Here is a 60,948-nt window from a genome sequence, read left to right on the forward strand (position 1 = left end):
TAAGTAGTATTAATTATAACCCAGTTTTTGTGCAGTACTGCATGGGGCTGCACTGCTGCTGGAGAACCAACTCAGCCACCTTCCCATCCAGAGAGGATTCTAAGGCACGGAGATGTTTTCAGTTTGGAAGGAGCTTTCAAATTAGGTGTTCTGAACTTGTATGTATGCAGGTTGTGTGCATCCTTCAGGTAATTCCCTCCTCAGTTTTAGTAACTGTGGTTAAACGAAAGCAGATATTTTAGGTTGAAGATCCCACATTCTACTTCCATATGAGAAAAAGGTGATTTGTTCATCATTGATGTTTTCTGATAAGACTGGGCTTCAACTTCCTAAACTACAGACAATCATCTCAGGTGTATTACATCCCTGCAAATGCATTTGGTTTAGGAAGAATGGATGAATGTCTGGTACCACTTTACATTTTAGTACCTATAAATGCCTTTATGCCCTTTGACTTTACCTGTTGGCAGCTGACGCCCTCAGAGCATGGCCAGTTGCAACACAGTGGAGGAGTGGGGAGCTCAAAAGTGCATCAGCTGCCCATGAAATAAAAACTCACTTGGCAGAATATTCCCTTGAGGAGGCCCTGTACCTCTTTCCCTGTGCCCAGCTGTTCCTTCTTCCTTTCACCAGAAGCTTTTGAGCCCATCAGTTGGGCCGAGTGCCAGATAAATTGTACATGTGGCTCATCCCTAAGCAAGGAGAAGTAAATTTCTGTCAAGGGTACAGAATAAGAATCCTTATTTTGTTTCAAGTCAAGTCCTGGGTATGCTTCCAATGCAAAATTAACGATCCTAATTTAATCTATGAGGAAAATTGGAAAGGATATGTTGGATTTGGAAGTAGACAGCTGGAGAAGAAATACAGTAGTGAAAGCAGTTATGAAACAAAACTGAAGCAATCACAATCACTTCTGCAAATGTGGAAGCCTGAAATACTTCAGGATACAAGTCCACTAATTACAAATCTGGCAAATATGCCTGTACAGCTTTACCTCTGTGCTGGCAGGAAATAGGAAAATAGATCATCAAGAAACCTAATTACTATTCTTCTGGACTTCCTAATGTATCAGCAGTTTGTGTTGGTATTTTGATCACTCAGTTCTGGAAGAGCTATTTGATTGTTCTCTCACAGACCAGAAATAACTTAAAGCTTTCTTAGTTCATTGTCCATCTGTCCACAATGTCTTGTTTTATACTGGCTCAGAGAGCTTACTGTAAAAAAAAAAAAAAAAAAAAGAAAAAGAAAGAAAGCCTTTTACTGTCAGATACAAGATTGACATATTTAGGACACCAGAGAATTTATAAATAAAAAAGTACAGAATCAGCTGGAAATCCCTGTGGGTACATGTTTCTTTTGAGGTAACAAAGCTTAAGTGGGCTCATGAAAGTTCAGTTCCTGAAGCATTATTCCTGAAAGGAAAAGCAATCAATAATAATTAATTATTGTAATTCCTGCAATTTGTTCATATAGGTAATGGTAGTAAACAAGAAGTCCTTTATGTCTGCTGAGTAGAAGAAAATTGACATTTTTAAAGCAAAGCAATTTTATTATTATTTAGCCTGTGTGCTAGTTTGAGAAAATGACATGCTGGCCTAAAATGAGCTACATGCAAGTACAGTAGTGCATACTGTAACTTTCAACAGTCACATTTTGCTCAGATGTAAAGAAATTTCGGGGCTGAAAGCAACAAGTTCTATTTTGATCAAATATTACCTGCCCTTAAATTTAGTTCATGTAGCATAGGGTTATTAGACCAATAAGTAAAAAAGGAGAAAAATAACGTAGTGCTAAGGTAGATGATCATCTACTTTAAGTAATTTCCTTGCAAGTGCATTCTAAGCCTCATATTCATTAGATTTGCACAGCATCCAACTGCAACAATAAGTGAATAATGCAATCACAAAATTGCATATACAGATAAATGGAATAATGGATGAGCTCTCTAGAAATCAGTATTCAAACACAGGAGTGACGGGGTAGAAGCTGGAACCCACCCCCCAAATTTTCTCAAGCTGTTTCTTTGGCTCATTAATTACTCATGAATGTCTTCTATTCTCCTATGTAATCTAAGAATCAGCCTCTCAGGTTGGTTATTTGTAACAGTGAGTAATACCCTCTAGTGGTACGCATAGGAAAAGGAGCTAGACAAAGAATGATTATTTATTTTATCATTGTTAAAGAGGCTAAGTGAGATTTCATCTAAATAACATAAATAACCCTCTATCTTTGTGTAACACAGGACATCACTGGTCTGTCTAGAGGTGCTGGTTAAAATGGAAAATGCACTGCATTGACTTAGATGTCTGTTAGACAGAAACAGCTGGGTCTTTAATCACTTGTTTGCAGAGGAAACAAATTGTCTGGAAGGAGTGGTTCTAGTGATACCCAGGTCAGTGAGTTGTGTCCTTACATCTGAAGGCTGCATTTAATTCCTACATATTACAAGTAACTCTGCAGGCAAAAAAAGAGGAATATTTATCAGTCTCTAATATTGCGGTGTAATAAAGTCTGTATTTCCAGACCCTGTGTGCAGTCCAGAGTTTGCTATCAAAACAGTGTTTTCTGAAAAAGCTCATAATCAGGGTTTCCTACAGTTACCAAGTCTTTTGCTTTATTTGCCAGTTGGCAAAGGTTCAGAGATGGAGGTGGAAATCGAGAGTGCTGAAGAATAAAGTCCAACAAATGCCCCTCTTACCAAGAAAAAGCTACTGAACTCATTTAAACAAATGTGCAAATAGTCTTGAACCTTTTCCCAGAAGCCCAGTCTACTAAAGCAGAGTAACCTAGGTCTATTTTGAAATCATCTTTGCTTCCATGAACAGAATACCCCCAAGCAGGAGGAATATCAGGAACTTACTGCATTTCTCTGAAGTAGCACATCCATGTGCAGTATTTGTCACTGTGTGATGACACTTGACTAGTCCCAAGTCATTCTGGTTGTCACTGGTTTTGCCTTTCTGCAACCCCGTTATTGCTGTAAGATTTAAAAGCTTTTGGTAGTTTTTCAGGATTTTCTGGTGGCACTGATTACTCCACCCCTCCAAGAGGAAGGATCTCATACTGTCCAGTATCACACTGGTTCAGATTTTAAATCAGCTTCTAACCTAATGTTAAGCAAGATGGTAAGTCAGGAGTCAATTATTTTAAGGCCCCATGAAGGAAGGATTTACTGTGCCTTATCTTTCTCAGCTGTAGTTCCTGGCATTCAGCTACTGCAGGGTCTTGGACCAGTGTAATCTTCCATACTTCTTGTTATCTCATTATTTATTTCCTTTGCTGTGGCAAACCAATCTCTGTTCTCTTTATTCTCTTCTAAAGCATATAATAAAAGAATGAAAAAATTGCCCATCTCCCAGGCTGGAGTAACTTTGTCAGTACTGCTGTAGGATATAATGGAACTTTCAGCCACCACATCACTGTTAATAAAACGGAGACAGCAGTTAAAAAAGTTCTGACAAGAATTTATTAATTTATGGTTGAGAACAAATGTGTCTGACAGTGGAATGATGAGATTGCCATATTCTGTACAGATTTTTCTAGAAATCCTCTTTCCACTGTGTTGACAGAACTTGCAGTATAGAAGTTCAGGAGTGGGTGTCAGTTCACAGACTCTCAGCCAGTTACAAGGATGGCTGCATGCCCAGATGAGATGAAGGTTCAGACTTGCTACTGTTCCTGTTTCTGTATGTTCACTCTTGCTGAAAAACTAATCAAGCTGTCTGACACCTGGCAACAGGAGGGCAGCACTAGGTGTTACCTTCCTGTATTAATCTGGCTAGGAAGTTTTATTACCCAAAAGAAAAGGAAAAAAAAAAATCTCAACAAGCTATTTTGAGCTAAAAGCTGGAAGGAAAGAAGCTAGTCAAGCTGAGCCTTCTGTGCTTTTTTTCTGTCCATGCTGAAGACTGAGAAAAGCCTCCTTCAGAGTACAAGAACCTCTGTACAACTGGGGGGGAAATGGCAGTTGTGTGGTTACTTTAAAAACGCTGCTTTCTGGCAGGTGGGCAGGTCCTGTAAGTGCATTTTGTGCAGAACACTTGCAGATGGGTAGATATTGGCTGTGAATGGCATTTTGTGCAGAACACTTATTTTTAAAACCATTAAATACTTTTATGTATATAAGAAAGACATATAAAATCTCTGAAGTACTTTCCCCAAGCCTTAATTTCCTCATCCACTGGCAAAAAAAAAAATAAAGTTTTCTAATCTTCACTTGAGTTGTCAAATTCCTCCCAGTCTGATACGCTCATAACTTCTGATGGAAAGTCAAGATGATGCTTCATTCGGTCTGCGTGCCATTCTGAGAGCCACTTCTCTGTTTCCATTAAAATAGCCCTGGGCAACGTGAGGACACAGGCAGCCATCCCAGAAATATCATCCTCCAGCTGGGGTCCTTCCTCCCAACAGTCTCTCTCTGCATCATAAATGTGGACATAGTCCATGCGGATTCCCCTGTTGTGGGATCTGCCTCCCAAGACATAGATCCTGTTGTCTAAGACTGCAATGCCTGGCTCTCCATGTCCTGCGGGAAGTGGACAGACATTTGTCCACTGGTCAGTGCTTGGCTTATAGCAGGCAACCTGTAAAGCAAAAAAGGAAAAGAGAGAAGCCAAGACTGAACGTGTATCCTAGTGACAGAGCCTGGCCATAAGGTAAACTATTTAGGAAAGAATATCATCAGTCTTTTGACAGTATGTTGATAATGGAGGCAGCATGTGACTATCTAATACAAGTACAGTGCTCAGCAGAAAATTGTGCATAGTTGCCACATAGCTTTGAAATCAAAATTCTGACCCTGCTGCTGGAGTAACAGCTGTATGTCATTACAAAAATGTATACAAAAGTGAAAGAAATGGGAACATGTGCTAACATAAGCCCAGGCATAATGCACCTGTTTGCATTAGAGAAAAAATGCTGGAACATACAAATATGACAGATCTGCTAAGCTGCCTCTGTGCCATATGTTGGAGAGTTTTAGATTTCATTGGGTACCTACTTGACTAAATGCTTTCATTTGTAGGCACCTTCTTATCATTCAGATACACTCTTCAGCTAGATTTAATTCTGCCATCTCCACTGGCTCTATAAAAACAGTTACTTTTTTTATCTTCTTCTCAAGAGTCTAGCAGTTCTAGAAGCTGGAATAAGGTTCAAGAGAATTCTCTCCAGATGTCCCTTACCATCAGATACTGTACATTTTAATTGCATTATACAACTGCCATCCAAGATATCCTGAACAGCTCTGCCCTGCAATTACACATTGGTAATTCAAAAGTTCTCCACTTAGAAAAAATGCTTGTAAAGACAGCATAAAGTAAATTTAACTGATGTGCTACTTACTGGGCATTTGCATGCCAATGAAGTTACCCATCAGAGATGTTTCAAAATGGGTAAGAATTCCAAGTGCTAGAGCTTTAATGCTTTTGGGGGTGAGACAAAGCGTCCAAGACGGACAACAGTAAGTAAATCATTGCCAGTTCTGCAGGCGAGTGGGGGAGAGCTTGTCCAGCAGCCACTGCTGAGCAGACAGTTTTATTTGCAGAAAGTAGGAGAAAGACATTACATCTAAGTGCCAGCATCCATAAGAAACCAGACAAGAGAGAGGTGTGCCATGTCTCACCTGGTGAACGTCCCTCCTGTAGCCGGAGTCGTTGTTGCTGCCCCCGATGACGTAGAGCTTTCCCAGCAGGGCAGCCATGCCGTGCCACGCCCGCCTCACTGGGCCGTCCGCCAGCACGTCCCAGCGGTCAGTCCTGGGGTCATAGCACTGCAGCTCCTTCAGATAGTCCTCTCCTCTCCTCCCACACGTGATGTACATCTTCCCATCCAGCGCTGCTCCCGCGTGCGCGTACACCTGCACCACCACAGCAGCAGCAAAGCAAGAGGTTGAGGTCTGGATTTATGTATCTCTCCCAGTTTTGAAAGCAGGGAATGGACATGAAGGGGGTGACACTCTTCATGAGTTATGCAGAGATCAAAATCAGAAAGGGTTTTCTTATGGACAGTTCTAAGATACTGTAATTGTGAATTTCTGAATGAAACACACGAGAATTTCTAAAACTGCAGCATTCTGTCTTTATTGTTTCTTGATCAGAAGATCATTCATACTATAACTTTACCGCCTAATCTACTTGGAAGCCTTTTTATTGGTAACTTTTCTTATACAAGCAGTGTTATCAGAAATGCAAGTTATTCTACTTAGTAGCACTCAATTCAGGCTTTTGATATTTTCAGCGCTGACACACATTTATTATTCGTTTTATTAATAGTTTTAAAGATTAACACAATAAAGGCAAAATCAGCAAGAAATAGGAAAAATAAGCATTTAACTGGAAAATGTAATTTACATATGCTATTATTTTATTTTCTTGTCATCCATTTGTTCCATATACAGAGTTTACTGCTTTCCATCTGAATATCAGCAAATGAAAAGTTACACCAGAGAAAAACATCTAGCAAGATTAAATCAGCAAGTGGGGAACAGTGGTAGTGTGTGTGTGTGTGGCTAATGCACTCCTTACCTCCTTCTTCAGAGGTGTCACATATTCCCAAGTGTTGGTTTTAGGGTCATACCTCTCCACTTCCCTCAGGTCTTCATGGTAATCTCGGCCTGCGACGGCATAAATATAGTTGTCCACGACACAAACACTGAGGTCAGCGTGCTCCTGCTGCAGGGACTGGATCTGGAACCATCTGTTGTGTCGTGGGTCATACCTTGTAAAAGAATGGGATCAAAGAGAGTTATTCCTAGAGCCATAGTATCACTGCTGGAATACCAGACAGCTCCATGGATGTGGGTTACTGCGCTGTCTTTCAGCTGAAATTGAGCTCAGCTGTAAGTGATGGAAATTTGAAGCATTTTATTATTAGCAAAGTTGTTTCATTCTATTTATAGAAGACGTGCTTTAGCTGACATAATCATGCTATAAAAGCCTAGGTTTTCCATTATCTTGTACACTGCTCTCAGATTACATATCACAATCTCTGTTTGCACAAAGCCATTCTACAAGATAGCACAGTCTAAAAATAGCACAAAGACTGAATCTGGATCTTCAAGCATACAAGGAGGGCATAAATATGTGGTGGGTTCTTTGATTCCTGTCCCCAAATATCTGCTGCTCAAAGTGAATCTCATGATTCACTTTCATGTCAAACTATCTCTTTCATCTGGAAATTTTAGTTACAGAGAAAACTGGTTGAGAATTGAAACTATGCCTGCCATACAGTAAGAGCAACTCAGCTAAGACTTGTAAACATGAGCACAATATAAAGGTAAAAGGGTTTATATCTGTTTTTGCAATGTAATGGGCATGAAGGTCTAAACCTGATCCTTCCTCCTGCTCTTTTCCCTGTCACACAGAAATGTAAAAGGACTCTGGAATGCTGCTATTGTGCACACAGATTTTTGAAAATCTGTTGGTAACAGCATTTTATTTTAAATCCTTTTGTATTGGAACAAAAACTACACATAGAAGACTTCCAGAAAATGCTAGTTAGAGAGCATCTAGACAACCTAGAGTTCAGGCTCATTACTGCTTCCCACACCTTTAATACTTCCCTCCTCCAACAAAGCAGAAAGTAGCAGGAGTAATGCTCTTGAATGAGTAGCTGTTTCTACACTGTCAGGCTGGGCTTGGTCTCCTAAGCACTGCTGGGAGCTTCCTGTAACTATGAAGCTCATTTCTTGTGTTTTCTTTCAATGAGGCACCTGCTCAGTTCTAATCTTTTGGCTGGCAAGTGTACTGACTGTCTGCTGGCTTACTGACTCAGAAATGGACAACAGCGTGGCAATAAAAATTAATAGCAGGATTATCCTTATCTTACCTCCAACACCTTGACTCTGCTCGAAAGCCACTTACATTGTTGTCTCCACCAATTAAATATACAAAATTATTGAGAACAGCAATCCCTTGGTTGGACATTCTGGGGGCTAGTGCAGCTGTAAAGTGCCTCCACTCCCCCAACAAGGGGTTCAAATACTTGGCTTGATCACTGAGGACAATGGATGGAGTAGAATGCATCCCTCCGAATCCCACGACACACTGGAACTCTGATCTCAGCTGTGTCTGGGAGCTCTGAAGCATTGGCTGAAGACATTCATTCTTGTGGTACATTAATGCATCTGCAACTGTATCTTTTAAAGGACACGGACTTAATTTGTCATGAAGCCTTTGCAGGATCTGCGGTTCCATCAGAGGAAAACGAACTGTCTCAAGTAGCTTAAGGGGCTCCATCAGGGAGACCTGATCTGTCTCCAGTTCCTCTGGAGAATAGTGATAAAAAAGTGCTCCATCATAAACTTCAAACTCATAGTTAACCTCCAAACGGTTGCTGCTGAGAAGGGAGTAGACTTTCTGCAGGGGTAGCTGTCGGTACACTTGTGTCCTTGAGAAAGCTGTAAAGTTCTTCAAAATGTAGGAGTCCAGCTGCTCACTCAAATGCCTCAAGTCATAGTGGTCAGCTAGTCTGTACACGTCAAGGATGTTCTCTTCATCTACCCAGGACATGAGGAAATCACAACAGAACTTAATGACTTCTGGAATCTGCAAGAGAGAGATTTTTCATTTCAGACACCACGTGCCCCACACTTGAGAGACACGGGACTCAAGCCTGGGATGACTGTAAGGAAACTGTCCATGAAATGGCTGCTCTCCTCACAGTCTGACCACCGTGGTCACTTCTGCCCTATTCACATTTCTCCAGAGAAAGAGAACTCAGTGTGGCTATGTACAGCCCTTCTAGCCATGCTGTACTGCCAGACTGAGTTTGGCTCCAGGTGCAGCTGCACTGTGTCTTCCAAGACACATGGGACACTGGGCAGCCAGGAAAACAGACACAGAGAACATGGTGACTACAGTCACTCTGTGTTTGTTTTTTCAGCGCACTAGAGACATACTATCTCAAAGATTGTATCTGTAACAAATACATCACTCAGGAGCATAGGAAGCCATTGGAAAGGAAGATGAATATTTAGTATTGTCTTCTGAACACAACCTGACAGGAGGAACTACTGGCAAACAAAGAACAAACTGCTGTCCAGGAGCCCCCCTGCTAACAAAGTGTGGAAAAACCAACCAAAGCAAGCACTCACAAAGTTTAAGATTTGGTACCAAAGCCTTGTGCAGCAGTTAGCTGCAGAGAAAATTAGTGAAAAAAAAAAACTTGTCTTAAAAGCTCATGAACCCTGCACTTAGTGCAAACCATAGTGGCAGGATTTCCTGTAGTGACAGGGTCAGGAGAGGTCATGTGCCTGTGGACTCACTTGGGGAAGACCTTGAGCAGCACAGCAATTTCTGAGCAGCAAACCCCATTCTTTACCATAGGCCAGGGATATTCTGTTTCAGGGAAGCTCTCATTAGCAGATCAGTGAAAGTGAATGCTGTATAAAATACTCCTCTAGATGAAAAGGGTAATGTTTCAAGTAATGAAACTATTGGCACAAATGAGATGTGCAAGTACCCATCCATTCTTCCTACTGTTCCACAGTTAGTTCTAGTGGATACAGCATCCCAGAAATCCTTCTTGTCGTGCCCATGCTCCTGCTCACCTCTTAACCCTCCCTCTAACCAGATAGCCACGTTTTCTGTTTCTTTCATCGTTGCTTTTGTTTCTTGTTTCTTTTTTGTCGCATCTCCCAGTACCTCACCTGAAGTTGACAGGCTGCAGCTAAGGTTTCCTGCACACTGTTGACACTGAGTTCCAGCTCAGAAGTGTAAATGAAGTTCAAGATTTTACACATTGCATTGTAGGAGATGCCATGAATATGAACTTCTTCTTGTTCCATCTCCCTCAATCCTCCTGCAAACATTCCTCTGCAAAACAGACAATGGCACATGCTATAGCAGATTTGCCTTAAAGCTATTTCCAGTTTGCTCATCTTATGTTGTCCTGAATATAAAAAATATTCAGAAATACAAAAACCTAGCTAGACACTTTTATATGATTACCTCTTCTCTAAGTTAAGAGTACAGGCCTTTAGGATCTAAGAAAGTAACTCTTCATTGTGTAGGAAAACAGTAGAGGCAACCTAGAAGGTACAGTTCACAGGTGGACTAAAATACAGACCCAGCACATATGGTCAATGGTCAAAGGCAGATACTCTGGGGCTGGGGAAAGAGGAAACGCAGAGGAACTTGGGCCAGTGGGAATTTTTTTCTAAGGTAGAGCAGTTCTTCCTTCAGTTAGAAGTTTGTCTGGATTGACTTGGGTGTTTGCTCTATGAAAACAAAGAAACTGCTAATCAAATAGGCTGGGGGTTGCCTGGTTTAATGGCCAGCAATGTGCCCTGCAGGCACACAACAGTGACCCACCTCCAGTGAGTGTTTGTGTATTATGAAATGATCACAACGGGCAAAGTCTTACAGTGCTAAGGATATGTTAAAAGCCACTTAGAGTGCACTTAAGCAGAAGACACCAGTTCAGATAGCCTCTCCTCTTTATAAACCTCCAAGTACCTCAGTGAATTTAGTGGAGGTAAGCTCAGTGTGCAGGAACAAGAGCTTTATTTCTGCAGAGAAATAACAGAGAGATGAATAAAGCCATAGTTAGTATTTTGAAACAGCCTCAGCTCCATCTCAGGGCTCTGATTTTAGATTCAGAAGGAGTATGCCCAGACAGAAGATTTGGATGTCCCAGTTCTGACTGAGACACGTGCGCGTTACCGAGGCGTACCTGAAGTAGTCACAGGACGCGGCCAGGAGGATGCGATGAGCCTCGATGGGTTTGTCCTCCACCACCAGCACCACATCGAAGAGGATGCTGCTGTCCCGCAGAGACACCAGCCCGCTGAGCAGGGCCTGCGAGTGCTCTGCGCTGCGGTAAGTGTTGCTGCTGCGCTGCTGCAGGGACGGCTCCAGGGCAGCTTTGTGTGCCTGAGTCAGCTCCTGATCCTCCGCCATCCCAGGCAGAAATGCTCAGCCACCAGCTGCAGCAGAATGAAAGCTGTGAGGCAACAGAACCAGCAAAGGTTTGTGCCTTTTGCTTTGCAAACGGTCCTCTGACCCTTGCCTGTCACAGAAAATAAAGCAGCTCTTCAGCCAATGGAGAGGCAGTTCTATGCTGAACAAATCATTCCAAATTACACTGAAAACAGACAGATGGACATCAGCACACCAAAGTGGCACAATAAGGTTTTCCAAAAACATGTGTTCCAACTCCTGGGTTTTCAGACCAATATCTGAGTATGTGTCACATGGGGGTTTTTTTTTTCTTAGCAAGAGTTTCACTTCCCAATCCATTACCAAACCCCCATGTTTCTTTCGTATTTCTGCATCATCATCTGCAACAAAAAATGGACCAAATTTTTGCCACGTTCCAAATTGCCTAATATTCTCAGGTAACTTTTCTGCAATATAAACTGCACCTTCCATCTTTCTCTTAATATTTTACCACAGAATCAGAAAGCTCTCCTCTCTCCCTGTGTTTGCTTTTTCCATTTTCTGTAGCTGAGCACATTTCCAGCCATAATTGTGCAAAATACTGTATGAAACTGCAGGCTTCAAAATGAGTATTTCCTCCAGAATGCGCACTGTCCAAGACTATCCTGTACCTTTTTCTAGGGCTGCCATGGACACACTGGGAAGGTCCCCTATGGCACATTGGGAAACACCTGTAAAAAGCTATCTGGAAGTGATTGTGTTTCATGTCTATGGTTAAGCAATCAAAATCTCATGAGTCCTCTTCTACCATCCTGTAATTTACCGTGTCCATTGTGTCTGAAGAATGTCAGAAGCTGTAGCAGTCAGAGCTTCTACACTCTACACAGTTGTCAGAGCACATTAAAAAAACAGCCCCCATTAGCAAAAGGAAGTAAGTGAGCTCATATGGCTGCTAACACATTCATAAGATCCTCTCTTCAGCAACCTGGGAAACAGCTTAGTACCACAAGGGACAGTCACAAGGGGTTAGCAGCAGTCAGGGAAGCAAAAGAGAACAAACAGTGAAGAAATGGAACCACTGTTTAATTGTGCCAGCCATAGACAGGGAGTGCAGCACTGGAGATCTCTCAAAATACTGCAGGTATTCTTGGTATGGGCGCAAGGAAGGAGCTGCCCAGATGACAGCAAGAAATATGAAAATGTTCATTGTTCTGCCTGAGGAAGTTAGCCTACACTGTCCAAAACAAAAGGAAGGTGGGTGTTGCATGGTGAACGGGATGGAAAAAACCCTGAGAAAGTGTATTAATGTTCATCTGCTCTTTGCCAGCAAAACCAGAAAAGACAGCAGCTCAGAAGAGGAGCTCTGACAAGACAGCCTTCTGGGGAGCACTGAGGTCGATTAGAGAGGGAAAACTATCCATCATCAGCTGAAGAGATGAGTAATGGGTTAGTTTTCATGACAGGTTGATGCTTTTCCTAGAAATCACATGAAAGCAGACAAAACATTACTGTATCATTGCATTTGCTCCTGGGGAATACTAAGAGTGATGGATTGAGGCAAGGGAAATAATACAGTAAGAAAGGCAAGTGAAACAGTGACTGTTACATGATGTTGATCAGAAATTTCCCATTTCACTAAAAGGAAATAAATGCAGCAAAACCAAAGTAGGGTGACATATGGTCCAAATGAGGAACTGATTAAGATTAATTCTGTTAATGTGGTTTAATGTGGTTAAAGCTCCAAAAGAGGTTACATCTTTTCCTCTTCTGAGAGAGCTGTATCAAAACAAGTCCCCATGGAAGTAAAATCACTGTATCAAAAAAACAGAAGTAAAAGCAACAAATTAACTATTTTCTGCCTCTCAAGTAATTTCAGGAGTAGGGGAAAAGAATGACCTTTGATACAATCTCATAGCATATCATATACTGCAGTCATTGGTGGGAGAGAGGCCAAGGCAAGATAAGTGAGAGATAAAAACACACCGGCCACTGAAGCCCTGTAACAAGTGTTAACAAAGAAATGTATTGTAGGAGAAGCAGGTTACAGAGAGAGAGATCCACGCAGGGTAGAGTGGGAAACCCATATAATAATGCAAGCCTTTACTTTTTTCATTTTAATTAATATGACTGTAGATAGTTACTGTTCAGAATACATTCTCTATCCGAATAACCTTTAAAAGTAACAGAAAGGGGGTGAAGCTTATGCTTCTGATTATTCAACTGAAATAACTCATTACCTACCCAGGAAGAGTTGTGGAAATTTTTTAAAAACAAAATCCCTTCTCTGATCAACAACAGAAGACTTGCTTTCATCACAAAGGCATGTGGCTTATGACTGAGGAAGTTGTCACTGGGACAGGAGGATTTTAGGGAATGCACTGTAGTTTGATCAATGGCAAAATGGTGAGAAACTGGTATGCTGGTTTGCTCTTGTGCTCACTGAAATTCCTCACCCTTTTAAGAACACAGGGTCTAGGAATGGAGTAACAACCACAAGCAGAGGGGAAGGGAAAAGTAAAAGGCATGACAAAATAGATATGGTAGAGGAGAAGGCAGTGTCTGTCCCAATGATATTTTCCAACACAGATCAATTGTCACACCATGGTGTTCCTGTGCTGCCATTACAGCTAACGCAGCCTGTTTTCTGCCGTGCTTTAATGTGGCGTAGATCATCTACAGTGCAGAAGTCTGTTGTTGGTATGATGCACACCTGGCCAAATATTCACCCCTCGTATGACCAGCATCCAGGTCAGAGAGGTGCTCCTAATGTGAGGTGCATGTGTGGGTTTGGGGGTGTCTTTTTGTAAAGTTGTGCTGACAGCCTTGATTCTCTACTGTAGAGAAATGGCTGGATGCAGGAAGGATTAACCAAGTTAGTTTCTATGGAAACTCAGACATTTTTGTATTCAAGAGCTCGTGGCTGTCAGTTACATCACTACAAAGAGGTGTTTTACGCAGATAGTGATATTTTCTTGTGCATCAGCTGTGCCCAAAATAAACTCGAGCTCGCTGGTGTCGGGTATCCAAATCTGTTTAGCTTACTGCCATATGGACAGGTGGCTCGAGCTTGGTGGGGGTCCCATGCTTTCTTAGAAGTGTGGAATAATTTAGACTGGAAAGAAACTTGGGAGGTCTCTAGTCCAATCTGTGCTCGAAGCAGGGAAACCTTCAAAATCAGGTCAGGATGTGGAGAGTCTGGTCTAGTCGAGTGCAAAATCTCCATCCCTGTCAGTAGTCAGAAAACTGATTGTTTAACCACCAGATTCGTTTTCTTCTTTAGCTGTCTGAATTTTTTTCCTGCAGTTTGTGACACATGCCTCTCATCCCTGGCATGGTGTACCACAAAGCAGAGTTTGGCTCTACACTGTCCTGTGCCCATTAGGTAGTTTTAAAAATGTCAGTTGGCTCTGCCCTTATTCTTTTTGACCCCCCACTGAACAAATCCAGTGTTCTTGCCTTGCAGCTGCTTCTATCTTCTTGTAAGTGCTCTGGCCCTGTGCGGTTCCTCCACTGAATTCTCAGGTTTTTCTTTCAGTAGAGACCTCAAAACTGGGCACAGTATTCCAATTTTTTGGGATTGTGAGTGGTTAATAGAGTGGGAAACAATAATTTCACATGACCTACTGGCCACACTCTCACTAACACAGCCCAGGTATGAAGCTGGACCCCACTGGAGAAATCATATTCAACTAGCTGCTCATCAGGATCCCCAGGGTCTCTTCCTTGCAACCAGGCTTGTCTCCTACCTGCTGTGATAACTGGAGTTACTCTTACCCAGCATGACTTTGCTTTTGCTGTTAAAAATGATGTAGTTCCTCTCTTGGTCCCCTCTTAGAGCTTGCTGTCCTCTTTCTTGCAGGCCATACTCATCAGAGCTTTTCCCTGACACAGAACGACCAGTATGGTGTGCTGGTTGGGATCCAAATACATTAGGCCCTTAAAAGTCTTAATGCATTGGAGGAATTTGAAAATCTGTGCCCTGAGGCTTCCCACACCTTCATCTCTCCCTAGGGAGTACCAAGGATTAGGATTTAAACCAGGATTCCAGCTGCAAGCCTGACAAGACAAGAGACAGGGCTGGAGAAAAAAAAAAAAAAAAGGCTGGAGCAAGACTCTGTTGAGTCCTGGGGGCTGCAGATGCCAGCAGGCAGAACCTGGCCATGCACCAGAACTTTAACGGGGCAGAGGACACACAAACAAACCATCAGCTAAGTCAGGGAGTGTGCAGAAAGGGGAGGCAGCTGAGTGCCTACCAAAATACTTGGGAAAACAAATGTGATGCCACAACCAATGTAAAATGAAAAGCAAAACTATTGTTCATTCCAACTGGAGTGCAAATACCAGAATAGTTCATTAACTGTGTGATAATTTGTGATGGGCACTTGTGAAACTGTTACATAGAAGACAAGTGAGTTCATGTTACATGTAGACAAGACTTAAACCAGTTTTGTGCTCTCTTTTAAGGAAAAGGGAGGAAAGGTAAAGGGAAGACAGAAGCTTATGTCAGTAATTCTTCTTTCAGAATTGCTCTGTGCATTCACAACTGTGCAAAAATAAGTATTCTAAAAGAATCCATTTTAGGAACATTCTACAAATACAAGAAACAACACAAACAACTCCTTTTGACCGAGGTCCCCACAAAAAGGAAGAAGGGAGGATATCTGGTATTATATAATATCTCAGCATTATTTTTGAGCACTCAAATGATGACGTGCTTTTGCCTGCACTGTACACACAGTCTTCCCTTATGTCACTAATGAAATATGCAGAAACACACTCTGAATTGACTTTCTGAGGCATTTTCAGTTTCCAGCATTAGTAGTATACTTGAAGTGTGGGAGGAAACCAAAAGGCGTGGCTTGGGAAACAGCTTTTGCAAACTGTGCTGTCTCACAAACGTTGGCATTCATTCCTTTCAGCAAACACCTGGGGGGTTTTGCTTTTCCCCCCCCCAAACCCATTACAAGTTATTTCTAAGACATATCCAGAATAAAACATCTAATTTAAAATGTACATGACAACACCACCATGAAGTATATCTATATTTAAATAAATGGATACTTAAAAATATTTTTCCTCCCATGAACAGTAGTATAACCTAAAGAATAGGAGCTTCTCTAATTTGAGTGCTTTACCTTATCTGTAACAGATTTGCAACTTACCCACATTCATAGAACTGAAATGTTTCCTGTCGTGTAATTTTTGTATCATTTATAAATTAGCCAAAATGCTCAAAGAATTTTGAGAAACTCAGGTAGCTGCCAAGACTTGAACCTGATTTATTGAATTGCTTAATCCATATCATGACCTTTTAAGTATTCTAAAAAACAAGGAGGAAAAAAATTGGAAGTAATTATTTCTATGCCAAGCACAACACTTAAATGACCTGGAAGAGAGCAAAGGCCTCTTTCAGGACTTTCCGGCTCCAGTTTCTCATAAACGTGATTTTTTTTTTTCACATTATTCACATTAATTTTGTTCTGGCAGGTGTCTGTGGGGTTCTAACCCATGACTTAGACATTTCTCAGCAGTGACACGGAACGAGCGGTTTTCCCTGCAGGGGAAGGTGACCTGGAGTTGCACAGCGCTCAGCGAGGCAGCCTGGCTCCAGCCCAGCCCCGTGACGAAGAGGTCAAAGCCAGGTGAAGCACAGTGACGGTTTTACTTTCTGTTACCGGCCTGACAACGCCTTTGCGGGTGCTGACACCGGCTGCGGCCGCAGCCGCTCCCCGGCCAGCCCTGCACGGGTCCGCGGGGCCGGCCTCCACCTGCCGGCCGTCCTCAGGCGGCACCAGGGCGGGGGCCGCCCGGGCAGACCCGCCCCGGCCCCCGCTCCGGCCGCGGTACTCCCTCCCGTTCTCCCGCCGTGTCCCCGGGCAGCAGGACACGGCCTCGCCCCGAGGGGTCGGGCCGGGACACGCTCCCAACGCTCGGCCCCGGGGCTCCGCGGCGCCCCCCGGGGAACGGCAGCGCCGGTGCCGGCAGAGGAGCGCCGGGCGGCCCGGCCGGGGCCCGCGCTCCCTCGCCCCCGCCGCAGCACCTACCGAGAGCGGCGGCGGCGCCTCCGCCTTCATGTGCGACCCGGAACCCACCGGGCGAGGGAGGGGCGGCGGCGGCCGGAACCGAGGCGGGCGGCGTGGGCGGCCCCGGCACCGCCCGGGCAAGTGCTGCGGCCGTGCCCGGTGAGGGCCGGGCCGGTCACCGCCGCGAGGACGCCGGGGCTGCCGTGGCCGCGACCCTCGGGGCCGGTGCGGGGCGCGCCCGAGCCGCCACCGTCGAGTAGCGCTCCTGGGCCGGACTACATTTCCCAGCGAGCCTCACACCGAGCAGGTAGATCCCGCGAGAGTTGGCGGGGTTGGCGCCGGGACTTCATTTCCCGCGATCCCTGGCACGCCGGAAGCGGCGGCGCGGCGGCTCGGCGGCCGAGGCCCGGGGCAGCGGCGGCAGGCGGCGGCGGCGGCGGCGGGAGGCGCTCCGGGGGGCGGCCATGGACGTGACCGGGCCCGAGACCGACTGGCGCAGCACCAACTTCCGCCAGAAGCTCGTCAGCCAGATGTGAGTGAGAGCCGCGGGCTCGGGGCTGGGTAGGCCGCGCGCGGGCCTCGGCTCGGGCCGCCCCCGTGCCCGCCCGTGTCCCGCCGGTGTCCGCCCGTGGGGCCGTGGCCGCTCCTCCGCGGGGCTCTCCGGCCCTGCCCTCCCTGGCTGCGCTCGTGCCCGCTCCCCGCTGTTCCCTCTCCCGAGGGGGCCTCCTTACCGGGGTTTGCTCAGACCCTGTGCGGGGGTAGCCGGGACTGTTCTTTGACTTCATTTTTCCGATCCTCCTTCTCTTTCATTTTCCTTCTCTTCAGTGATATCGGCTTCCTACCCTGCTTGACACCGTCTGTCGTAGGGCTTTGGTTTTGCCAGTGTCCGCGATCTGAAATCCGGCGTATTTAACCCTATGAGAATCCCTCTTATGGGCTTGCCTCTGACTTTTGGGGGCAAATCTGAAATAAAAATCCTGGCGATTTAATGTGGCGTTCAACTTGTTGCCTTTTTAGTTTTCCTTTGTGAAACAGTTGCTTTTCTTGAGTTACTTCGCTGCTCTGCAGGCTTTATTTTATTTTTTGGAAGGCTCTTCTACCCTGTGCAAGGTGATGAGCACAGAAGTGAAAGCACTGTTCATTGTTTATAAAGTGATGTTGGAGTGCTAATTCATGCATGCTTGGTTATTTTCTTGCTACTTTTAACAATCAATATCTGGAACTGGACTGGGTTTTTTGTAAGTAGTTTGAGTGTTTGTGGGTTTACAGCAGTTAGGGTGCTGTTCCAGAATTCAGCTGTTGCAATATTCATTGAAGAAATATGATGGTGTTTGTCTGTCAGAGCCATGCAGACTTTCTTGGTGCTGACAACTGATGTTTCACTTTCTAAACTTCCTGTAAAGTCATTAATCTCCTTAGATTAATCCCTTACTACTTCTCCTGTTCTCCTACTGCTTCGTCAAAACAAGCAAACCAAAGTGCCCTTGAATTCTGTGTAGCTTTGAGGAAATAAACATGAGCGAGCACATGCAAACCTAACACAATAAAACTGAGTTTGGATTTGCCCTGCAAACTGTAATGCTTTTCTCTGAGCGCCAAACAATGCTCAGAAATGTTTCAATGGAAGTATGCAACAAGAGATTAAGAAATTGCTACTACTGACCAAAAAATCTTTAAGGTTCATGCCAAATGAAGAGATGGCAGTAGTCCTAAACTTGTAATAAATGCCCTTTATTTATTTTCTTTTACACAAGTGCTCAGATGTATCTGTATGAGTAGTGGGCTTTTTATTACAGATGTAGGGACAGTTTTTCTGTCACTTCCTTGCACCCCATCCAGTTTTACAGTATGGATCAGATATTTGTATTCATGGCCTTGTTTAAAAAGCAAGCAAAACTGCTACTGGGATGACTGGGAAGAGTTGTAACAGTGGCTGCAGCAGGTTTTTAAAAGCAATTACAGTGTATTAGATATCCAGAAACAGCCTGGCCTGGTTTCATGGGGCACTTGGAATAAGATGAAGCTAGCCAGAAGCAGAGTTTGTTGAATGAGAAATAAAATCTATGCACTTGCTATAAAGCTTGAGCTCTCTATGCAACAAGTTCCTGTTTCTCTCCAGAAGCTGCCAGCTTTGTCATTAGAGGCTGACATAGTAGGTGGAAGAGAGAGGTAATTAAATATCTGGTGAATCATCTGAAGGTTTTTACAATCTGTGGGAAGGTTGTTCCAAGCAGTCAGGGAAATACAGTCTTCAATGTTTGTATATCTTCCAGTTCATCCTGCAACCAAGAAGTGATTCTTGTCAAGATGAGTGTTAACACTTGGCCTTGAGCATTAAAAGCATGAAACCATTCACATAACTTATTCTGAGCGCCTCTTTATAGCTGCTGGATGTAGGTGTCTCAGTTTGTTGCAGTTCCATACTTGGGTTTTCATTACAACACTGAATTTCAGTTTTCTGGGTTTTGGCTGTGTTTTTCAGCAGTGGTGTTATGTGAGTGAACATTTCAGTGCGGGCAATCCTGAGGAATGTGTCCGTGGTCCATGTGCATGGTTTGGTTGTGGACATTTGGGAGAACAGTGCTTTTGATGTCCTGAGAAGCCTCTTCCAGTCCTGGGTTCTGTGTGACTGCAGGCATGGGCAGAACTTCCACACTGCTGCAAGGCTGAGGAAGCCTGAGCTCCAGTGACTGAGGCTGAGGAGCAGCTTTGGCTTCTCCCAGGGTGTTCCAGGAGGCAGCACTGATGTGGGTGTGTGGATAAACACTTCTGCTTGCCGGGCACCACTTTATTCTGTGCCTTACAGAGAGCCAGTACACACTGCTGCCTTGGGAGTCTCCTTTCTAAAGGCCTTTCCTTAGTATGTTTTTAGTTGTTGGTATTGCCTGCAGGACAGATGTGACCTGGGCTGTAAACTCAGCCTGTGCTGGTGTCCAGTCCCTGCCCTGAGCTGCTCCAGGCTGTGTTAGAAGGGAATTGTGCTGAGTGTGGGGATAGGGTGTAACTCACCCTGTGTGCTGGCCCCGGAACTCCTTTGCTTGGTGTTTCACTGGAACAACTGATTCATGGAGTCAGTTGTGGACTGGGTAGGGAGCTGGGGCAGTTTTTGAAGGAGAACATGTTCTGCAAGATTTTTCTGTTAGACCAGCTAGCCTGAGTGAGAGGTTGCACATATTTGCACATATTGGGCTGGAAACAAGCTTCTTGAGAGTGGAGGGGGAATTCCAGGAGCTGGTGTTCGTGTTGAACGCTTCATCTTGTGAAAGCACAGCTCTGAGTGTTCTGCCTGCAGTGGGGAAGGCAGATTTTTAGTGCACATCTCCACATTTACTAATGGTGCATTTACTAAGTGCTTACAAGGCAGATGAAGGTTGAATTGGTTGATACCATCTAGTTCCCAAAGTGTTCTGCAAGGAATGTGCTCTGTGCTAAAGCTATGACTCTTTTTCAGCTGACTTCCCTAGTCTTTTCATGTCACTGTTTTTATGTTGATGGCAGTTAAATAGGTGAACAGGGAACAAGTTGTGTGTTTTTGTTTCTTCCTTGTCTAAACCTTTATTGGAATGCTGACAGATAGGACTTGAAGTGGCATTTTCAGTAATGCAGATGTAGTCACAATAATACATCTTCATGTTCTATACTGTCAAGAGGAAATGATTCATATAAAAGCAAATAATTTTTTTGCTGTGAATTTTTTTTGAGTTCCTGATACCATATTGATCACTGTCTCTATCACATCCACTAAGTGCCACTTATGTGTTACTTTCTTTACTTGCCTCTGCGCAATCTTTTTCTTCTTTTTGTCTGCTCAGTTTTCAGTGCTCTCAACATGAAAGTCGTTGTCATTGTACTGGGACTGGAAAGTTAAGGAGGATTCAGAGTAGTGTGGATTTAGAGGCAGCCTTTCTAAAAAGGAAAGTGTGAAAAATAGGACTTGTTAATAGAGAATTGGATATAGCTTCTTCCTCCACAGCAGAGCTCCTTTATGAGCAGTTCACTTCAAGGCTTGTTTGCCCATGGGGGAATAGTTACTCTACATTAGGTTCAGATTCTGCTCCGGTTTAAGTAAGCTTCATATGATCTGTGTTCTGTGTTCAGGGCTGCAGCAGTTTAGCTGTGAGCTGCTGGTTTGCCAGGTGAGGGTGTGAGTTGTGGCAGCCTAAGCTCCTGCATTTTAAGGCTGTAGCATCTGCCCTTCTCTTCTGAGACTGTCATTGGGTTAATTCAGAAAGCTGAACCCATGTACTTCTTGTGCAAGCACCATTCCTGCTGCATGGGAGGTCGTAGAAATTCAGGGCAGAGAAAACAGTAGTGCCTCTTCAGAGTGGCTGAAACTTCCCGGGGTCACTGCCCTGATGTGTATTTACTGTAGGGTAGCTGCTCGTGCAGTGGCAGTCACTGAGAAATAACTTTCTGACCTGTTAATTACAAAGTGAAAGTATTTCCTGCTCACTTGTTTGTGGAATTTAGACTGTAACTGCCAGGCTGCTTTAAAAAAGAGCAGGTTTTGCAGGGAAGTTTCTGAGAATGACAGTGCCTAGGGGATTGGAGTAGGGCTTCACCCGGCTGAAATCCTTGTTTTGGGATCTCTTTCTTTGCGTGTTCCATCCATGAATTGGTTGCTGCTCTTTGATGTACTGAGAATGCCCCTTCTTTTCCACTCATGTCCTCTCCCACCCTGCCCATCCCTGGCCCTGCTCATTGTCCTCACTCACTGCTTAAGCCTCTGTGCCTTTAGGCCACCTCGTTTTGTTTTGTTTTGTTCTTCCACCTTATGTTTAGAGAATTCTTTTGGAAAATCCCGATGCTAGGAAGCTCCATCTCATTGTTTGCCAAACATGGATTACACTAATCCTGTCATTCAGCTTTCCTCAAATAAACAAGTCCTCCTACATCAGGCAGTAAAATAATGACTTGTTTAGCAGTTGGTCTTGAATTTCTGCAAAGGATATTTGTGTTGCCATTTAGAAATTAGTTGGCTTTTTTCTCGGTTATTTGAAGAAACTTTCAAGGGTGGCAGTTTTAAGTAATATGTGGTAGTGTTTTGTTTTGTTTTGGGGTTTTTTGTTGTTGTTTTGGGGTTTTTTTGGTTTTTTTTTGTTTTTTTTTTTTTTTTTTTGGTTTTTTTTTTTTGTTTTTGTTTTTTTGGTGGGTATTTGGGTTTTTTGTTTGTTTCTAACCTATAAATGAGAGAGGGGTAAAAAGCTGTTTCACAGACCTTTCTAACTACAGGAAGTATTTTGCAATACCCTCAATTAATACACCGCCTTGTTTTTTCCTCTTTTTTCAGTGATGAAGCTATGAGGAAAGCTGGTGTTGCCCATAATAAATCTAGCAAAGATATGGAGAGCCATGTGTTTATGAAGGCCAAAACAAGGGTAAATCTCTATTTGCTTCCAGGAGTTATTTGGTGTCAAAAGAAGTTTGTTACAAATTGCAGGAGTAGCAAAGCCAATGCACTTAAGAATAGAGAGTCATTTGAAATTTTAATTTACATGTGCTGCTGCTTCTACTTTGGGTAGTCAAACTGGACTTAGTGCAGGACAGCTTTGCTGATGCTGCAGTGTTTCATGCATGTATGGAACCACACTTCTCTTACCTGAATAGTGAATTGCATAGAATTTCCTTTATCTGCAGTGTAGCACCATTTCACCTGGGGGATCAGAAAAACCTAGGATATTAACGAAAAGAATAACCCCATGGGAGGAGCCCTGGTCTCAGTGGAAGTCTGGCTATAATGTTCAATTCTGCACTCTTATCAAATCATAAACTTCTTCCCTGGAGCTGTGTTATGAGAAATTGGATACTGTTGCTGTCTCCAAATGAGCCATGTTTGAAATAGAGCTTGTCTTGGTGAAAATGTTAATGCTGATGTCACAGATCTGCACCCACTGTTGGCATCCTCCCTGGTGAGTTGTGTCATGGGCAGGAAGGCTGTCTCAGCCCTCTGCAGCTACCTACAAATGATGAGGCACACTAAGAAAATATTTCAAAGAATATTTGTCTTTTCACTCCTGACACTTCTGTCATGTTAGTTTTCCAATTTATTAATTTACTTGTATTTGTAATATGAATTTAGCTTTAGAAAGAGTTACTGTAGTACAAATGTGACATAATTCAAGGACTTAAATAATTCAGAGTGCCAAGTAAGCAGGTACTGTCCTTATAAAAAAGGAATTATAGTGGATAAGAAGTGGAAAATGTGTGTTGGTTTATAATGTTTGCATATTGTGGTGCTGTTAAATGTGGCTGTCAGGGAGGTTCTTTCCTGTGAGTTTTGTGGTTTCTTGGCGTTCTCGTACTGTCAGCCGCAATGACGTATCAGTAAAAATATTCCTGGTTAATAAACAGACTGTTCCTTGGAAGTGAACTGCTCTGAAAAGCCCACACACATTGTAAAGTGAAATCCAGTATGTTGAGGAAGACTACTGAAGAACCAGAAAGTAATGGTTATTCTGTTTGCATTTCTTACGCTAAAATACTCATTTTTCACCTCTAGGAGGAATATCTTTCTCTTGTGGCCAGACTTATTATCCATTTCCGAGATATTCGTAAGTAATTTTTTTAGTTTTGGTTTTTCATTTCTTTTCAATCATGGTTACTCAGTGATTCCTCATTAAAAAAAAAAAAAAAAAAAGAAAAAAAAAGTAAATATTAAGGCTTCTATGTGTGATTCTTAACAAGTTGCTTTAAAAATCTTCCTGTAGTATGCATGCCTAATTTACAAATACTGTTTCTTTTACACATCCTCTACAATTGAAAAGTATTTGAGCAATTATTTAAACTTGCTGCTTTTCCTCCTTCCTATTTTTTCCTTTGTATTTGCCTTCTTTCTATTTTTCATAGAGCATTCTGATTACCAGATTGGCTTAGGTTAATGTATTTTATTAGAGCTACAGTAGATAACGTTTTTTTTAATTTTTTAAATTATGATGTGAATGTATTTCTTGTGGAGAGTATATCCAAAGGGCCAATGTGACAGTATTAGCACAGATGATTAATTGTTTTTTCTTTGCAGACAATAAGAAATCTCAGGCCTCAGTCAGTGGTAAGAGTTCCTTTTTTGTTGTTGTTTTCTTCCTTGCCCCATACTCTCCATTTCTAAACAGAACAGCTTAGAAATCAGGGCTGTGGTGTAGTAAGGATAAAACATCTGTGTATCCCTAACTGGGATATGAAATGCTGCTGGAGTAAAGGAAGGGGAGCAGGACAGTCTTGGAGCTGTTCAGTGATGAGGGTGACAGGCTTGGCCAGTGCTTTGGACGTATCACAGCAGACTTGTTTGTACTTTTGTTAGCTCACAGCACTAAGATTCATGAAGGCAGGAGGGTGACTGAAAATAATGTGCTGAGCAGCCCCGGTTCCTGCCTGTTGCCAGCTGTGGCTTCCTCAGGTGTTGCACCAGAGGCATTTGTGGGGTCATTTGGTGAGCTTAGATCTGATCCTGGCTTCTGCCTCTGTGCTAGTCCTCACTACAGTGGATGTTAGGGACACAGAATGGTCCTGTGGTTTTACCCCTCTGTAGGGCAAATATGCAAGCTGTAATTGATTAACATGCGGTCTAGACTGCTGGAAATTACTTTGTAAGTATTCTTAAGAAAGACATGGTGTGTATTCTGTACCTGGTTAATATTGCTTCTGTAGCCCACGTTGCGTTTTGACGTCTTGAATTGTTTTTCTCTCTTTGACTTCACTTTTCTGTGTGCCCAGGATTCAGATTATGAAAACTGTCTTGAATAAATTCAATGCATGAGGGGGTACTGTATAGTAAAGTACATCCTCTGGTCTGAGCATTGCTTCTCTGACTTGAGGAGGAAGATCCACAGTGAGACTCACTTGGTTTTTGAGGTTAAAAGCTTTATATCCTCATGGAGTTTTGTTGGCAGCTTGTTTTGAGTTGTATATTAATTTGGAGGTGGCTAATAAGTTCCTTTTCTCTGATGTATTTAAAACCTGTGTGGAACTTCACGACACTGGAGCACTGTAAATCATCTCTACTCTCTTTGCAGAGAGGCAAAGATGTGCTGGGATCCCTGTCTCACAGGCAGGGCAGTGAATCTGAGTTAGGGTATTGGATCTAGTCATGGTCTGCAGTTGTCAGATCAGAGAGTGGATGATGGGGAGCAGAGGATCATGGAAGAGCAGTGCCATGGCTGGCTGCATATCAGTGTGTGTTTCCCTTGCAGATCCCATGAACGCCCTGCAGAACCTGACTGGGGGTCCCGCGGCGGGGGCGCCTGGCATGGCCATGGCTGCCCGAGCTCAGGGAGCACCCATGACTGGGATGACGGGCCTCGGTCCAATGGCACAGCAGATGAGTCTCCCAGGGCAGCAGCAGCCTCCTGGAACCTCGGGAATGGCCCCTCATGGGATGCCTGGTGTCTCCACAGCCACTCAGCAGAGTAAGTGTTCGGTTTGCTTCAGCCACTGAAGTTGTTAGATCACCTTTTCAGTAAAAACTCCTTTCCTGAAGGAAAAGGTGCTGAAGAGATGTCATACTTCTGCCTAAATCAGCCAAGTGAACTGTGGAAAAGAATTGATTTCAAGTACTGCTACCTAATTTGATAAATGTCTTCCATAGTATAGCCAACAAGAGTGTAACTGTTGTATGAGCAAATTCTTCTTTCTTCATTTCAACTTCAGAGCATTGTTTTTGTAGAGCTCACCTGTGTTTTCCATGTTACAGTGCTTCCTGCTGGTGACCTCGGTGCACATTTCTTCCTGCACATTATTACTCTTAGGTTGCTGACTCAGTGGAGGCAGAGTCAATTACAAGTTGGTAGTACAAAGTCTAATTAATTCTGCTGTTAATGTGCCCCATCCATTTGAGGAAGCAAAAGTATACACGGCTGAGGAAGGACATTAATTAATCTCACATTATTTGGGTATCGTGTTTTAACTGCCATCTGTCTTCTCTTTAGCCCAGCTCCAGCTTCAGCAGATAGCTCAGCAGCAACAGCAGCAGCAGCAGCAGTTCCAGCAGCAGCAGGTGGCCCTGCAGCAGCAGCAGCAGTTCCAGGCCCAGCAGTCAGCCATGCAGCAGCAGTTCCAGGTGCAGCAGCAGCAGGCGGCGGCCGCTGCAGTGGCGCAGCAGCAGCAGCAGCAACAGCAGCAGTTGCAGGCTGTCCAGCAGCAGCAGCAGCACATGCTGAAACTGCAGATGCAGCAGCAGCAAAACCAACAGCAGGTGATGACAAACAACTGCAATGGCAAATGTGATCAGTGTGCTGGTTTGAAAGCAAACCAGTGGGAGATCCCAAGTCAGAACTACAATTTAATAGGAAAATTAAAATGCAGTAGTACAAAAACACTGACAGAGTCAGAATACGACCTGACACCCAGGGGTTTGGTAGCAGTCTAGTTAAATGGTGGCTACAGTCCTCCTGGAGTGACAGATGTGGTTCTGTTGGAGCAGAGGTGATCCTGTAGAAGGGTGTAGTTTTCCTCTGCAAGTCCAGTGGTGCTGAGATGGGTCTGGTCTTCCTCTGGGAATCCAGTGCAAACAGGCTGTGCTGGTGTTCTAAATCTCAGATTTTATCCAGGTAGGAATGCTGGGCTCCTCCTGCATCTCCCAGTGGGCTGATGAAATTTTATTAGTCATGCAGTGAGCCTTGATGGCCCATGATGAGCAGATATCCCCCGGAGGGAGGATGGGTTGTGGAAGAGATAAAGAACACTGGCCCCACCTGGTTTGAACAGCTGGTAATAGAACACATACTGCTGGTTACATCTTGCATTGCAGCCTGAGACAATGAGTTACTTGTCAGGTGAGGCTTGCCTTGTGTGGAAGTATCAGCTCTGCCTGTTACTCACACATTTCCACTTTGGCCTGGGGCTTCACATTAGATTGGCAAGTTAATTGACAGCAGCATATTAACATGCTAGAGGAACGGCTTTACAGATGTTTTGTTGCTTTCTTCTATTAAAATATTTGTCTCTTTATAAACGTCAGGATAGTCTTTCATTCTGACAGACATTGGGAAAGAACAGCACTTGTATTACTCCAGCAATAGTGGCTGTTTTGTTGTGTGAATAGTGTGTTGCCACTTTAAAAATGTGTATATATACATGTGTGTATGTACATATATATTACCCTTAGGCACAAAAGCAGATGAGGAAACTTCAGCTGTCATATTCTTGTGCGGTTTTTGGTAAAGGGTGATTACATTTGAAAAGCTTTATCTGAGCCCATTTGTACAGGAGAAGCTGAGGGACTTCACCTTTGCTTTTAAAAGTTACAGGAAAGCTTGTAATGTGGAAATAGAGGCTATAGCATCATTTAGGGCTGAGATATATGAGGGATGAGCGGATAAAAAGGTTGGACTTTCCCTTTGGGCTGAAAACATCAATCCGATGTGTTAGGATTCTGTTTCCTTTTGGTTTATGCTATAGAAGGAAGTCTGCTGTCACATTGCTGGAAGCTTTAACATCCTGCTTTTCCTGCTTTTCAGATGCAGCAGCAACAGCAGCAGCAGCAGCTCCAGCGGATTGCTCAAATGCAGCAGCTGCAGGCAGCGCAGGTCATGCAGGCACAGCAGCAGCAGCAGCAACAGCAGCAGCAGCAACAGCAGCAGCAAATACCACAACAACAGATACAGCAGCAGCCACCTCAGCAAGTCATGCAACAGCAGATGCAACAGATGCAGCAGCAACAACAGCAGCAACAGCAGCAGCAGCAACAACAACAACAGGTTGCTCAGGCGCAACAGTCTCAACTTCCACCACAATCCCAGCCTCAACCCCAGCCCATGGTATCTCAACCTCAGGCAATCTCAGGACAAATTCCCAGTCAGGTTATGCCTGTTACTCTCACACCACAGCAGTTAAAAGCTATGCAGGTAAGGGCTAGTGACCAGCTGATTGCCGATTTGTTACGACTATCTAGAGAAATAAAAAATACATCTGACTTTTGCTAATAATGAATTAGGAAAACCATAGCTTGTTAAGAGCTCTGCAGTTAGAAAGTTATGAGTATTGGGTGTTTAAAGGTTTTTCTCTGGGCCTGCCAGTAGAGAACAGTTTTGTACCTGAGGGTAGGAGTTCTGGAAATCTGTGAAAGCCATTAATGCAGCTAACATTTAAAAAATAATTTCTTGTCTCACTCTTGTATGGACAAGTGAAAAAAAGAAAAAGAAATATACTCTGGTTAAAGAAAAATTACCCCTGTGCTGTTTTCTTTTCTAGAACATGAGCAATTACTTTGAATGTTCTAGACTGCAGGCAGTGTTAGCTCTCTGCCATGCTGGCTTTGCTTCTCCTGCCATATTGGGAGATTTGGGTCACAGTTTAATATGCTGGTTGTTCCTGCCTTGAAGAGAAGGTGGGCAGGACAGTAGTTTTACTCTGGTAAATCTGTTGCTGGTATCTTTTTAATGGTGCAGCTTTTTGAAGTGTTACAGTCATTTTTATCTGGGCTGCATAGGTTACTGTGGAGCCAAAGCTCAGACCTGTTTTTCTTTGGGCCTTACTGGGGAGGAGCGTCAGCCACACTTCAGAAATGGATGAGTTGGCACCTCCACTTTGTGCTCCTGGAGCTAAGCTGGGAGTAGTTAAATGTCATGATTGTCACACTGACCGATGTAATGAATTTATAAACATTTGAAATGCTGGTCATTGGGAGGCTTGCCAGAAAGTTAAGTATCTCTTATTGTATGTAAGACCTGATGGTACAGGTTAGAAGTTGCAAGAAGTTGTTGAATTTGGGTGTGCAGACTGTGGGAAAACTATTCTAAATGTTCTAAACATAGGAACTTGTTTTCACAGAAAACCTCAAAGACCTTTGTTTGTGAGGCTGGTCTTGTTTCCATACCCATTTTAGTGAACATAGTCAATGCAGTTGGAACAGAAGTGTCATTCCCTACTCAGGTATGGATGTTTACTTTGGGTTTTGTTCTCATACTCCAGGTAAGAGCTCAGCTGGTCCAGCAGCAGCAGCAGGCAGCAGCAGCAGTGCAAGCAGCTCAGGCCCAAGCTGCTCAGATGGGAGCTTCAGGGCAGGTAAGGGCCCAGGGGCCAGTGTCACAGCTCACAGGCTGTGGCAAGTGCATGCTAGAGATGAGCATGGAGTTGGGTTTCTGGTGGTTTCTGATGGGGGGTCTGACTTTGGTCACCCCCTGTATAAAGGGAATATGGTCTTCTCTGCTGTTTCTCCTTTGCCTGGAGTCAGAGGCAGGATTTCATTGCCAACCTCTCTGTGCATGCTCTCTGTCCCAAGTAGGTCCCAGTGTTGCCTGTACTGACACAGGAATGCACATGAGTAAGGTGGTCTCCTGTGGGCACACTACAAGCCTGACTGTTGGTACCTGGAGTGTATCACCTCTTCTTTCATTAGAAACTCTCTTAGGTGACTGCTTTGTTGTGTAAACTGATTTCTGTACTGTGAATCTTTGCCTGCTATCTTTAATCACATGTGATTTACCTTCCATCTTCATGTATTGACTATAAAATAAATAGCGTAGATGATGAAATGTCTCTGCACTCCCCTTTCAGTCCTTTCATCTTTCATTCCTCTTCTGAGTGCAATGGGCAGTAGATCTAGATGCTCTTGTTCTGGATGTGAATTGTGAAGAACAAATGGCGTGTGTCACAAGTGCAGAGTTACATTAAAAAAAGAAAAGTGCTGGGTGAAAGCTTGCTGTCTAACATGGTTTTTTTTTATCCTACAATACACCTGTAGCCCCAGTGGTTGTTTCTTGATGTGTGTCTGGTATGAAGGAGACATGGGGAAAAAATGGGGAATGGCTTGAAGCTGAACCTCTTATCCCATTTTCCACAAGAGTATGAAAATCTTTTGTGGCTTACCTCTGTAGTGTTTCATATTGAGGCATTTTACAGTCATGGGTAAGTACAAATATCACCACTCTGTAGATGAAGAGAGAGGCAGACAGATGAAATGAGGCTGACTAGGACTAATGGCAAAATTCTTTTTGTATACCCAGACATTCCATGTTTTTCAAGCATCATTTTCCATTCAGTGCACAAGTAATTTTATAGGTTCAGTAGGAAGCTTTTGATATGAACTGTGATAGCAATTGCTTCTTCAATGTACACCTCCCAGACTTGTATCAGGGGTAGTGTCTTGTACCATGGTAACTCTGACGTGGCCACGTCCTTGCTGGTGCGGCCAAGTTCTGCTTCTGAATTGCTCCTTTGGCTTGTGTCAATGTAACACAGGATGTAAAAGCTGAGCAGTGGTAAGTACAGTTGGCACAGTACTGGCAGCAGTGCAGAATTCTCTTCCAACAGTTGAAATGTGAATTAAAACTTGTTTGTTTCCTAAATAATTTGCAGGTGGGAGCTGCAGGGACTTAGGCTGACTGGAAGGAGACACTGACTTTTTTTTCTTGTTACTAACTTTAATGGTGCTCTTTTCAACTCTGAAGCAGATGGATTGTGTTTATGTAGAGTCAACTTAATTCTTGCCCCTTTAGTGACTTCATGTGCCAGTGGCTTAACAGCACAGTGCATTTGAAAGGCTTTGGGTGATGTCGTGGTTGACAGACAGTTTTGTATTGCAGCTTTATCCATTCCTGTGTAGTAAACTTGGGGATTTATCTACCACATATGGAGTTTGGAATATTCCACATACAGGCTTTACTCCACTTATGTTCATGCCATAGCAAGATGAGTCTGCTAAAATTCACCTACCACTATGAAGTCCAATAACTAAATGGGTTTCTTGTACTTGTCTAAATACTTTCTGTATATAATAGTTTTAAGATTATGGCTGTATATAATATTACAATGCAGCTTCAGTGTTGAGAGTGTATAAGGATTTTCTTTACTTTATAAGAAGTCTGTTTTAAGACTAGATTTTTGTTTTCTATTTAGCAGATTTTTCAGTAGCATCAGCATTTTTAATAAATCTGCCTTGATTTCTTTATTTGGTTCAGGGAAGCTTTTTTAATAAACAAACCCTATCCTAATCTTGGCTTGTTACATTTAAACTTAGTCTTTAAGGGCTTTCAAACTGGGAATTTTACTTGCTATCTCTGCATTTTTCCTTTTCCATAAAGTTTCTGTAAATCCTTCCTACATATAAGTAAAAGCAGTCCCAGGTTTAAACATGGATTCACGTGAGAAGTTCTGCTCTGAAGTTCTAAAGACACCACCCAGGTCAATGTTACCCTGCTGTAGTCCTTGTGAGCAGGTAACTCACGGGGAATCTCATAGCAGTAGTGTCCTAGCAACCAGAGACCTACACAAAATGCAGCACCAAGGAAAAAGATCTGTAATCAACTGCAGTTCAGTATTAGTGAAGTTAAGTCGCTGTTCTGGTGCAATTCCTTCAGGTGCTCAGAATGCAGAATGGCTGACTGAAAATCTGTCAGTGGCACTGTACAAACATGTGCTCACCAGAGGCTGTGTGTTTATGGGATGCTGAATGTTTGGGTGTTAGATAAAAGAAAGTTACAGGTTCTGGATTCTATTTGTTCTATTGCACGTCATTTTTATCAAATAATGGGGTTTGTAGCTTACTTTGGAGGGACATCCTCCTCTTGCTCTCTCATTTATCTCAATTTACAGGGTCTGGAATTTTACCTTGTAAGAACCAATTTCATTTGTGGAGGAAGATATGTGTCAGTTAAAATCTTTTTCAAAAATAGTTGAACATTTCTGGTCGTGTTCTTATCTTACGAGAAGAGTAACTCCTTTATGGACATACTGCTTTGGAACCCCCTTTCCTGACTCCTTTGTCAAAGGGTCATGGGTTTTGTAAATATAAATGAACTGGAGAATGGGGGAAAATAGATTACTTTTGTTAAGAGAGTGGAATTGATGTCGTTTTATAGATGTATTTCCTTTCCAAAGCACACATTTCAAAAAATACAAAAACCCTTAACCCAAAATTGTCTGCTTGTGCACTCGTTTGACCAACCACAATACTACAAACAGCTGAAAACCTTTGAACTGGAGTTTGTCATGCTGGTGTTCAGTGGTTTGCCACACTTAACCTGTGAATATTCTTGTAATTTCCTTTGCCTCAGTGGAAGTAATCTAAATCTTCACACTTTGGTGGTGTGGCTTCAGAAACACGGCCAGGATGGGACATGTGGGTCACCATAACATTCCTGGGATTCCACAGCTCCAGAGATCTGGAGGGTCTAAGATGGGGTGATTGTGCCTGAAAGGATAGATTCCTTCCCCCTCAGCAATTTCCTCCTTTTTTTTTTTTTTTTTGGTTTTGTTAGGGTTATGTTGCTTCACCAGCTCTCATGTTGATACTGTAGCTCTTCACTGCACTTTGTAGCATCCACCTGTGCTTTGTGGCAGTGCTGGGTTGTTGTGTTTGCTCGTGGCAGCTGCTGCATGCCGTGTGTGCACGTGTGCATGTGTGTGTGATGTCTGAGGCGCTCTCATCTGTTCCCCTTTTGAAATCCTGTCTCTGACCATCCCTCTGTGCCTGGATGGAAAGGGACTGCATTGCTCTGATGTTGTGAACTAACAGCTGTGCTGAATTTGACACTGTTTTCTTTATCAGTTATTGCTTTCCTTTTTCAGTCTTGCTATGTTGTATTTAATTTCATTTATTTTTAACAATTGTAAGCACATGCATTCTTTGACTGTAGAGATGTGTTGCTGGCTGCTTCAGTCCATTTACATAAACACCAAGCAGGAGTGCCCCAAACCATTCACAGGAAGGAGGCTCCATTATCTCTTAGGTTAGTTAGGATTCTGTAGGTTCCTTGGTAACATGTAAGCTAGGAAAGAAAGGTAGCCCAGAGAACTTTACTGTAGATCTTTGAAGTCCCAAACAGAAGCTCTTTTACTGATCAGTGAATCTGCCAAAGCTACCTGAATACTACCTCAAATACATGCTGTATTTGTTGTTAATTCTCAGTAGGTGGGGTAATATCAAATTTTAAGTAGCAGAGGGCTATACAGATATAAAAAATTAAATCTATGTGGCTCATGCAGGCTGATGGTTCTGAAAGGTACTTTAGACACTGCAGAGCAGCATAGTCCTAATACTATTTCAAAATAAAAAAAATTATTCTAATGCTAACCTTTATCATTTACCCTAAATGATTGTACTTTAGGGTGTGCTCACTCTATACAGCTGGAGAATCAAAAAGCATGAATAGGCTTGAGGAAGATTATGGACTCAGAATAATTTAGTAGTAGAGGAATAGGTATTCGTCAAAATTATGGTAATTAAAAAGGTATACTTGAATTATTGTGTGGGTTATAATAGGAAGGAAATCGATTTTTCAAACCTGGAAGTCATTTTTGTTGTCTTTGGCATTGTTATACTGGCACAGGTTAGGCTGGTGTGGAATTTGCTCGCTGTGGAGCATTGTACTGACAGCTGCTGTTGAACAAAAACTCCTGTAACAGAGGGGGCATTGGCCAGTAGTGCTAAGCCCTCGGAGTCCACAGTGGGGGAAAGCACATCAGAAACCTATGGCATTATAGAGCTGCTTAGGTGGAGTAAAAGTATCTTAGAGTACTTGTTTCCAAGACTTTTAGAACTTCAAGATGTCAGGAAAAATGTAGGAAATGGAAATGACAGGACGGTCAACCCTTGACCCGCGGATCTGAGTCTGCATCTCAGCTCCCTCAGGATCCCAGGAGTTCATTAGGTGCTTTCTGAAACTGATAGAAGGAGTATGAAAAGGAGTTGGATTTCCAAGCCAGCAGGTTAGGGTAACCCTTAGAGAAAAGCTCACTAACCTTCCCTTCATGCTCCCCCCCCCCAGTTCCTGCAGGCTGCATGTGCTTCTCATCCTGCCAGTGCACTGCATTTCTTGTTTTGCGATTACTTTTGTCTGTTGTCCCTCTGTCCTCAAAGATGATCACCGCACCCATGGCCCGAGGCGGGATGCAAATCAGACCACGGTTCCCGCCTACCACCGCGGTGTCTGCCACAGCAGCCAGCGCCATCCCCCTGGGCGGACAGCAAATGCCACAGGTATTTACTGGGTCACAGCCTCTGTGTCGGCAAAGCTTCACTGCCTGGGTCTCTAGAGCTGCCTTTCCAACCAGGGGACTGTTCACAAACAATCAGCTTGCCGCTGTTACTCAGGGTGTTGGTCTGTTTAGGCTGCGTGTTTGATGGGTCCTTTTTTCATTTTAAGTAATAGGTTTTCTGAGAGTTTGAGATACTAAATAAAGCGTTTGTAAAATAGATCTTTATTTTAACATTTCAAACTTTTTCCATGTTCAGGATTGATTCAAGTCTCAAATTAAAGGTCCGCACTCCATGAGTGTGCATTTCTGAGTGCTGCAAGTCAGCATACCTGGCTGAGTTGTGTCCAGGACCTTGCGTGGTGTGTGTTCATGCTCTGTACAGGTGCTCCTCGTGTTATTAGTACACTTGGCTTGTTTCAGCTTGAGCAGCTCCTTGGCATGGTACCAGGGACCCAGAGAAATTTGAGCTGTTCTTTTCTTTCATGGTTGTGTAGGAGGAACTGCCAGAAGGATTCCACTTGTAGCTGCAGCAGAGAAGAACCTGTGCAGGCAGGCTGGCAGCTCCTGTCCAGTTGCTGCTGGAAAATGCATGAGGTCAGAGCACGTCACTTCTTCTCAGGAGTTTGCAAAGGTAGTGACAGTGACAAGAAGGTTCTGCAGTCCTAGGCAAACACATCTGTTGTCGTTTCTGGTTGAAGATGGGTGGTCCTTTCAGTCCAGGACAGTGTGTACATGTTAACAAACCCCAGCCATAGCTGTGGAGTCAAGAGGGGAGTTTACTTTGTCCTTTGGTCACTGTAGCAGTTAATAGATACTGAGATAATCATCTCCCATTTGAAATAACCACAATGTTTGAAGCCTTCCCATGGATATTTAAATATTAGTTTTGCTTATATATAATATTTGACTCATAGCAAAAGACTTCTAGTTCAAGCATTCAGTGTCACGGGGTGATCTTTCAGCACTGTCACTGTTACTGAGGAGCTTTGCTTTCTGACACCAAGTGAACTGCTCATCAGGAAGTGTTGTCAGCAGCATGCCAAGGATTGTGTAAGTGATGTAGAAGGCTGAACAACTGGTCAAAGCAGAAGAAGGAGAAAAAATTTTCATGAGCAATGATTGTCGTGAAAATGGATCTGAAGCTGGTGCTAGGATGAGTGAGTGATTCCTCGTGGCTGGAAATATGTTTTGGAGGCAGTCTGACCTGACAAGTACTTGACAGGTCTGGACCAGCATGAATCTCTAGTACTGCCTGCCAAAACATTTTGTTCAGGTTCTAGGTAGATTGGAAATTAGAAATGTTGTCTTTTCCACCTCTTAATCTAATAAAATGCTCAACTGCTATTGTCTGTTGGGTATAACTGCCTTGTCATCAGGGCCCTTCAGCTGTTCACAGTAGGAGTAAGGGGCTGTAGCAGAGCTGTGGTTATTAATCACTCAGTTAAGAGCACGTCCTCTCCTTGACTGTAGTATCAAAATCCATTTGGATGTGGTGATAGGTAGTTCAGGGTGTATTTTCTCTTTAGAAAAGAATCTTGGTGTTGCACTGAAGAATGCTTTTCAACACAAGGACCAGATGTGGTATCAATACCTTGTGGCTATTTATTTTTATCCCACATGACAAAACAGTCTGTCCTTTTCTATCACAAGACTCATTTGATTCTCCAGTGAGTTTATTTGTTTGGTTGGGGTCTTTTGCTTATTACAGTCTTATCAAACAAAACAAACCAAAAATTATTGAGATACTGTATTCCTCAGTCACCTGATGTTTTGACTTGCAAGAGAGAACTGAGAGCCCTTACCAGCCTTATCTCCTGAGTGCTGATCTGTGCCTGAGACTCACTAGCTGGAGAGAGAACTCACAGCTGGGTTTGTCTTTCAGGACAGTGTGCTCTGAACACTGAAAATAGCTTTGATTTAGTGGATGTGAATGCAGGCCTGAATACCTTTTGGGCAAGACTTGAGAAAATTAGAGGATGGTGTCATGATCAGGTCACTGTAGGGTCACAGAGCAAGTTCATGCTCAGTGGGGTGTAGTAGCTGTCCATGGAGATGCTTTTATGTGCAGAAATTCATATCCCTCGGTGAAAAAATGTGTAGTTGGATTTCCTTGTGTCTGTTGAAGATGCAGGGTATACAAATAATCAGTAACCATGGCTTAACTCTGGAATTGAATGAATTCAATGGAGTTAAAACTCTGGAAAGGAGGAGGTTTTGTCTTTTCATAGCTATTCATAGCTATGTTTGTGGTGTGTTTGTTTGGGGAGTCATCTGCAAAGAGCATTCCCTAGAAATTGAAATTTCATTAAATTGTTACAATCTTAATCCGTATCCTGCAAACAACATAGAAAGCTAAATCTGAAATCGTCTTTAAATCTGTTCTATAGAAAGACGCCTGAAATTATGTAGCAAATGAACTGCTGTCAAAGAAAACCAAGGCAGGAAGTTCAGAGGTGCACACTTCTGAATGCATGTTTTTGAAAATGTCACAGTTTTGCTTACTGTTGGACATTGGCCTTTGCTGTTGTGAAATGAAGCTGGCAGAGAGCAAACCTGGAAAGGAGGAAATCTGTTTGTCTGTGCAAGTATTTGAATGAGGAGGGGTAGTGCAAAAAAATTTAATTCACCCCATGCTTATGTGCACAGTAAATGCTGCATATCCTTCACTTTTCTGCAGCATTTGGAAATTAATGGTAATAATGTCCTTGGTGCTGAATTACACACAGAAACTTAAATCTGGCAGAAAACCTAATGAAATCTCTCTCCTTCCTTCCCAAAACACAAGGATTTAAGTATTCAGAAGTCATTTTTTTGTAACCAACTTGAGACAGGGGCTTGGTTTTCAGGAAGTGATGAACCACTCCAAGTGGTTTTAGTCTGACTTGATGAAAAATGGGTGCAGGATCCATATGGGCACTTTAAATAGACTTGTGAAGGGTCAAGGAATGCTTTTTGTAGTGTCCATCCCAGCTTCCTTCCAAACACAGTGAGCTGCCTGGTGTCTGCAGGAGGCAAACTGTGCTTTTCAGTCTCAGAAATGCTTTTCCAGCTGTTGAGGAGAGACATGCTGCTAAAGAATCCACCTCCTTTGGAAAACAGCAAGCACAGGCTCAGTGGTTGTTGGTAATGGAGAAAAGGAATATATTGTATCATTTCAGCCTCACTTGTATGTGTTACCTTTGTGTGAGAGGTTGCAGAGGTGCTGGGGCTATTGAAGATTGAAAAAACATCATGGTATGTCAGGCTGCATTTGGTTTTGAACTATTCTGTAATGGATGGTAAACTAGTAGCTTCAAGGTTAGTAGTTTTGCACTGAGCTGGGGATTGTTTGTGCCTTTTTGGGGGATGTGACCTTTTGCACAGCTGCAATGTGATAGTCCAAGCAAAGCATTTCCTCTTGTAGTCAGTGTGTCCATGCAAAAGCAGACAATGGAATACTTGTCAGTGTGCTAAATATCATGTCCTCTGGATACCATTGGATTAATTAGATGGATATTTAACAAGAGAGTGGAGGGCAGCACCAATTTGCAGTGCCTGTGATGTGTCTGGGACTTGTGGATTTACTGAAACTTTGAGAGTTGTTAATTCAAAGATGCTAATCAGTGACTTACAGAATGGACACATGGGTTAATAAGCCACAATAAATTGCCTCTGCAAGCTAATTCCATTTATCTTTGTATTTACTTATTTACAGCCTCAACCCATAAGAACTCTGCATGTGCCTTAAACAAATGTGATCACTTAATATCTGCATTACTATGCCATGGCCTCTGCCATTGCACAGGTTTTCCTGTTTGGTTTTAAGTGATTGAGAGGAAAAATGTGTATTAGAACACGTGAAAAGTTGCACAGATTTTAGTTCATCTGGCTCTGGCACTGTGGAGTGTACAGAATAAACTTAGTTGTTACCCAGAGTTTGGTGCTGTTCTGGAAATGCTCTTACTTGCCTTTTTGTCCTTTAGGCACCTCATCATTCTCCAAAGGACAGAAAGCTCCTTCATTTTTTTTTTTCCACCCAGCTGTTCAGTTTGGAGTTTCTATCTCCACCCAGACTTTCAGATCTCAATATTTAAACAAGGTTTTGGTGATTTGGCTTACCTAATTTTTTTCTTCCTTCTTCCTAAAGAAAACCAGTTGAGAAGCTGCAGTTGAGTCTGACAGACCTTTGAAGACTGTAATTAAAATCTCTAAATAAGGAGGCGGTTTTGACTCTTAATTATCAAGTGGGAAATGTCTTTTCTTCCTGCTCTTCTTCAGTTTTAATAAAGTACAGGTTTTTCACATTTCACTTCCAACATTTTAATTGCAACACGATGGTTTGGGCAGTGAAAAACAATTATTATACAGTTAATTCAAGCTGTGTGCAGTTTTACTGGTCATTTCTACTGAACTTGATAAGACTTCCTGCCCTGAGAGCTTCAAGAGTGACACAGGTGGGAGTGTCCTTATGGGGGAGACAGGAAACTAATGCTTTCATTTCTCGTAGGCCTGAGGATACACTTCTCTCCACAGGTAAAGCCTTTTAGTTAGGTTCCCATCCTCTGCTCCCTTTTGTTGTTCTTGATGGTGTCTTCTCCCACATTCCAGGTGAGCCAGAGCAATATCACCATGATGTCATCCCCATCTCCTGTGCAGCAAGCTCAGACACCGCAGTCGATGCCGCCTCCACCGCAGCCACAGCCGTCTCCTCAGCCGGGCCAGCCAACGTCCCAGCCAAACTCCAATGTCAGGTGAGCCCCACTGCACCTTTGGGCACTTCTGTTCATGCCATGAGCCTCAGCTTTTCACAAACATTCAATAATCTGTTTCCACCCAAGTGAATGAATTTTAATATCAGCTCCACTGGGAGCACAGGTGAGACTGTGTTGAATTCACTGTGAAAACTCGTATTTTACATAAGGAATCCGTGTATGAAATCTCACCGAGGCAGAACTACAGACTGCCATGATGATGCTTACTAAAATCATATCTGCTTACAGGCTGATGATCCTTCCTTGTCAGATTCTGGCAGGTTTAATTTTATGCTTATTTTTCAGCTCTGGCCCTGCTCCATCCCCCAGCAGCTTTCTCCCCAGTCCCTCTCCACAACCATCGCAGAGCCCAGCAGCTGCACGAACACCTCAGAACTTCAGTGTCCCATCCCCAGGTCCTTTAAACACTCCAGGTAAATGATCTGAGAGCTGTACTGCACACCATGGCTGGACTATGTTTTGGTAACTGTAATAGTTCCTGGGAAACCTGGTTTTGTTGACACAGTGTGAACTTCAAGAGCTCTGTGTAGCAGCTGGCATTGCAGGTAGTGAACATGTCACATACACCACATAACACAACAGTTTGGATTCCCAAACCAAAATCAATTGAAACCTCTTTTCTCATCACTGAATTAGGTAATGGGGTTTTCTAACTTCCCCAGTCTTTGAAAAACAGAATGATACTTAATTTAATGGAGCAAGTGTATAGAAGCATAATGATTCCTTAGTTCCAACAGGAAGGAACCCTTAGTGACACTGTGCAGTTGTAAAGGACATAACCACTTAATCCCAGGCAGCAGATAATGCCAGGCAGAGGCTGCTTTGCTCCAGAACACCTTCCCAGGTTTACTCTGGCACTTTGCACTTCCCTAAGGACAGAATAAACAGTTTGTGGTGCTGTGAATGGAGGTAACACACTGGCTCCTTCTCATACCAGTGTTGTGTGCTCTGCAGATAGGAAAGGACCCACTTAACAAAAACTGCTGTGAATTTATTGTGTTTATTTTGTGTTTAAAGCATCAGAGTGAGGGCAAAATAAAGACCTGGGAAATGGGTGTATGGGATTTTGGAACTTTGCAGGAATAAAATGTATTAAGTGGGACTTGCTGTTCTGCCCACAGAACATGTTATTTCCACACAAAGACTAGAGGATTGGCAAACACTGAACCTATGGAGGGCATCCAGTTGTGGATTTGGATATTTGACAGGAGCTATACTTTGAGAGTGCCACTTTTCAGACCAAGATCCTGAAATATGAGAATAATGTTCTGCAGTTATCTTTTATCACCCTGTGACATGCAGTCTTCCTTTTTGCCAGGAAATCCAAATTCTGTCATGAGTCCAGCCAGTTCTGGTCAGTCAGAGGAGCAACAGTATCTGGAAAAACTCAAACAACTATCAAAATACATTGAGCCACTCCGGAGGATGATCAATAAAATAGATAAAAATGAAGGTGAGGTTTCCTGTATTTGGCCATGCATTTATCTGTGTCAGCTCTCTTATCTGCTGAAAGAAGCAATACTTTGTCTTTTGTGGTGACTTCTTTTCCAGGGATTAAAAATGTCAGAGAAAGTTAGCTGTTCTTTCTTCCTTCTAACTAAAGATTGCAGTGTGAGGAGTGGGAAAAACCCTTTTCCTTAAATTCTCATCAGTTGTTTTTTTTTTTTTTACTTCTGATGGTTTTGAAACATGCAGAGTTTATGCTTTGGATATATTTAGCATTAGATGAAAGCTCTTTAATCCTCACTAGTTTCTTTAGGATTGGCTCATGTTTTCATGGTTAACAGTGTGCTGTATTTTTGTCTGCAAGAACAGAAGCTATTCTTGTAGTCAATGTTTGTGTTTCTCACACTGTTTCAGACAGGAAGAAGGACCTGAGCAAAATGAAGAGTCTCTTGGATATCCTGACTGACCCTTCAAAACGGTAACTTTTCCTGTCAGCTTTCCCAGCTCTTCCAGAAATCTGTAGTTCAGCACCCAGCCCAGGTGGCACTGGGGCTGTCACTGGGGCTCCGAGCAGAAACACTTCAGCTTTGGTGGGTGATGTGGATGAAATTTCTCCTCTTCCACAGGTGCCCCCTGAAGACGCTGCAGAAATGTGAAATTGCTCTGGAGAAGCTGAAGAATGATATGGCTGTGGTATGTAATGCTTTGTGCCAGCAGAGATAAGCAGCTCATTCCAAAAGGTCTTAAGACTTGGCAGGATCGTTTTTGCAGTTTTTATTACTCATGCTGTTGAAACTTCAAGTAAGGTTGAACAAAAGAAGAAAATAGGAAAAAAATGGACTTCATGTAAGTCACCTGTATGTATCTTTTAACTGAACTTTCAATTTCTTGTGCTCTGTGCCAAGTCTTGAATGATTCTTCCTTTGGACTCTGGCTGATTTCAGGACAGCCTTCCTAAACCAAAACTGCATAAGGGTGGTTTTTTTTTTTTCTTTACTTCCTCCCTTAATGTTACTAGATACAGTTTTGAGAATCATTTGCATTTCGTGCCTTGCAAGTTTTACGGCCATAATATTTTTCAGAATCAACAGCAGGTATTTCTGTTTTGTGGTGCTGATTAAAGGGGCTTCTGTTGTGTTTCAGCCTACTCCACCACCTCCCCCAGTGCCCCCCACCAAGCAGCAGTACCTGTGCCAGCCCCTGTTGGACGCAGTTCTGGCCAACATCCGCTCCCCGGTGTTCAACCACTCCCTGTACCGCACCTTCATGCCGGCCATGACCGCCATCCACGGCCAGCCCATCACGTACGTACCACGCCTGCTGAGGGCTCATTGCTCGAGCAGAAACCTTTCTCTAGAAACTGTTGAAACAACAGATGGGTTTATGCATGGGGGTCACCTGTAGCTTTTCTTTTTTCATGTGCGAAATATTGATCAAGTGCTTTTGTGGACTGTGGACTGTGTTTTACACAGGGCTCCCATCGCTTCCCCTCGGAAGCGGAAATACGAAGAGGATGAAAGACAAACCATACCAAACGTCTTACAAGGAGAAGTTGCAAGATTAAATCCTAAATTCCTGGTGAACCTGGACCCCTCACATTGCAGTAATAACGGCACAGTTCATCTCATATGCAAGCTAGGTAAGAGGAAGGGGGGAGATGTGCAGTCCGGTTCCTCAGTGGGGTTCACAGGCTAGAAATCAAGCTCAGTTAAGCACAAAACCCCTCCTGTCTGGCAAGAAGTGCTGTGCTCTGATGGAAGTGTGTTTGCCTTTCAGATGACAAGAATCTTCCAAATGTCCCCCCGCTCCAGCTCAGTGTTCCAGCAGACTACCCAGACCAGAGCCCTCTGTGGATAAAGAACCCCAGACAGTATGGTATGAAGATGCTGCCATTGCATTTGTTGGGCATGTGTACGTGGCAGTAGTGGGGAAATGTGAACACCTAATGTTGCTCTTTCACTTGGACGCTTTTGATTTTTATGACAACTTCCTTTATCTGTTACCTCTTTTTTTCTCCAGCAGCCAATCCCTTTTTGCAGTCAGTGTATCGATACATGACCTCAAAACTATTGCAGCTCCCAGACAAGCATTCAGTGACAGCTCTCCTGAACACCTGGGCACAAAGCATTCGTCAGGCCTGTCTCTCTGCTGCGTAACAGCTCACCTCTGAAACCGTGAAGCCAGAAAGAAGCTCCCATCAGCTGGCCTCTTCCACGTGCCACTGGGAAACCACAGTGTGGGGAGGTGACTTCAGAAGAAAGAAGCCTTATGTTGTTTTGTTTCTAGGTTGTCAGGTTCAGTAGAGAACCTGATGTTAGACTTAGCTTTCATGCTTTCTATCTTCTGCCTCTGTGGACTACTGCCAGCATTTTCAGATATACAAAATGTGTATATATGGTTCTCAAGACTGTATTTAGGATGAGTTTTTATTGTCTTCTTAGAGAAGAAATTATTTGTGGACTTCCATCAGGGAGTCTGGTATAAGAGGCGGTAGGGAAAAATGTCCTAATTTGCTTCAAAATTTGCTCAGTGCCAGTATTTCTTTCACACCGTATGTTTCGTGACCTGATACTGCCCCAGAAATAAATGAGCTGCAACTCGAATGTGCTTGCAAACTTCCCAGTGGGTGCAGGAAATCTTTTTGACTATTAGCTTTGTCCAGAGATGGGATAAATTGCATTCTTTTGAGATATCCCTCTACTATGTGAGATAAATATGGATAATTATACTTGAGCATGGCAATATGGAACCAAACAGCAAAAAAAAGGTTTTATTTTATAAAACCTTTTATAGCTTATTTTAAATGCGACTTTGTATAAACGGTTTTTGGTTACACGGACCATGTTTCTCACTCCAAAAGAGTAAGGTTGATGAGACAGAAGAGATGCCAATGTGCACACTGAGTTCCTCTAGAAATTCAGTAAATCTGTACGTAAATAGGGGGGGAAACCAACAGTACAAAGGCCAAGTGACACAAGTCAATCCAGCAGGCTTGTAGCTACATTTCTTCTTTTAAGAGTCTTTCTGAGGCATCTGGCTTCCAATGGGAGTTAATGCAGTGCTCTGAAAATGTTTCTATGTTATATCAGTTTGTTTAAACAAAAAAGGCAGAAACCAACATCTCAGGAGTAGAACTGACAACTAATCCATCGTGCCTTGAACAGTGATGGGCACTCAAGTCAGTCATCAGCTGCCCTATTGTTGGCACTTTGAATGAACACATTCACCACAAGAAACTCTAATTTAATGCATTTTTCATATTTCCCCGTGTGTCTAAGTTGCTGCTTAAGTTCCTGGTGCAGGAGAATTTCAAATATCAGATGTTCCAGTTCTATCCTGCCCCATCTCTCTCTGTGTTGTGCAGCAAACCTAAAGAGTAGCTGGGCTCTCTCTTACAGTAGTGTCAAGAAATTGCTATGACCTCTGTAAATCCATGTGGTGTCATCAGTTTTAGGATGTTTTCAATGTGGGTTCTTAGTAAGCACTGACTGAGGCAGCAGAATGCTGTCAGTATTTTGTACATGAGCTAATGCAGTATCTCTTTGTTTCTACTGTAATAAATTTATTATTATTCCTGTGTTGGATGCTAACATTGTACTGCTCTTCCCCTGTTAAGATAGTGTGGGGTGAGGGTTACTGTGTTCTGTGGTAAGTGAAAACTCACTGGCATTGAAGGGTAGGGGACAAATCATAAGTGGCTCTGTATCTCCTGCATCACATCCTTCCTGTCCTCAGTGAACTGGAAGAACTGGTCAGGAGGTCAGTGATGGGATCGACCTCTGGCATGACTGCAGTTTTATAAATACTCATGGCTCGTTCTTCCCCCCTCCAAAAAAAACCAAACAACCCAAACAACATATTCACTAGAGTCTACAGGAACACTTTTATAAAAATAAAATTTACATTGATTATCTCTACAAGGCCACATCAATTTTTATAAAACTCTGTTAACTTTAGTATTAAAAAATATTTCACAAAGATCTGATATAGTTAACATTTTAGTCATGGAATCCCAGGCTCATCCTTAAAAGATTTATTTTTGCAGGCCAGGAAGAGGAAACTAGTGTTCATGTGGTTTCCATCCTTCAAAAAGGAAAGTCATTATTACAGCATACAGAAAATATCCAGTTAGGATAATGAACGTGCAGCCAACTGGCCCAACATAAAACCAGGATGCAAGGAAGTAGATCATCAGCAGAGAAATCAGAGTCCTGTAGCTGGCCAGAAACCTCAGACTGATCCTGGGTCCCCAGTTGTGGCTTGTCCTGTCCCTCACCACGGGGCTGTACCTGATTTTCTGTATGAGCTGGGGGTTGGTCAGGTGATAGCGACACAGTCTGCCAACAAAATCGTCCCTGGAGCAAAGCACTTCCATCTCATCAGCAAACTGAGGGAAGATGTAGTTAAAAGTTAGTGTCCTCCTGCAAATTCTCTCATAAAGTAACTTACTTAATGATTTTCTTCATTTAGAGAATGAGGATTATAGGGAATGGGATCAAACTCGGCTTTTAAACAGCAGAACTGTCTTAGGTATGAAAACACAAGGGAAGCCTGCACTAAGAATTTGCTTTTCCTGTTTAGAATCATGCATTCTGAATGTTACTCCACTCACTGTTCATCAACCATGAGAGTCCCTTAACAAATCACACTTGCAATGTAGAATTACAGGTAGAGACACAGGCCTCGTACTACAAGGAAATACCCATCTAGAGCACAGTGAGGAAGATGGAGTAAGAACTGTAGTGTGATAAGAGGTACAGGTGGAGCACAGAACAGAAAGGGGCAGTGGAACGCCCTGGGGAGGCAGGGCTGTGCTCACCCTTTGGTTGAGCACCGAGGACAGGCGGAACAGCAGCCGGACCAGGGCGGCGTTCTCGTAGCTGCGGATGGGCTGGAGCTCAGTGTCCCCCTGGTACTGCAGCTCAAACCTCCTTAGGCCATTGATGATCTGGAAATGCAAAAATAAACACCTCATCTTGCTGCTCCCATCTGAAACACCTTGTTACTGGCACCTCTCTTAGCCCCAGGTAAGTTGCATTTCTCTTCATCATAGGAGGAGAAGTTGTTTTTTCAAGAACAACCTAGGGAGTGACATGGAATGGTTTTTCTCTCACCTGGTACCTGCCAAGGGGTGTAAGGATGAGGCCATTCTCACTTGCAATGCAGTCTGGCAGCTGTTTTTTGCCATTCTCATCTTGAGCTGTCCCACACTTCATCATCATCTGGGTCAGCTGGGCTTCACTCAGCTACACAAGAATAACACACTTCTCAAGCAGGTGTTTGATCGACCCCCTATTTAGTTTATTTCTCACTTTAACTCATTAGCATTGGAAGTCTTCGACAGCCAGCTCAGATAGCAAGAACTGCTTAATAGCACCTCAGTTAGACATTAAAATGAGATAAACCTCTCCAGATTTGTCTGTGCTTGTCAAATTCTAGAGAAGTGCTCTGGTTTATATCTCCCTTGTCTCCCACGAAGTATCAAAGAGCCGGCTCCTAGGGCAATTCTGTACAAGGGAGTGTGGCTGCAGAGAAATTAATCTGTTATTTTTAAGTTTAACAGTTTGTCCATAGCTGCAGTTGTATTTTTACAGCTCTACATTTAGAAGACACTGGAGAGTTTTTTAAATTGCCCATTTGGAAACATGAGGCCAGACTTGGTATAATCAGGTTTGGTATAAATTACACAGTCCCAAAGAGTGGTCACTTAAACAAAGTAGGTTTGATACTTCAAAGTTCAGAACACTTCATTCCATCTACACTGAAAATGGTTTTGAAGCAGGTAAAGTTGAGAAGATGTTAGAATTTATTAGCAAGGTCTCTGGCCAGCTTTGTGACCCCACAAAGTACAAGAGACACAGATGTACACTTGACAAATCCTGACTCTCGTTCTTGCTGCACAAGTCCTTTGAAAGATGTTACTTACCTTAAAGATCTGGCACAAATATTCCAGTGCCTTCTCTAAATATTCATCTGTTTTTTTGATGCTGTCCTGCCCAATTTCATCCAGGTCATTGCCTGTGTAGGAACCGTTCACCTCAGATGGTGTGAACCTAAACCACGAGAAGAAGGACTGGCTGGCCATTGTCTCTGCAGAATGGTCTGAGATGGACTTTGCTGTCTGCTGTGCCTGGCAAATTAACTGGGCCAGTTTTAACACCTAAAACAAAAAAAAAACCCACAAAAATGGTGTGGGACACAGATAAAGGACTACTAAGTGTCAATACATGGATAAAACTCTGCCTCGAGAGCTGAAAAGAGAGCAATCCCAGCAAACTCACTCCTATATGGATTGGATTTGTGCTGTTAGCTGGATTTCTAACAGGGCAGAGGCAGTTCTGCTGAAGCATTTAAGTAACTTCAGTGCTGCTTAAGTTCTTCAGCTGCTTTTTTTCTTTTTCCTGCTGCTTTTGAGTGACTTGCTGGTAGGTACTGATCGACCAGAAGATCACAGTAAGCATGTTTGAGAGGAAACATGCTTATATACTGCTCCAAGGCAGCAAGCTGTTACATTAACTTATTATTTATCAAAAAAGAAGCAGATTTTTACAGCTGTGCTGGACTGAGACCCCTCAGGGTCCAGAAGTTACTGTCAGCAAACGAAATTACTCAGCAATGCAGGGTGTGAAGTTTTCCACTCTTTAACTTCTGCTCTGGATGCTCAGCACTGAGAAAACATCTGTCACAGTAGAAAGGCAGGTGACAAGGAGCTTGTTGCTTACCAAATTCCTGACTTCAGCGCCAAACATCTGTTTATACTGGAAGTCCTGTCCTTCCAGGCTGTAAACATGACTCTTCACCTTAAATGAGGCATCTGTAACAGCTGGAGACCGTGATGACAAAAAACTCCCACCAAGAGTGGGGCTCATAAAAAGTCTGTGTTGGCGGTGGGGAATAACAAGTTCTGGCTCCAGGAATAACTGTTCCCCTAGAATTTGAAAAAAGAGTGAAGATGGTTACATAATACTGGTCTTGCTGGGGAAGGTGCAGCTGCCTTAAGGCTGCTGGGCAACTTCATTTAGAGAGAGAGTTCTAAGGGGAAGGAGGCCTTAATCATTGGTCATTACTGACTTCTCTCTGCCCAGAGGAGAAAGTGACAGCGTGCATTTAATGCAGACCATACACAGCAGCGTTTTAAATTAGTAACATTTTTCAACAAAAGGCAGTGGAGAAACATACTCCAGACACTGATCCTTGTCCAATCTCGTCACTCCTAAATCCACTATATCCTAATCATCCTGAAATGCATGCATGACTCTTTTACTAAGTAGAGAGACTCTCAAAGATGATAAAGTTTAAATCCTGAAGTATATAATGAAGTAATACAAGTGTAAGAAAAACTGACAATTGTAATTGGGTTCCTTATTCTTTAAAGAAAGTTTGTGGAATGCAATCTATGGTGATTAGAAGAGAACTATAGACTTACTAAACCAATTGACAGACATTAGTGAAGATAGACTTTTAAATGGCAAAATAGCATGAAAAATAGGAGAGAAATCCATTCCCCTCAGTGCTTCTGAGATGAGATATAACTGTTGCGAAGAAAGATTGAGACAGGACAACACAAGACGTCAAACAGCCTTTTACCTTTCAGGATCATTTCAGCTAGATTGGGCTGAGCAAAGACCTTAGCTACTCGGAACACCATGAGGGCATTTTTTGGACTGACCAAGTCTGTCCGAAGAGCTCTGTTCAGAAATCCCACAAACAGCTTGGTATACATGAGCAGGTTTTCTTGAATGAAGGAAGACCTGTGGAAGTGAGTACAGGATTTATGAGTACAGCTATTTGAAGAACTGTTAATTTGTTTTCTACCAAAAAAGTCACTAAGGGAGTGTTTTATACCGTGTCTGGAAATTTCCACTGAGACAAAAGAATACTCTCAAAACAAAAACTGGTGTTCTAAGAAATAATTCTCTAGTCTTATACAGGAATTTAATTCAGGGTGGTGCTCCTGAAATGCTGCTGTTTTAGTCAGGATCTCCTTGGGGTTTGGCTCAGCTCAGTCCCTCCTCACCATTTCTCCGGGACGCTGCGAGGCAAAGGCTCAGTGCTCTGTGGTGGCTTTTCGGGCGCGTACCTCCAGGGCTGCAGGTAACTCAGCCACATCTCAAGGACCTAAGCAAGATCACACATAAACCCACATGAGCACCAAGACTTTTTTGGAAAGGAAGGCAGGAAGGGGTTTTTTGTTCATTTTTTTATTTGTGATATTAAGAATTCCACTGCTCTAGAAAAGAGAGATGTAAGGACCAAGAAACAGCTGCTAAACAGCAATAACTAATAACTAGTTCTAATAACTAATAACTAGTTCTGTTGAGTACAGACTTGGGTGGAGAAGCAGGTACATACTGCTCTGAAAGAGGCATCCAGAGGCCAGTGGCCAAAACAGTGTTGCAGAAAGATGTAAAGCTTCTCCTGGACAAACCGAGGAATCACCACCCTGCGAAAAGTTTCAAACACATTCTCAGGTATAAACTGGCAGCAAATTTTAAAAACAAAACACCCAACCCTACCAACAACCCAACACACTTTCACAAATGCAAATAAAGAATTGAGCAAAATTTCTTATTTTTTAAACTGAAACTACTTCAAGCCATTGAATTTCAACTCAAATTATTAAATACCAAATACTAAACTAACCTTGGCCATAATCCTCTGGTAGCATTTTCTTTTCTCTATAGACTAGTGCAATAGCTGCTGCTGAAGCTGCCCTCCTCCTGTACTTTTAATAATGTCCTTCTGTATTCAGCATCACAACAGCATAACTCAACCTCTCAGAGAAAGCTGAGATTTTCATGGAGAAACCTCAGCTTTTCAGTTCTGTACATTTCAGAGACATGCTCACGCACCAACCTTTTAAATTCCTCCAGTGGGCTGGCTGTGTGGGAGTGGGCTGAAGGGGAGAGAGGCTCTGGTTTCAGGCTGTTGCTGAAAGCATGCAGATGTTTCACAAGCAGTCTCACCACTAGCACGTGCTCTTCAGTGGGCTTGAATGACTCCTAGATTCAAAGCAAAAGAGAGGGAACTAATGAGTGTAATTTGCTAAATGTTCAGGGAATTCAGGAAAATTATATTCTTAGACTGAAATACAGGAAATGCTCTCTTCCTTCTAGGTTCTTCACCATAGTTTGGTGTCACCTGATTTTGGACAGGTTTGCTCCCCAGGACAAGCTGCATCAATCTTCTGCCACCAGTTCACTAAGAAACAGCAGCATATTTGGGTTGTAAGAAAAGTTATCTACAGCACCCTAATGCACTCAATTCTGGGCTAGCTTTAAAGAACAGAATAACTTGTAGATTTTGACTTACCCTTTCTGAAAAAAGAACATTCAGCCTTTCATTACGGCTGTAAGTTCATTGCTGCAGAAGCACAGCAGGTCCTTTGTTTATGCTCATGGCTGGCTCTACTGAGTTCTCCTTCCTATGCTGGGACTCATCAGCCTTACAGGAGAGAATAATCCTAGACAGTTACAGTCAGAATAAGAACTGTTTCCAGTCCTGGGAGATCCTGTTGGTTCTAACATCCTCAGGGGGAGAAGTAGCCTGGGTGGGAGCAGCGCAAGGAGTGATGGTGAGCCACAGTGATGTTACTAATGAGCAAGGGAGTGTCTTATGCAGCAGGGAGGTGAACTAGGCAAAGACCTGCTGGTTCTCCTGGGTGGGTCTGCTGCAGAATGTGCAGCCAAAGCACTCACTCTTCTGCTACTGTCATCTGCTTGAGTAATGAACTGATCTCAATCCACCACTGAAGGCTGATTTTGAGACTTGGATTCTGTTTCACCAAAGTTGAGAAGAATAACGTACATGAAATGTCAGTTACAGCTGCAAATATAATGGGAAGTGCTAGAAAGGTGTATTGGATTAGCTGCAAGGAGTTTCCAGTGCTTGAGGCAGGGAAGGAGTGTGTGTCTGTCTTTATGTCCTTTCTCAGCAATGCCTGAGGCAAAGCAGATGTCATTTTACACTCCTAAGGATTTTGAATACACTGTGACATTCACTCCAGGCTCGATGACAGTCCTGTAGTGCAGCCAGACCCGAGACTCTTCTAACACAGGGATTAACCTTGACCAGTCCTAATGAAGGCTGGGCTGGTTTTTGACAGCTCCAACTTGTATCAGCATGTTTTCTACAGTCCTGATGAGTTTATGCAAGAAGGTAGAACTCCAAGACTTCTTGGAGTTTGGACCAGGATCTCCCCAGCAATTAGAGAGGTTGAGTTCTCTGCTACAGGCCTTGAAAGGCTGTGATTTTAAAAATCCCAAGCCCCACTTGAAGGTACCTTTGGAATTTACAAAACCACCCTATTTCAATACATCATTTTGGGTGTTGTTGGTAGTTTTTCCACATAGCAGTTCTTACAATTTCCTCTTAGCCTGGATCAGCACCATTGTGAATGTCACTGCTTTAAAAACTACCTTTCCCCACAAGTGTTTCTGTTGTCAAACCTTTTCTACAGGATAGATGTGTGCCATTCTCAATTCTTAATACAGAAATTAAATAAATGTAACAGTAAAAAAGCTTTAAAGTAGGACTTCCTATCTTCCTTTCTAAACAGCACCCTGAGATATTTTAGCACTTAATTAAAACAAAACAGAACAAAACAAAACAAAAGGATTAAAGAGCAGGGAAATGCCATGGAGTGCTAAAGAGCTTTACAGTACATAAGCTTAGCCCTCCCATGCCCAAAATGAAGACCCAATGAATAAAGGGCTGAAGTAAGGAAAGAGGAATCAGCAATCTGTTCCAACAGGAATGTTTTTGCATGCACATTTCCTGAACAATCTGCAAATGTACCACTTGTGCTTTTGCAGAAGTGGACAGTCAAGTTGACATTGCCACCACAAATTTAGTATCATCCAATGACATTTCCTTGGCTAAAAACCCCCAGATGTTACCTACCTTAATCTGGGTGACAGCCATGCAAATTCTGATCTTTTCTTCCACGCAAGGTTTGCTTAAATGACTACTGTGTGAGAGGCAGAAATCTGCCATTGGTGAAGACAGCTTTGGTGCCAAAAAACAGCATAGCTGGTAAGTCTGACATTGCAAGAATGCATTTCTAGAAACAGAGTTTCCAATTAGTCCTCATAACATGCTAGAGTTTAACTCTTTTCTCCATGACCATAACATGCAAGAGTTTAACTCTTTTCTCCATGACCTTTGCTGGTATCTCTCAGCATCTGTTTCACTGAACAATTTGGTGAATTTCATTGCAGTGCTCTCAGATTACAAAACCACACCTTGGCAGAAGAAGCTGCTGTACAGCCAGCACCAATACACTTGGCAGATTATATGATGGAACAAGATTTTTAAAAAGGAAACAAAATGAAAAGATGGTAATACTTGGTATGCGTGGAGGGCCTGGTAGCTGGATTGGGCAGGACTACCGTGGTGTTTACTGGAGATACTGAGTCGGTAGTGGAGAACCTCCAGCTGAGACAACAGAAACAAAAAGGAAGGGGGGAGGGAAAAAAGGAGAGAAGAGAGCAAGAGAAAAAAAAAGTGAGAATGAGCCCAAGGAAGAAGGGTGGGGGGAAAAATGAACATCACAAATACAGTCAGGGACAACATATCACAATAACAACTGCAGCCACAGTATCCTCTTTTTTTCTGGGGTTCAGTAGATTGATTCCACAGTATTTCTGACTCTTTATCAACTTGGAAATACAACTGCGAGTATGTGTCAAAAAATTGACTGTTCTCTTTCCTGCACTCAGAGCAAAGACTGGTGGGGGTTATGGAGCTTTTGCCAAATAAATTTCCCATTTCAGAAGTGAATTGAACTGCAGCAACAAGGATTTACACACTGTTACAGTGTTTTATTAAAAACAGAGTAAGAGAGCAATATTCTGCGAACTTTTTAACATTTATTTTGAAAACTTTGTCTTGTCTTTCTGTTCTGCTCGAGAAGTACAGTTTGTATGTGGAAGAAGCTCAAATTGGACTTTCCTGTCCAGAGAAATCCTGTGTCTTCTCTCTACTTAAAAGGCCATTTGGGAAGGCTGCAGGTCTTGTGAATTTCCTCAAAAGAGGAAATTACTTTTGTTGGTAGAGAAACATTACACATCTAAAAAGGCAGAGGCACACCTAGCATAGTGCTATATGCTGAAGCAAAGGGCACCTTGCCATAACACTGAAGTCTCTGCAAGCCTCAGCCAGATCCCCTCTTGAAGGAACAAGCTGACCAGTATTTTCTGACTGTGACAGTGAAGAGGATACTGTAGCAACAGTGACACACATGTATGAAATTAATGAAAAAAACATAAAACAAAAAATGTACACTACACAGACCCCAATGACTGTTGTCAGGCATCTAAACTAACTCTCCAGATCACACCTCTGCCGTCTTTAAACAGCCTCTAGCCCATCTCCTCCGCTGTCAGTTTGGCAGCTTTTGGTTTCACACCCTCGGAGTGGCAGGATTGTCACTGCAGGCTCCCCAGGAGCTTGGGCGGACTGTCTGCTCCCAAACTGACTGCCCTGCCACAGGAACCTGCAACCCCCTGGATTTTAATGGGTGTTCCACATGCAGTGCTGGGGGCTGAACACCTGGCATTGGAAGGTCAGGAAGCATGACAAGGTTTTATCAAACTACTTTTTAAGCGTTTCTTGTGGTAACAGCAGAAGGGAATAGGAAAAAAGATGCTGCACACTTGGACTCTAGATCATCAGAGAGAGAAAAAAAAAACAGACAAAAGAATTGGAAAATAGTTGAATTAAAAGGGAAAACAGTGACAGCATAGCAAATAGCATCGACCTCAAGTTCACAGCAGACTCAAAAAGAATTCCAACTAGTAATGTGTATCTTCTCCAAAGAAATTATTTACTATTCATTCCCATTCCACTGCCTTCTACTTATAAAGGGAAGACTGTGATGACATTACCAAGGTTTAAGGGAAAAATCTATGATTCTCCTTCTCAAGAAAGTTACTTATCTGAGATTTGTCTTGGCCCATGAAAGCAAACAAACATGGCTGCTGGACAAAGAGTGAGCAAGTTCTGCAGAACCTCACCCCACCCTCCAATACAGACATGCAGCCACTTCAATCCACTGATGGGCAAACAGCTCGAGATCCAGGACTGAATGGTCACTAATTACCCTTCCTCACAAACACACAGAACGCTAAATGGAATCAAGAGAACCTGCACAATTATCAATAATTTTAAGAATAAGGTATAGGGCCATCTTGGGTTTCCAGTCAAGGTCCTTAATGCTTGTGTTAAAACAGAGCTTACACTTCTGGATGTTCTACATCCTCATCTGAGGAACTACAAGGCAGACTGTTCTCCTTCAGCCCATCCAGTCTACAAAGTTCAGTTTAAGCATCACAGGCTAATGAACAGTCCTGCCCCCACCTGATCTGGAACCTCTCCTCAGTCCTGCAGGAGAGATCCTTCACCCATTTCCATATCTCATGGGGAATTCCAGCGCCCCATTCCACTCTTCCACCCCTCCCAAAGAGGAAGACTTCCTATTTTACACGTCCGTGATTACTTCCCATCCAAGATGAAACTAAAATACCATCAGGGAGTTATGGCCTCAGGTTGTGGCTCAACACACCTCGTGGAGGATCCTGAAGTGCTGATTTCAGAGAACTGTAAGCTCTACCTAGGCCCTATTCCACCATAACGTGGGGAGTCACTGTCTGCAACTGCTGCTCCCTAGTGCTAGAAGAGAGCATCTGAAATACAGAGGGTGAACAGAGGAGAGAAGTTTAAAGCAATCATCATTTCTGGCCTAAGCACAGCGCTTGATGCACAGAGACTGGACAGACAGACAGACCAAAGGTACTTCAAGCAAAGCCTTTCCATCACAGGTGCACAGCCATGCTGCTGGGAGTCCCAAGTGGAGACTTTGTGACATTAGTGAGTTTGCATTTTGACCTCAACTTTGAGAATGAAAGACAAAAACCCATCACATTTCAGCTCTCCAATGTTTTTCCCTAGCAAAATATAAATGTGTTTTGTTTCATATCCTGTGGAGTGAAGGAATAGAATTTTTCAATCAACTCTCATATTGCAGTTCCACAAAGGAATAAACACTGAGCAGCTTTTATTATTTCTCTCCCCTTCTATGAAAGTCCCACTGTGACCCAGAGGGAATTCAGAGGATCAACATTTTCTCCTTCAAATTCCCTTTACATTTATAATGCCTTCAATCTTAGCCTCCCCAACACTTACTTACTCCTTACATGCAGTAGTTTGTTACTGAACAGGCCACCACAAACTGCTTACAACAGTGCATCATCCGAGCAAGAGCTTGTCAGATAATCCAAATTCTGTAGCTACACAACTGCTTCTGACACCATTATGGTGAAAAGCACATTTTGGAACACGAAACAATAAAAATGGCAGTTTAGCAAGATTTTTTTTTTTTTAAATTTGGATTTAGGCTAAAAATGGTTACGGATGTTAGAAATTACTAATTGGTACTTCAGTAACAGTTGCTATCTCTGCTGGAAATCAATTTTAGCTATTTTTAGCAGTCATGTTGTCCCAGTGGGATTTAACACAATGGTTTTATAGTGGCATCTTCTCAATCATTAGTACTTTGATATTGATGCTCAGATTGTTGTGACCATCCCACAAACTCATCTTGAACAAAAAAAAAAAAGAAACAAAAACCAGAACAAAACTAACACAACTTCCGCAATGAAGGCAAATCTGGATGACACACTTATTCACAACATTCTTTGTAACTGGACTAACAACTCTGGCACACTTATGTAGATACTCTGGTAAGATATTTCTTTCCTTTGGACCAACTCACAACACAAAGTTCTGCACAGAATAAGAGATTTACCCCAAGGTAAGAGCTCAACCACCAGGTGATGTTCACGAGTGCAGAACAAACTATTACCTTGACGTGAGGGGACTGCATTTTCTGGTACATTTCCAGAGAATAATGATGAAGCCACATTTCAACAAAGATCTGCAAAACAAATATTTTCGCAGCTAGGGACAGAGAAATAATCCCACCCTGTCAGTCAGAAGATAAGTATAAGGAAGACCACAGTATATAACTTGAAAACTAAGCTGTACAGGTAAATAGACAGCACCTATTCAAGATGTTTCAGGTTATCACGCCAATGGCTGAGAAGACAAACTCTTGGCAACTGCCAGGCATCAATTAGTCAGCTCAGCAACACGGTAGGAACTTGTTTCAGAATAACTACTAAATTCAGATTTTCTTCTCCTTCCCTTGACAATGAACAAAACCAACTTGGCTGTGTTTAATCTCTGACTTTGCATAGAGCATAGAATTGATGTAAGATTTAAAAAAGAAAATCAGGTGCAGAAACTTTTCCAGAAATAAAATACTCAAATCCCCAAGATCAGTTGTTAGACCCTTGGTCTAAGAAGATATTAAGTGCCTTAAACTACAATTTAACAGCTTCACAGTGGCTCTTTGTTGCATTAACAGGAAGCAGCAGCTGCACTGCTCAATTCCAAAACTAAGCTGAAGCAAACTGACCTGCCTCTGGTTTAAAAAGAAGAGATCCCTCAGTGAGCAGAAAAAAACATTGCAGGGTGTTTTCTTCCCTAAATGGAACGTACCTGAAGCAGTGTTTCTGACCTCCAGATCTCCTGCGAGGCTGGGTCAGCGTTCACAGAGGGCTGGTGGGCAATGTGCCTTTTCAGCAGGCTGGTGTGGTGCATGCCATAGGAGGAGAAAGGCACTGCTGGGGACCTTTGGGGACAGATGCAGGGAAATACACAAGTCAGGAAGGCTTAGGGCAGTACAGGGGGATGTGGGGATGTATCATTGATTTTAATAAGTATTTTATACACTTTAAAACAGTCTTTCAAACTGCGTAATTGATCACACATTTCAAACTTCCGCAAACTCCTGTAATTACTAATCACTTCAACTATAACCAAACACTGCATCGCTATTCTATGTAATAAGTACACACAGATGGAAGTGTGGAGGTGTTTCTATTTGTTTGATTTTATTCCAACAAGCCATATTTTGTCTGCACTGTTCCCACAGTCTGCCCCTGACACTATAGCCATTACCTGGGAGTAGGGGAAGGGATAGCTCCCCCAGGATTGGAAGAAGGTGGGGGAAGGACACTTCCTTCTGTGGGTAGGAAACACTTGAGGTACGTGTCCACCAGGATGAAATAAGCGCTGTTGGAAGGGCTGACATGATGAGTGACAGGTGAGTTCTGGAACAGACACACAGGGTACACCTGGGGTTAAACATTGCTGCTTTAAGCCATTGCTGGGGGGTGAGGGCAGACCCCCTCAGCATAAAAAAGCAGATTCCCAGTGGTTAGAAAGGGTGAACTGGCTGCAAAGACCCCTTGGGGCAAAGGGAAATGAGCTGTGAGAGAAGGGTTACTGTAGCAATGATGGTAACCAAGCACAGGAGAGGTAACAACAGGCAGAGGAACCAAAAAGCAACACTCCACAGCACCAAGCTGTGGCTCTGACTGTAGAGAAGCCCTCACTGGATACAGGGAGAGAGAAAGTATTTGGAATCCATTGCCTGCTCCTTGTTGGCATGAGACTGCTTACTGGTGTATCCAAGGTGGGTATTTGGTTTATTATCCAGTCTTGGATCATCAAGTGAAGCAAAGCAATAACAAATTCCAAGGGAACAGATGAAACTCCTCTTAATTTAGCTACACAGCACCCCAGCAGGCTCTTAGAGCATTATGGAGAGAGGCCAGTACTATTTTAAGGGAAAAAACGTGAAAGGTACTTACCTTCTGTGTAATCAAACTAATTGCAAAGTAGAACATGTAATATTCAAATGGATCTGGAAGAACACAGTTAAGGATCACATAACAAAAGCCAGGTACAGCTGTTAGATATTGGGAGATGCTGAACAGACGTTACATTTGTATTTTGTCTAAAGTACCTTGCTAAAACTTTTGAGCAAATTCAACCTTGGCTTCTTGCTTTCCAGATGACTGAAACATTGGTAATTGAGGTTGTTCTCTGTGTGGCAAAGTGTGTGTGCTACTCTTGGCACATCTGACTATTTCAAACTGAAACCAGCGCAGCTACAGCTACACTGCTTCCAAAAGTACTCTAGCTGCAGAGTGAACATGCCCTTTTCCTACCATACTGCATAAACTGCAAGTAGTTACAAAAACAAAAATTGTGAAATACAGGCTCTACTGAGAAACCCTGGGAATTTCACTTTTGACTTGATTAAGGCCAGGAATTCCTCCAACAAGGGTTCATAAGAGGACACTTTTAAATTGCAGTCTAAATGTTTCTAATCAGCCTAATGTTTCTAATCAGCCTAATGTTTCTAATCAGCCCAAACTCTTCAGCATGACCACGATTTACCCCACAAACATAATAAATGTAGAACAGAAACACTCATGATCTCTCAGTTTTAGATACTTTAAAAAAAAATAGATATCCAATGATTAAAAGGATACTAAGAGCCAAATTCAAACCTAAACCACCAGATGAAGGAAACTGGACTTTGTTGTGGTATAAAGAGCATTCTGGTAGGACTTGCTCTTGTATTGAAGCCTTCACAGGGCCCTGAAAGACAGAGTAACAAAACATTCATCTGGCTACTCAGCATATTGCAATCTTTTCAGATAGTGAGATTCTGCATTCCAGCACTCTGGGATGACCTCTACACTCAGCTCACTGGGATTTTATTGCATTGCAGTAGTTCCATGCCCAAATGCAGAGTCTTTGGAGAACTCTTAACGTGCTCTCTGAAAATGAGTATTCAGTACTTTTTTCATTTAAATTCAGTATTTTTTTAAAAAGCCTTCACTGTGAATTTTCCAGTTAAGAGTGGGAGCAGCAGAGTATTGGTGTTTAGCTGCTGGTTTTGTCCAAGTAATTGACCTGTGGACCAGCAATTACCATATATTTAAATGAGGTTTCCATCTGTTAAAGACTATAGGGCTACCTGAACCAATCTCTAGGTAGCATGTAGGTGGTAGCAATGGAAGAAACACAGTGAAACAACTCTGCAGATGAACACTTTTGCTGGAAATGTGATTTCATATCCAGGATAGCAGTCAAACCCATGAGCACACAGCACAGGCAGGGAAGGCACTGCCCTGTGGTAAGTTTAGAAAACTGCTTTCAATCCTGCAACTACTAATAACCACACAACTCTCTCTGGGGACACAGTAAGAATCACAGTGCAGTTTTCTTGGCTGAACAAACATATCCAGCTGCTGAGAACCACAATCTCCTAGAGATTTCATGGCTGGACACTCTCCTCCTCCAGGAACCATTTCAAGAAATGGGTCTGCTCTAAACCTGGAGCACTGAAGCTACAACTTGGCTTATACTGAAATGTAGGTATAAAGCGCATGCAAAGTTCCAACAACTACATTCCCTTCTTACAAACTATTCAGTTACTCACTGGAAGATATGAGACTGGGAAGTCATATCTGTACTCTTCTGCTTGGAGTTTGTAAACCAGCTTCATCATCGGGCCACTGCAAACAAGCACCAGAAAGTGAATCCCATGGTAAATACCCTCTGCTGCCTCACTTCTGTGAACTTGGGTTTGCACAATGGAAAAAGGTCAAACACTGGTCAATCGTTCACCAATTAATTTCTTAATCTGTGCTGAAATGAATGAGTTTACCTGGGATCCAGGAAATCCAAAGCCACAGAATATTCATTAGGATTTGTTCTTCCTTGCAAGCAGCGAAGATTCCAGCCCACGATGATGCCATCCAGGCTGCCAAAAATGCTCTCCACCAGCCACTGGAAGATGCCATGTAGTTCCTTCAGGGAAAACAGACACAAAGAATTACATGCACAATTCCTCACTTGGACAACCTCTACTGCATGCACTAGAACAACAAAGACATGTCTGCCATTTATTTATGGCTGTTTCTGGATTATCACTGGGCAAATCACCCACTCTAAACATTGCATTTTAACATGGCGATTATGGGAGAGCTATCCTGATTTCTGATCCCACTGAAGCTGCAGCAATGCTCATCAGCATCACTTGCAATTATTTGCCATACTTTGAAAATAAGTTTTCTTTTTAAACTGAGACTGAAAGGTATTAATGAAGGGAGGTGAAAGGAAACAACCCTTTAATGACTAGAAAAGGTTCTTAATTCTTGGCAACACTGGATTCCCACTGTTTCACTGGAGGCCCCCAAAACACAAAATCAGTTAAGTTGGAAAAGAGATGAGATCATCGAGTCCATCCCGTGACCAAACACCACCGTGTCAACCAGACCATGGCACTGAGTGCCATATCCAGCTCTTCCCTAAACACTTCCACGTGGCTCCACCACCTCCCTGGGCAGCCCGTTCCAGACAGTTTGTCTTGGTAAGATTAAGAGGAACAAAGAAAACAGTAATAGAAAAACGCAATTCCCCTGAAACTTGCCAGGCAGCGAGGTTCTGATTAAGCAGAGACCGCTCACCTTGGCGGGCAGCTCCTCGATGACGGTCTCCAGATCGTGGCACCTCTGCGCGAACGGTTTGTTGACACAATCCGCCTTCAGCGTGGCCTGGGACAAACCACAAGGGAAAGCCGATCACAGCTGCCGGGCAGGACAGCACTTACCGCGGCCGCGACGAGTGAAAATCCCCCCCGGCGCCGCCGCTCCGGCGCAGCATTCCTGCCGACACCCGAGGCTGCGCGGCCCGGCCCGCGGGCGCCTTCACAGGCACAGCACCCATGTACCGAGACACCGCCCGGCCCGGCCCGTTCCCGCGGGCTCGCCCCGCTGCAGGAGGAGGCCGTGCCGTGCCCTCACACCCACCAGGAGGAAGCTGGGCTGCTGCAGGTGCGGCCCGGCCATGTCTCCGCTCCCGCCCCGGCTCCCGGGAGCCCTCAGCGCTCCCCCCGCCCGCGCGGCCCTTGCGCGTCACGGCCCGCGCGGATGACGTCACGGCGGCGTTGCCATGGGGACGGCCCCGCGGCCGGCGGGCCCGGGCGCCTTCCCAGCGCCCTGGAACAGATAACCTGGGCTGGGAGAGACCCGCAGGGAGCGACGAGTCCAGCCCCTGGCGGTGCACAGGTCACCCCAGCAGCCCCAGCCTGTGCCTGCCTGAGCGTTATCCAAACACTCCTTGAACTGTGTCAGGTCTGGACCCATGAGCACTGCCCTGGGGAGCCTCTTCCAGTGCTCGGCCACCCTCTGGGGGAGGAACCTTTTCCCGATATCCAGCCTAAACGTCCCCTACCTCAGCTTTGCGCCATTCCCTCCAGTTCTGTCCCTGGTCACCAGAGGTGAGATCAGTGCCTGCACTGATCCCCTGCACTGCCCCTCGTGAGGATGTTGAAGAGCCCAGTGAGGTCTCCCCTCAGTCTTCCCCAAGGTGAGCAAAGTGCCCTCAGCCTCTCCTCATCAGGCTTCCCCTCCAGACCCTTCCCCATCCTCGTGTCCCTCATTTGGACCCTTCCTAATAGCTGAATGTCTTTTTTATACTGCGGTGCCCCAAACGGCACACAATATTCAAGGTGAGGCTACCCCAGTGCAGACACAGCCAGGACTGCCCTGAATCCCTCACTCTCGTTAAATTCCGCACGGCTGGTGGTTGCTCGGCCCTCTGATTTACCGAGGCCTCTCTGCCCTCGAGGGAGTGCCCCATATCCCGTGTTTGGGGCTCCAGGGGTTTCTTTCCTTTCGTACCCACAGACCTGTTAGACACTCGTGGTGTCCCGGGGCGCCGCTCGCAGCCCCGCCGGGCTCGGTGGGGCGGGCGAGGCCTTTGTTTGCCGATCCTGGCGAGGGACGAGCACCGTGTGAGCAAATTACCCGCAGTCAGGGCTGTTAAAAATGACCCTAGAATACTGGCTGTTGCGTTTACGTTTTACCTTTTGCATGTTGTTATTGATTGTAAGTATTCAAATACAGCACAATTTGTAACCCCTTTTAGCGGCTTGCTAATGTAACAGGGTTTTTAGTCTAAGGATGCACTGTATAGCCCATAGAAATAGTAGTGTGATGATTAAATTGTATC

At 43.4% G+C, this 60,948-nt stretch overlaps 3 protein-coding genes across 5 annotated transcripts; 1 reads left to right on the top strand and 2 right to left on the bottom strand.

Annotated features, from left to right (window-relative positions):
* Positions 1-3,443: 3,443 nt before the first annotated feature.
* KLHL22 (kelch like family member 22) lies at positions 3,444-16,978 on the bottom strand. 2 transcript variants are annotated; one of them, XM_066199545.1, is made up of 7 exons: positions 16,925-16,978; positions 10,675-10,927; positions 9,650-9,815; positions 7,828-8,546; positions 6,525-6,717; positions 5,624-5,857; positions 3,444-4,583 (listed from the first exon to the last, which is right to left on the bottom strand). In XM_066199545.1, exons 2-7 carry the CDS (start codon positions 10,899-10,901, stop codon positions 4,206-4,208), a joined length of 1,917 nt encoding a protein of 638 aa, XP_066055642.1. In that variant the 5' UTR covers positions 10,902-10,927; positions 16,925-16,978; the 3' UTR covers positions 3,444-4,205. The 2 variants fall into 2 exon arrangements, with proteins under 2 accessions (XP_066055642.1, XP_066055641.1); XM_066199544.1 differs by having other exon boundaries at positions 10,675-11,010; positions 16,925-16,964.
* Positions 16,979-17,314: 336 nt separating this feature from the next.
* MED15 (mediator complex subunit 15) lies at positions 17,315-43,589 on the top strand. The gene is made up of 18 exons (XM_066200079.1): positions 17,315-17,435; positions 22,194-22,281; positions 23,403-23,454; positions 23,922-23,951; positions 25,090-25,305; positions 25,825-26,090; positions 27,355-27,741; positions 28,808-28,900; positions 33,696-33,815; positions 38,402-38,544; positions 38,851-38,978; positions 39,884-40,018; positions 40,426-40,489; positions 40,638-40,704; positions 41,155-41,315; positions 41,484-41,650; positions 41,788-41,886; positions 42,031-43,589. The coding sequence occupies exons 1-18, from the start codon at positions 17,368-17,370 to the stop codon at positions 42,165-42,167; spliced, it is 2,421 nt and encodes an 806-aa protein (XP_066056176.1). The 5' UTR covers positions 17,315-17,367; the 3' UTR covers positions 42,168-43,589.
* A 98-nt stretch (positions 43,590-43,687) lies between these two features.
* SMPD4 (sphingomyelin phosphodiesterase 4) lies at positions 43,688-59,821 on the bottom strand. Of its 2 annotated transcripts, XM_066200078.1 has the most exons (19): positions 59,745-59,798; positions 59,403-59,489; positions 58,601-58,743; positions 58,373-58,448; positions 57,417-57,525; positions 56,730-56,782; positions 56,035-56,186; positions 55,573-55,705; positions 54,875-54,946; positions 51,358-51,447; positions 48,868-49,013; positions 48,364-48,454; positions 48,029-48,129; positions 47,599-47,762; positions 46,734-46,939; positions 45,938-46,171; positions 45,126-45,257; positions 44,831-44,959; positions 43,688-44,398 (listed from the first exon to the last, which is right to left on the bottom strand). In XM_066200078.1, the coding sequence occupies exons 1-19, from the start codon at positions 59,781-59,783 to the stop codon at positions 44,072-44,074; spliced, it is 2,484 nt and encodes an 827-aa protein (XP_066056175.1). In that variant the 5' UTR covers positions 59,784-59,798; the 3' UTR covers positions 43,688-44,071. The 2 variants fall into 2 exon arrangements, with proteins under 2 accessions (XP_066056175.1, XP_066056174.1); XM_066200077.1 differs by lacking the exon at positions 51,358-51,447 and having other exon boundaries at positions 59,745-59,821.
* Positions 59,822-60,948: the final 1,127 nt, after the last annotated feature.

Source organism: Chamaea fasciata, unplaced genomic scaffold, assembly GCF_029207755.1.
Source record: "Chamaea fasciata isolate MVZ Bird 193981 ecotype frontalis unplaced genomic scaffold, bChaFas1.0.hap1 SCAF_18, whole genome shotgun sequence".
Classification (NCBI taxonomy): domain Eukaryota; kingdom Metazoa; phylum Chordata; class Aves; order Passeriformes; family Sylviidae; genus Chamaea; species Chamaea fasciata.

What these genes read in the sequence shown, in the direction of transcription:
- KLHL22 (XM_066199545.1), bottom strand. Translation starts at nt 10,901, where the DNA reads ATGGCGGAGGATCAGGAGCTGACTCAGGCACACAAAGCTGCCCTGGAG. An exon ending in GCGTCCTGTGACTACTTCAG is followed by an intron (nt 9,816 to 10,674) that starts GTACGCCTCGGT and finishes TCTGTTTTGCAG; the next exon opens with AGGAATGTTTGCAGGAGGAT. An exon ending in ACAGGAGGGACGTTCACCAG is followed by an intron (nt 4,584 to 5,623) that starts GTGAGACATGGC and finishes TTTGCTTTACAG; the next exon opens with GTTGCCTGCTATAAGCCAAG.
- MED15 (XM_066200079.1), top strand. Translation starts at nt 17,368, where the DNA reads ATGGACGTGACCGGGCCCGAGACCGACTGGCGCAGCACCAACTTCCGC. An exon ending in CAGCCAAACTCCAATGTCAG is followed by an intron (nt 38,545 to 38,850) that starts GTGAGCCCCACT and finishes CTTATTTTTCAG; the next exon opens with CTCTGGCCCTGCTCCATCCC. An exon ending in TCATCTCATATGCAAGCTAG is followed by an intron (nt 41,651 to 41,787) that starts GTAAGAGGAAGG and finishes TTTGCCTTTCAG; the next exon opens with ATGACAAGAATCTTCCAAAT.
- SMPD4 (XM_066200078.1), bottom strand. Translation starts at nt 59,783, where the DNA reads ATGGCCGGGCCGCACCTGCAGCAGCCCAGCTTCCTCCTG. An exon ending in TTAGTTTGATTACACAGAAG is followed by an intron (nt 56,187 to 56,729) that starts GTAAGTACCTTT and finishes TGTCTGTTCCAG; the next exon opens with AACTCACCTGTCACTCATCA. An exon ending in TGCAGTCCCCTCACGTCAAG is followed by an intron (nt 51,448 to 54,874) that starts GTAATAGTTTGT and finishes CTGTTGTCTCAG; the next exon opens with CTGGAGGTTCTCCACTACCG.